The 72,089-nt window shown below is 45.1% G+C and overlaps 1 long non-coding RNA gene across 2 annotated transcripts; it reads left to right on the top strand.

Annotated features, from left to right (window-relative positions):
- The first annotated feature begins 16,788 nt into the window (after positions 1-16,788).
- On the top strand, positions 16,789-51,110 carry LOC142488510 (uncharacterized). 2 transcript variants are annotated; one of them, XR_012799458.1, is made up of 4 exons: positions 16,789-16,842; positions 20,166-20,454; positions 37,004-37,133; positions 50,599-51,110. It is a non-coding gene; the product is annotated as an uncharacterized LOC142488510 (long non-coding RNA). The 2 variants fall into 2 exon arrangements; XR_012799457.1 differs by having other exon boundaries at positions 36,995-37,133.
- The last annotated feature ends 20,979 nt before the right edge of the window (positions 51,111-72,089 follow it).

Here is a 72,089-nt window from a genome sequence, read left to right as displayed (position 1 = left end):
CCATTACTATAAGCACTAACTTCATAGGGCATGTTCCTTAACTGAAAACAATAATTGTTGACTGGACATCCTTAATTCACATATACACAAACCTACTTACAGGACTCACAGTGAGGCTTCAGTCTAAACTCTGATGTGGTGAGCGGTATATAACAAGTTATATGTATATAAACTCTGAGGAACCTGTTTCTAGCACATAAGGAGGATCTAAACATACCCTTCTATCTCCCTATAGTGAAATCACTGGTCACAAGACATGAAAAGGTGGGGCTATCCCTTTCTGCATAATCATCCTGCATAACCTGAGGGGGAGGGGAGGGAAGTATCCTTAGTGATCCCACACAGTTAACCAATTAAGACTGTTAACCCCTTATACTAACTAGTTGTCCCCAAAAGGAGACTACAACATTAAGGAAATAAAAAAGTGCGTGAGATAGACACAAGGCTATCCTAAATATGAAACAAGTCAATGTGTATGAGGTTTCATGCTAGATAGGAGAATGGGCAAACATGGCGGACTAAGGGGGCTATGCACTAAGCTCCGAGTTTTCACGCTGGGCTGAAAAAAGCACATCCGATAAAAAATGAAGCCGGCGGCGCGATTCACTAAGGCCCTCAGCCCATTTCCTATCGGACGTGCCCAAAACTGGCTTATCATGCGTGCAAGCTTTTTTCCCTCTGCTATTGCACTTAAAGTTCACGTACGCTACCTGATAGGAAAAAAAGCCGCACGTTACATTTGCATGGAGATTTGCTATCTCCATGCAAGGCTATAACTGGAGATCGCATACTAAATAAATACATTTTATTTATAGTGTACATGAGCAGGGGGTCTCCGGAGTTGAACCGCATTGGTTTCATGTCCGAGGACCCCCTACTTCATGAGATACAGGCCCCGTTATGGGGTGCCGGTATCCCCTGCAGTTTAAAGCTCCCGCGTCACGTGACTGGGTTATTTACATTCTGCAGGGGATACCGGCACCCCATAAAGGGGCCTGTATCTCCTGAATTAGGGGGTCCTCGGACTTGAAACCAATGCGGTTCAGCTCAGGAGACCCCCTGCACATCTACACTAGTATTAAAACATACATAACAATAAACAACAATTCCTTATCGTAGCGGCTATCCGCTATGGTAATGAAGCTGCTTTAATGTAATTTAAATAATAGTGTGCGGGAGCAGGGGGTCCCCTGAGCTGAACCGCATTGATTTCTGCCTCAGAGACCCCCTGCTTCCCGAGTTACAGGCCCCGGTATGGGGCATCGGGTGCCAGTACCGCCGCCATCTTTATAGCGTCCAAGACGCGACGTGGGCTCTATAAAGATGGTGTCCGCACTGGCACCGATGCCCCAAACCGGGGCCTGTAACGCGGTTCAGCTCAGGGGACCCCCTGCTCCCGCACACTATTAATAAAAATACATTAATGCAGCTTCATTACCTTAGCGGATAGCCGCTAAGGCAATGAAGGGGTTAAGGCACATTAGCATGTTTATTGGGGACAATTGCCCCCAATAAACAACACACATCCCCCCAGCCCCCTAACACATACAGTACTGTAATGGGCAAAATTACTATTATCCACATACAGTATGGATAATAATGCATTTGCCCATTTTAAATACATATAAATTACAATAAATACAGTCAAAACATTTAACACTTACGTTTTACAGGCACCCACGATGAAGGCCGTCTTCATCCTCATCTTCATTCTGCCCATGCCCCTAAGGTGCTGCAAAACATGCACAACAATTACAATAGCCAATGTAATGTCCCCTAACCCCTTAATCACCATAGCGGTTATTAACCGCTACAGTCATTAAGGGGTTAACCCACCCTCACCCACCACTCGGGAGGCCTACATATCCTCCCACAGACGTGGATTTGTTATGGTTTTTTATTTTATGCTTACCTGTGGATTGGTTCCTGTGCTTCCGGGTCGCCTGGATATCGGTGAGTGGGCATCTAATGGTGAGTAAACAAAAGAACAGTTTATTATTTTTACTTTTACAGGTTTTTATGATTTTTCATGCGTCTTTTATTTTTTCACTCCCATTTAATGCTAGTTAATGTATCTATGTATATAATACATTCATGGACACTGAATGGGTGTATTGTAAGTGAATTTTGTATTTGAATGCATTGTATTTGATGCTGTATTATTGCCCCTGTATGTTATGTTTATCTATCTGTATGGATAGACATACAGGGATAATAATTGTTTGTTTGGCTCATGTTTAGGTTCTTTTCATGTATGGATAATGTATTTAGCATCTTTATTTTGTCATTGTTGTGAATAATGTAATTTGTATGTAGCTAAAGGCTTCTTTACGGTAGTAAGATTAGAATGATGGTGGTTACTTTAAATTAGAATTGTTTTGGCAATGGTTTGGCTTTAGCAATTGAATAGGGAATTGTATAATTGATTTGTATTGTATTTTAATTGTTTGAGGAAATGCTAATTATATTGATGTTGGTTACTTTCTAATTGATTTTCAGGATGGCATTGGTGGTTAGGGGACATTGTTCATAGTGTATTTTATTGTTACATATATTTTTCATAGTGTTATATGATGCACAGATTATTTGCATCATGTACACACTCAATGCAATTGTGTGACATTTCATAGACATTTGTGTAGCTGCAGTTTGTTTTTTTTTATATTTGCAATGGCTGCTGTATTTATTTTACCATGCAATGTGGTGGTTTTAAGATTAAAAATTCATGTTTTGATTTGTGGATGTTTTATGTGTTTCATAATGGGCAAATAATATATTATCCATATCTGGATAATAGTTATTTGGCACATTATTGTACTGTACACTGGCGACACAGTTTATTACACTGCGGCCAGATCCGCAAGCCGGGAGATTTCCCGGCTTGCTAGTGGCCGCCCCTCGGCGTGCCGCGCGTCATAGACGCGCGGTCACGCGTCTTCGGGAGCGTGCGCCCCCTGCACGCGCGTCCAGGGGCTCCCCGAGGGAGCCCTGGTGTCCCGCGATCGCGGGACAGCGGCAGGGGGTTCCGGGGGACCCGGCGGACCCGGCAGCGGTAGGGAGAGCGCCCCGATCGGAGGGCGCTCTTCCGCTGCTTCGGCGCGCGCCCGTCACTCTCGGGCGCGCGCCAGGCTACTGCTGCGGCACAGAACGGGCAAATGCTCGAATAAACTGTGCCGCAGCAGTAGGTGTTGGGGGGGGATGTATGTATTGAATGTATAGGCCAGGTTTATTTATTTTACATTCAGGGTTGGTTCCTTGGTTCTGCGTGAGACCTCTGGAGACCACCTGCGGTCTCCTCGGGTATCTCACGGGTATCAGGCTGGTAGTTCCACGGGTGACACCTGCGGGGATGAAGTGGTGGTCCCACATCTGTGGGGGCACCGCGGACCTGTAGTCTGTGGGGAAGAACCGGTGGTCCCACATCCGTGGGGGCACCGCGGACCCATAGGTGCGGGGATGAAGCGGTGGTCCCACATCCGTGGGGGTACCGCGGACCCATAGTGAGCACTCGTGAGTTCCCCAGACCCCCATGAGAACCACCGAGGCCCCGCAGACACCTGTGGGTCTGACCCGGGGCTCCCAGACATCCGCGGGCCTACCGTGGGGACCCAATTGTGGCCCACGGTGACCGAAGGAGACCACCTGGGGGCCATGGCGCTTGGCAGGACCCACCAACAGGCCTCCAGAACCTGTGTGAAACAAGTTGCTGGTACCCTGTAGGTCTGTCAGGTGACCCGCCAGCCCGCCGGGGACTCGCGTGGGGCTGGGGTATGAACCCTGTATGTAAAAGAATAAATCATGTATTTATGGGGGGCACAGGGGGTGGGTTATGTATTTAATAAATAGAATGATGTTTAATGTGGGGCTGTGTATTGTTTTTATTGTGGGTACTGGGGGTGGGGGAAGGGGGTATTGGCCCCAAGGGTATGTGGGTAGGCCTCCCTTGTGGGTAGTGGGTGAGGGTGGTTAGGCCTCATGGGGTGGGGGGTTAGTGTGGGAGGATATGTAGGCTTCCCGAATGGTGGGTGAGGGTGGGTTAACCCCTTAATGCCTGTAGCGGTTAATAACCACTATGGTGATTAAGGGTTTAGGGGACATTACATTGGCTATTGTGATTGTTGTGCATGTTTTGCAGCATCGGAGGGGGCATGGGCAGGATGAAGATGAGGATGAAGACGGCCTTCATCGTGGGTGCCTGTAAAAGGTAAGTGTAATATGTTTTTACTGTATTTATTGAATGTTATATGTATTTAAAATGGGCAAATGCATTCTTATCCATATGTGGATAATAGTAATTTTGCACATTACTGTATAGTATGTGTTAGGGGGGTGTATTTATTTATAAATATTGTTTCTTTTTGGAGGCGCAACATTGATACCCCGGGGGTGAGCCGGGGACACCCGGATCCCCACGGGGTCAGCCGGGGTCACCCGCCGGCCTGTTGTATGGGTTTTGCGCCTGCAAAAAGGTAAACAAAGATTTTTTTCTAAGTCCTGCTTTTTTATCACCAGGCTTTAGCTGGTGAGCTTTATTCAGCGCAACGTTCACGTGCGATCAGTTTGCGTTGCTTAGTGAATCCCGCAGAAGGGCAGAATTCAGCGCAAACAGCTGATCGTACGATCAAAGTTGGACTTAGAAAAAATTTCAAGGAAAAGCCCGTTTTAGAGCGCAAAGTGCCTGTTGCGCGGCTTAGTGAATCGCGCTCGGCGGAACTTCACGTTCTAAGAGCACTTTGCGCTCTTAAAACTACTTATCACTGCTTAGTGCATAGCCCCCTATGTGGTTCTTATCTGCTGTCAATGTTTATGTGTATATTGTTATTTAACATCAATAGTATAAAACCTGCTGGGGACAGCTGGTTAATGGGTTGACTGTGTGGGTTTCACTGTCAAATGTCCAATTATAAGAAAAAATGATATACACAGGCAATGTAAATATAAAGATTTTCATGTGTCTTAACTAGAACTAGTGTTATAAAAAATGTGTAAAGAAAGACCTTAGTGTGAATGGCTCTGTACTGCAGCGGTTTTATAGCTAAACTAATTTAGTTATGCTCTGTGGAATTAAATAGTTTAATGGGACACTGCTGACTAACAGTGCCTAGAAGGACCGACTGCTTACGGACATGAATATGCATATCTTCAGCATATGGGTAAACGAGATGCAAGTAGGACCCACACTCAGGCTTCATCTCGTTTTCCCGTCCATTTAATTTAACGAGCAACATTCTTTTTCAAACCTGCAGCCAAGCGCTGACAGCAGTTCAGGATATTATTTTGTTCCACTAAGTAAATTACATAAAGCACGTACACAATTCATACTTTTGTACTATATAATGTGAACTCATTTCATCGGAGTACTTCAAAGGCTTGCTCAACAATAAACAATGGGGCAAATTATTCTCTTCTCTTTATGGAAAATATTTATTTCGCTGCAGGTAAAAGTCAGACACATTTATGCCACTTTCTTGCTATCAGTATTGCTAGTAAACTTTTAAATTGCCAATTAAAACATTCACACAAATGAGGGCAGAGGTTCATGCAGAAGGTAAGAGAGGATATCATAATTATGCTTATAGTGCATATACAGTACTTTGATTTATCAACACTACAATAAAGACATACAATACAATACAATCAACATTGCACCAACTGCTCCGAGTTAAAATGCTAGAAAGTAAATATCTATTTTAAAAAAATACCTCAAACTGTTTTTACTGATCTCCTCTCAGGTGACAAAGAAGGGCAAGATCTATAAAATCAGAGTTTGTCACCTGTAAACCATAGTGTATTTAATTAAGTGCCCGTGTGGGTTGAGTAACCGTGGGCAGATAATACAGGAATTTAATTACAGGATACATGAAAATAAATGTTCTATCACAGAAGGGGCTAAAAATAGCCCTTTCGTGGTACATTAAAGCAATATAAGCTTGCAGTATTAACCTTTCCATGCAATATTACTGAATATGTCAATCCAAAAGATAAGGGTCTTGTTAGGGATGAGGAATAACTTAAATGTGAAATCGATAGTAGATGGCAGTACTGTTGATAAAGGGTCACATGACCTTGCACATTGACATTTAATGCTTGGCCCTCAAAAATTGCTATCTTGGCCCAAAAAATGGCTGGGGAAAAAAATGGCCCATTTTGCTTAATTCACGAATGTCAGCGAAAAATGTGCACATCTCTATTTATTATGTAAAAGAACAAGCCCCCATTTTAAGGGAGCAATTCTTTTTCCATTTTTTTGTATCATCTTTGTACACTCCTTATTTAATATGCCATAGAGCTGTTTTACTATGTTTCAATTGAGCTTCAGGCTTCACAGCATGTTGAGTAGGGGTCTACCAGAGATGATAAGGATAATAGATGGTGTCAACCGTTAGCGCCCAGAAAAACCACCTAGCGATGCTCTGTGGCCATGGTCAGGTAAAAGATGGGAGCATAAGGGAATCAGAATCAAGTGCTTCAACAGCATCCCTGCAGAGCCAGAAGGTGAAAGAAGTGGTGCGTGTCCTATGCGATGGATTGACATTTCAGGTACGTCTCAATTATTCCAGAAGACTTGCCCAGTAAATGTGGATATCTCCATGGAATATTCAATGCATTCTACCTTATATTATCAACACTGAAAAGAGAGGGTGTTACATAGATGTTCTTCTGATGATTCCCAGCAGCCATTTCTTGTCATAAGTATTCTGTTGAATTAAATTACTCTACAAGTACTGGATGTGTAAATAACAAAGGTAATTTACAAGTTCCTTTCTGAGCAAATTGTCAAGTGTCTTATTCAGGCTGCAGTCTGAAAAGTCCCATTCCCCTTTTTACCCCAGGTAAATGGAGACTCCAAAACATGTGCCGATGCTTTCCAAGCTCACAGGGTTCTTCTTCTACCGGTAGAATACCCTGCAAAGTTTCAGTGTTTGTACATTGTAAACTATTTGTTGGTCAAATATTGTTCAAATGCATCTTTTTCTTTTGTGAGTGTATTTATGGGGAATCTGTGAGTATATTTAGCGGCCTCTGTTAGTGTATGGTGGGATGGGAACATAGGGGCACCTGCATCAAAAGTCTGGTTATCCCACCCATTCCAGAGTTCACTCCGAAAAGGGTGCGCTAACCTGTATGGGCACTGGATGCATGTGCCCCATAATATATAAAAATGTGTATTATTAATCTTTTCATTCAGCCCTTGTAATCATAGATTTCACTGTCTCCCCCGTAGGATTTGCTTTAAAAGCCTAATTTGTTTTTTATGGTGTGTGCAATATACTTGACTCTCAAACGGAATATTGCTGTGACATAATATACTGAAGTATGCTCACCACTATCCCCCCATATACAATTACCACAACTTCCCCCCAGATACATTGACTACTACCTCACCCCAGAAAAAAATACCAGTAACCCCCCCAGATATAATTACCACCACAACCCCTCAGATACAATTACCACTACCCCGGCCTTGATACAATTACCACTACCTACCCCCACATTCAATTACCACTACCTACCCCCCACATACAATTACCAGCACCCTCCAATACAATCCCCCCCCCTCCCCCCCCCCCCCCACAAATACAATTTCCACTTACCTCTGGTTGCTGCCGACTGGCCCTGATTCTCCCCAGGGGTCCCAGTATCGATCCTTGAGGTACTCCACTTACAACTTTAGCCCAACCTGAAAAAGTTCCATTTATGACAACCCTCTGTTGTCTGTCCTTCAACCAGTTTTCAATCCAGGTGCATATATTTTTAGTCCAATTTCCTTTTTTTTGTACACTAACCTCTTGTGTGGAACCGTATCAAAAGCCTTTGCAAAAATGTAAGTAAGCCATCAACTGCATTACGCTGGTCTAAATTCCTACTTACCGCCTTAAAAAAAAAACAAATAAGGTTAGTTTGGCATGATCTATCCATCATAAATCCATGCTGATGATTACTAATAATTTTATTATCCATTAGGTATTCCTGAATACAATCGTGTACTAAACCTTCAAATAGCTTCCCCAGTATTGATGTCAGCCTAACAGGTCTGTAATTACCTCTTTTGTGATCTAGCTCTCTTTTTAAATATAGGCACCATGTCTGCTTTACACCAATCTTGTCGTACTGAGGCTGTGGAAATGGAGTCCATGAATATTAAATGTAACCGTTTGGCTATTACTGAACTTAGCTCTTTAAAAACCCTTGTGTAAAATGTCCTGTACGTCGCTTTCCTAATTACTCCAGCATAACAGACCTCAATAACTCTGGTCACATCAAAAGAAATGTTTATTTTGAAGATAAATACTCACTTACAAAAATAGTACAAATTGCCGGTGACGTTCCAAATAAGTTAGGATATTCTTAAACATAGTTGCATAGTTTTCTGTTTCTGAGTTGGATCCTTGTATTTGATCTTAATAATCATGATAAAACCTATCTCCTTCATCTTCTGATGTTAACCCGTCTCTCACATCATTCTCTGGTTGAATCCTTCTGTATCTCCCTGTGCTCCCCTGCTACATATTTACCCAGATAATAGCCCTTAGTTAGCTCTTGCTATCACTAATTCTTATTACCAGATAAGGTCCTACAGCTTCAAACTAATGTCATCTGACAAGGAACTGCCCACGCTTCCATACAGAGGATAAACTAATATGGCATATCTTCTGGAAAGATCTCAGAACTCTTTATTAATCCAACCTAATGCCGTAGCCTCTTCTGGTTGCATCAGCTCTAACTACAGTTGTCCATAGTCACTCAAATGTCACCTGAACAGGGCTACCCTACAGAGAACTCAGCACAGCTGCACTTGCACGTCCAATATATCTAAATATATAATCCCAATGTAACTGAATCTATCAGACTAATTCTTATTAAGACTATATGTAAAGAAAGAACCATCAGACAATATACTGCATACTTTGGCATTTTGTCTCTATAACGGATTCATAAATATTACAATATAATTATATAATTAAACTGGATTTCTTACACCTTGGGTGCATGCCATTGGGGCCAGGTGCTTTATTTACTTTTGTTTTATCAAGCTGCCTATAATGGGACATCTTCTTTAATTTGTTTTATTTTATCATGCTTGACTTTCTAGACAATGTATATAAAATGTATATGAAAATTAAAGAAACTTTATTCAACCAATGTTTCGGTTCCCAACGGGACCTTTCTGAAGGCATATACTGCCTACTGACAACTTTTGTATGTGATGAGTACCCACACTGTTTATCATGACCCTATTTATTTCAAACTTATTTTGATGCGCTTTTCACCAAGAAAACTCAGTACTAGAGTTGACATATAGGAGTGCCTCAGATTGAAATGTGTGTGTGTATATACGTGTATATGTATGTGTGTATATATATATATAAATATATATATATAAATATGTGTGTGTGTGTGTGTGTGTGTGTGTGTGTGTGTGTGTGTGTGTGTGTGTGTGTGTGTGTGTGTGTGTGTGTGTGTGTGTGTGTGTGTGTGTGTGTGTGTGTGTGTGTGTGTGTGTGTGTGTGTGTGTTTATACACACACACGCATATATACATACACATTTTTATATATAGTGTGTGTGTACATATATACACTCCCCCATATAGGCTCCCCCAAGATAAGGTGTGGGGCAGGGGGTTGTTGTGGGGGATTGGGCTGATGGGCTATTATGGGGGAGGGGGGCTGGTGTGAAGCCAGTGTGGGGGTGTGTGTGTATATATATATATATATATATATATATATATATATAGTGTGTGTGTGTGTGTGTGTGTGTGTGTGTGTGTGTGTGTGTGTGTGTGTGTGTGTGTGTGTATATATATACACACCCCCCCACACTGGCTTCACACCAGCCCCCCTCCCCCATAATAGCCCATCAGCCCAATCCCCCACAACAACCCCCTGCCCCACACCTTATCTTGGGGGAGCCTCCAGTATCAAATGGTCTTTTGGTCGGCCCGTCTTCCGGCTCACTTGAAGAGGCACGTACCAGCAGGGAGAGGTGAAGTGCACCAGAGGAGGAAGCCTGGCAGCCAGAAGCTACTTCCAGCACCAGCCATTCGCCCAGGCCCCTGCAATTGCTACTGTAAGCATGGGCTTCCTGTCCCAGATCTCTCCCCGGTCGTACATAAAGGTTTCTGTCTGCGGATACTAAAAAAAATCCGCCCGGATTTCAGTCAATGACAAATTTAAAGGGATCCGCCTGGATCGTCAAGCATGAAATCCGTGGAATTTCAGGATCCTAATTTTGACAGTTTCATCCATCTCTAGTGAGATCCCCACTTGGTACGTAGAAAAATGGAAAAATTCATGTACACTACACGTTAAAAAGAATTGTTAGCAAATTCCATCGAATCTGGGCCACATGGTACACCTTGAATTGCGGCACCCTGTGAAGGGCTTATCAAACATTAAAGGGTGAGTAATTATCTTTATAAGCTAAGGGTTCATACTGATGAAATGGTAGGATAAATCACTTTGTGCTGTATCCAATTGAAAAAGAACGTGCATGCCCATTTTTGTTCGTATTGATTAGTCCCTCTTCCTTCCCCCTTGCTCCAATCTGTTCCACATATTGATGCCCATTACTTATTGACCATAATTACTTTTAAGGATATCTGCTTTCTTAAAATTGGATGGGACTGTATTCTCTTTTCTTTTTTTCCCCCTCCCTTTTTTCCAATTTCTTGCATTCTGTACCCCAAAAATCCTAAAAACAAATCAAACGTGTGTTGAAAAGATATATAATATCCAAACCATATGTTTTATTCTTCCTGCTTATTTTATTTGAAATACCTTTAATGAAACAAACACAGAATCACAGAATCACTTGACCTGTGGAACGCTTTACCCTGCACCATCAGACTCTCCCACACCATTCACACTTTCAAAAGAACCCTCAAAACCCACCTCCTTACAGAGGCCTCCCCAGTACCCTATCAACAAGTTATTCAGTCTAATACAATGATGGGAGGCCCTTTCCCATCAAATTAAAGACTTAGGGGCTCATGCAGAGAGCATAGATAAGGAAATAGCGCCATCTTCTGGTGAAAAAACTAGCCAGAAATCCTTAAACTCGGGAGACAATGGCGCAATTTTTAAAAGTGCTCAGAAAATTTTTCAGAGCTGTAAAACTCGCCAAACTCGTGGCGAGAACCTGAAACTCGCCATGCTAATATAGCGTGGTATTCCAGAAGCTCCGAATCGCTGGAACACGCCAATATGTGCATTAGTATGGCGAGTTTCAAATAGCCAGGAAAAGTTGGCAATTAGCATTTTTTTGCCGAAATGAGTTAACAGTGTTCTCTGCATAACACCTTCACTAACGGCAAATCTGTGGCTATTTTACAGGCATTTTAAACTTTTTTAACGTTCCTCTCTGCATGAGCCCCTATAATAGTAATACAGGACTGTTAAAATAGAACAGCAACCACAATGTTTTTCGACTTGCATCACATCTCTAAGGCCCTAAGCAGCCCTGAAACACGATCATGGAATGCAGTTCTTGAACTAAAACAAAAATAGCAATATTTGAACCACGCATTTTTGGCATTGTTCAAATCCTTGAGAACTGCTGAAATGAGTTTCATTTAAATGCAAAACAGTGTAGGCCCCACTACAGAGAAGTCAAGCAATTCACGGTATGAATGTAGCAGGTGTCTTACTGCTTTTTCCAATCAGCAAAGGAAATAGAAAACTTTTATAGAACAAGGTAACAAAACAAAACAAGTCAGATTTTGAACCCTCCTGTAGGATTCAGACATCTTAAGAAAAAGTTAATTGGCATTTTAAGAGACTGAATGAGAAAGGGTCTTCGATCACTCCGTTCTGTTTCATATCCCGGTGTTCAAAGAGACCTAAAAGCTGGCATGCTCGGAACCTACGTCTGTGGAAAGTCAATCCTTTACAGAATAAAATAATTGTGTGTAATGTTCAATGGAAATTGGGGGGGACGGCTTATTGCTTGGGGAGCACTCTTGAGAGAGTGCCATGGCCTGCTGTATCCTCTCTACTCTGCTTCCTCATACTTGCCCCCTGAAAGGGAAACTACTGTATTTAAAAAAAAATGTAATACATCGATAACTGAAATAATACCACATCTTTGTATTAACCAGTCTACACAATAACACATTTTTATACATAATACAATATAATAATATAATATTAGCTATAAAAAGGAATAATTATTTAGAGCATGTACTGGATCAACTCTTTCTTTCCCTCACCCTCTCTCTTTCCCCTTTCTCCCTCCCCGTTCTCTCTCTTTCCCCTTTCTCCCTCCCCGTTCTCTCTCTTTCCCCTTTCTCCCTCCCCGTTCTTTCTCTTTCCCCTTTCTCCCTCCCCGTTCTTTCTTTCCCCTTTCTCCCTCCCCGTTCTCTCTCTTTCCCCTTTCTCCCTCCCTGTTCTCTCTCTTTCCCCTTTCTCCCTCCCTGTTCTCTCTCTTTCCCCTTTCTTCCTCCCCGTGCTCTCTCTTTCCCCTTTCTCCCTCCCCGTGCTCTCTCTTTCTCCTTTCTCCCTCTACGTTCTCTCTCTTTCACCTTTCTCCCTCCCTGTTCTCCCTCTTTCCCCTTTCTCCCTCCCCGTGCTCTCTCTTTCCCCTTTCTCCCTCCCCGTTCTTTCTCTTTCCCCTTTCTCCCTCCCCGTTCTCTCTCTTTCCCCTTTCTCCCTCCCAACTCTCTCTTTCTCCTTTCTCCCTCTACGTTCTCTCTCTTTCCCCTTTCTCCCTCCCTGTTTTCTCTTTTTCCCCTTTCTCCCTCCCCGTTCTCTCTCTGTACCCTTCCTCCTCACAATGCTGCGTCCCGGAGGGAGGTGAGATATCTGGGTGAGCAGCATTTTCATATGAAATGCAATCTCACAAGTCATTGCAGAGCATGTGGATATCTCATTTTGCACAGATTTGAAAAGTCAGAACCCAATCACGACCAATAAAGCCGCTTTCGACTTGCGAGAACTGTTTAAAATAGCAGTCCAGCTGCACGTTTATTTCAGGTTTTTCAAAGATTTCTGCACAATACTGTACAGTAGGTTGTTGGTTTTCAGCTCTTTAGTTTTTTTCCCTGCTCACTGATCTTTTAAACTGTAATGTATCCATAGAAATTGGCCCCGAAACCTAAATTAATGTGGCTGCTACTGTAAGTCCCCCTTACTTAGGCCCAGATTCCCAGAGGTGTGTTAGCTGAGGGCTAATAATGGTCCATTATCAAAATCAATAATAGCCATTATTTTCCTTGAGGTCAACGCATAGCCATTTTAACGCCATGTTAAGTTAGCACTGCATTGCTTTAGCTTCAAATAACATGGAGATAAGTCTGTTTTACATAAAGGGAGCATTACTCCCATCCAGACCCTGAAAGAGGGGGAGGGAGGAGGAAGCAGAGGTAGGGAGAGAGAGGGGGGAGGGAGAGAGGGAGATAGAGAGGTGGTAAAGGGGGAGAGAGAGTGGGAGAGAGAGGGAGAGAGTGAGAGAGGGGGAGAGGGAGTGAGAGAGGGGGAGAGGGAGAGAGAGAGAGGGGGGAGAGGGAGAGAGAGAGAGGGCGGAGAGGGAGAGAGAGAGGGGAGAGGGAGGGCGAGGGGGAGAGAGAGAGGGGGAGAGGGAAAGAGAGAGAGGGAGAGGGGGAGAGAGAGAGAGAGGGGGTAGAGAGAGGGAGAGGTGGGAGAGGGAGAGAGAGACAGAGGGAGGGGGAGGGAGAGGGGGGGAGGAGGGGAGAGGGAGTTCTATTTTTGTCAAATACCAAATGATATATTCCTCCCCAAACAATCCTTTAAACAACACATGGCGATATACCTGTGCAAAACACTGAATACACCTGAGGTACCTTAGAAATATGCTAATTTTAATCATTTGAATATACTTTGCATATCCAAATTAGCATATTTCCCAGCTACCTCAGGTGTGTTCAGTTTTGTGCAGAAATATCACGCCACCTTCAGGTAGTAATTAACCCGGGGATGCGCAAACTGGGGGATTGTCTGCAGGGGGGGGCACGGGGTTTACAGAGGCCCCGTGCGCCTCCCAAAAGCATTTTAATTAAATGCCAGGGAAGCGGCAAAGGCCTCTGTAAACTGCACTTACCTTGGCTCAGACGGCTTCTGGAGTCGCGTCGCCATGGCAACGTGACGTCATGACGCCGGAGCCGAGGTAAGAGGGGGGGCACAGAGAGGGGGACAGCCAGCAGAGGGGAACAGGGAAAAAAGATTGCGCTCCCCTGACTTAACCAACGTCAGGTTAAATCCTGACCTTAATGGGGATATGTGTTGATAGGGGGAAAGCATCTCTTGCATATAATTAGCACTAACAACTGTTATAGTTAATGCCATGCCCTTTCCGGACAAAAGTGTCTGTAAGTTTTGAAGATGCACGTTAATGCTTAACGAGGCATTAACTTAGTGCTTTGTTAAGTCGGTGATGGATCTTTGTGGGCTTTAGTGACATAACTAGACCTCAGAGAACCTTATCGGAGAAGATTGAGATAATATTTGTTTTTTAATAAGATCGTTGTACTGTGTTTGAAAAACAGCACTGTGCTGCCTGGTGGAGTGATGAAAGTCAGAATGAGAATCTTGAGTTGCCATGTGGACGCTCTACTGCAGGCTCTCGATCTTTTAAAATAAGGTTGGTAATCTGCTGATCACATGGAGCTCACTTTAATAGATACGGCAGAATGTGTTTCTGTAAAGAGTCATTCTTATAGTGAACACATGATTACAGTACATTGGTTTAACCTTATTCATTTAATCAGAGGGCAAGTGTAGTATCTGTTCTTCATTCATTTTACATGGCAAAGGACTCAGTTTACTCAGTCACTGACACGTATTGGCGGCTGTCCGTTATTGATTGGTTGAGGGAACAGAAGATAAATAAATTACTGATAGAGTATCATGAATGTGGATGCTGCAAACTTATAGATAAGTACTCTTGGGAACTTTTATATTAATTCTATAGAAGCATTAAGTATCCCTCCAAAATGTATTCAAATTCAAGTTGTAAGCTGTCACGGAAACAAAAAACAACGGGTCACTAGTACACTGAGTCCATCAAGACTCCGCTCGGCAGGAAAACACCATAGTCCTACTGACAGTGAGTGATTCCTGCTTGGACAAGGGCCAAAAAGTTGTCCAAAATCCTACACTGACTAATCCTACCTACTCTGTTAGGATGGTAGCATCACCAACCAAGACCACTAGGAGAAACCCATAACAATACCACCCATCCAATCCTGGTGATTACAGACTCTTGCTGGGAGTCACAAATTGCTCTTATACCATGGTGGTTTCTGGGGACAATGGGACCTCAGCTAACTCAGAGTGTCCCACCACTCCCAGAAATCACAGAGCAAAGTTGCATAACCTCAGTGCGCACACAGTAACAATTCTAGCATAACCTCTTATCCCCCCGGTGCTCTTTGGGGGCAATGGGACTTCTACTAACTCAGATGGTCACAGGGCTCCCAGATATCACACAGCCAAGTTAATAAACCACAGTACACACACAGTGACAATCCTAGCCTAGACTCACAACGTGGTAGCATTGCCACCAACCAGACTATGAGCGGATCCACCCCAGAGCACTGCTCCTACACAGGGCACAGCACTGCTCCCACCCACTCTTGGAAATCCCTGACACACACAAGGAGCCAATCCCACTTCAAAGGCCATCATCCCAATCTATAGTGTTTAGAGATTACTGGAGATAATGGGGCCCAAGCCACATGTCAGGGTCACAGAATTCCCAGTAAGCACACTACCCAAATGACATAACATACAGTTTATCTCAAGTTACTAAAAACTAAAAACCTCGTTACGACAACAGAGTTAATATGTAAAGGTACAGTATACAAAATATAACATACGATCAGCAACGGTAAATAAAATAAAAAGTAGATGTTTTGGATATAAACTCTTGGATCTCTTCATCCAATGGGTATGAATATTGACTGGGAGCTAAAGCATTTCTTAATCTAATTCAGTTCTTGTTTCCATCCAATGCCCCTGCTGCTAATATTGTTCTGGTGTGCTTTCCTCTGGAGTTTATATTCCTGAGTATATTCGCTATATTGTGTTTATTTTACAAAGAGGTACTATTATATTATATTATTAAAATTATTATTAAAATTGTCTATATGATATATAGTAATTTTTATTTGATTAGTTCATGCAAGTGCAAATAACTGTAATTATAAGCTAAAGCAGTAAAATTCAGGGCATTATTGAAAACCCTGCTCTCTGATTGGTTAAAATTCCGGGCATTATCCAACCAGTAATGCCCAGAATTTTAGCAGCTTGCAAAGTGTAATTTTCAATCTGTTTATTTCCAGCCAATCAGCTTTCACAACAGTTGAGACAAGTCAAGGGATTGGTCAGAATGAAATAAGATAGGAGAAAGGAAGAGGCACACAAATTGTAGTGGAATCAAATGATTTCAAATGTATTGATGCATCAGAGCTAACAATAGTAACATTTCAGGACAAGCAGTCCCTTCCTCAGACCTGAGGTGTCTGGTATCATTTGATTCCACTACAACGTGTGTGCCTCTTCCTTTCTCCTATCTTGCTATTACTTTGGATCCAGCTTTGGGACGCCAGGATCAACGGAAGGTGAGCACCAAATGTAAACTCCTTAGAAAAAAAATTCTTTAAAACAGTGGTGTGCCACCTATAATCTCCTTTATATTGCGGTCAGAATGAAGTAACAGCTCTGAGACAGGGCAGGGGATTGGTCTGATTGAAGTAACAGCTCTGAGACAGGGCAGGGGATTGGTCAGGAAGTATCAGCCACGGGTTGACTCCTCCCCCTCCTTATATGACTGTGATTTTCTGAGCAGATTCAGTTGAATTGGGGGGGAGAGAGTCTGCAAAGAAGTAAGTGGCTGCATTTTTTATTGTGGCTGCTGTGTGTGTGTGTGTGTGTGTGTGTGTGTGTGTGTGTGTGTGTGTGTGTGTGTGTGTGTGTGTGTGTCAGTGTTTATGGATATAGCAGTAGCAGTTTGTGTGTGTGTTGTGTTGTGCAGTTTTATGTGTGTGTAGCAGCAGTTTGTGTGTGTGTTGTGTGTGTAGAGTGGCTGTGTTGTGTGTGTGTGTGTGTGTGTGTGTGTGTGTGTGTGTGTGTGTGTGTGTGTGTGTGTGTGTGTGTGTGTGTGTGTGTGTCAGCAGCAGTGTTTATGGGTGTAGCATGTGTGTGTAGAGCTGCTGTGTTGTGTGTAGAGCTGATGTGTGTGTGTGTGTGTGTGTGTGTGTGTGTGTGTGTGTGTGTGTGTGTGTGTGTGTGTGTGTGTGTGTGTGTGTGTGTGTGTGTGTCAGCAGCAGTGTTTATGGGTGTAGCATGTGTGTGTAGAGCTGCTGTGTTGTGTGTGTAGAGCTGCTGTGTTGTGTGTGTGTGTGTAGAGCTGCTGTGTTGTGTGTGTGTGTGTGTGTGTGTGTGCTTGCATGTGTAGAGCTGCTGTGGTGTGTGTGTGTGTGTGTGTGTCTGTGTGCGCGCTCGTGTGTGTGTGTGTAGAGCTACTGTGGTGTGTGTGTGTGTGTGTGTGTGTGTGTGTGTGTGTGTGTGTGTGTGTGTGTGTGTGTGTGTGTGTGTGTGTGTGTGTCAGCAGCAGTGTTTATGGGTGTAGCATGTGTGTGTAGAGCTGCTGTGTTGTGTGTAGAGCTGATGTGTGTGTGTGTGTGTGTGTGTGTGTGTGTGTGTGTGTGTGTCAGCAGCAGTGTTTATGGGTGTAGCATGTGTGTGTAGAGCTGCTGTGTTGTGTGTGTAGAGCTGCTGTGTTGTGTGTGTGTGTGTAGAGCTGCTGTGTTGTGTGTGTGTGTGTGTGTGTGTGTGTGCTTGCATGTGTAGAGCTGCTGTGGTGTGTGTGTGTGTGTGTGTGTCTGTGTGCGCGCGCGCGTGTGTGTGTGTGTAGAGCTACTGTGGTGTGGGTGTGTGTGTGTGTCAGTAGCAGTGTTTATGGGTATAGCAGCAGCAGTGTGTGTCTAAGTAGATTTCAAACAGCATCATATATATACATCTTTTATTATTCAGGCATGTACAGGTCGTGGTTTTTATCCTACTTTTATTGTACTTACTGGTATGTGGATATATGTTTGTTTTATTTTTGTTTTATTTTTGTTTGTTCATTCTTTACTCATTATTTCTTTATTTCTTTATTGTGGAGATGTTATCTGACACTGCCCATGCGCGGTTATTTGCCGTCTCAGGTGTGTTTCCCTGCTGCCGGTAACTCCGGGTGGGCACAGTGCCTACTCCACTTGTGAGGTCTATTTACCACCTGACATACAAAGGATACATTCTTTGATAAAGTGCTTTTTGCACAAATAGCGTCAGAGGCTTTATGTCCCGTCTACTCCTCAATGCTGCGATTCCAACAAATTCATTTTGTTAAACCATTTTTGCTGTCTTAGCCCGTTCCTGCAGTGCACTGCGTTCCTCCTCACCTGGGCGGATATTTCTCTACAACTATCCAAATAAAGGCGTGACTGAATAGATCAGATCCACCTTATATAAGGATGTCTCATAGTTTGAACAACTGAATACAGTAACTACTGTACCTAAAAAGGTGAAAATAAATAAATAATAAAAACGTTATTAAATAATATACATAATAATAAAAAAATAATGAATAATAAAGAACAAATTACAAAATTCCAAATTCTCAAGTTACATGACTCATAACACAACACACAAGACAATGCCTTGTACATCAGAACGCGTGTATCATCTAATTATTCAGCATATACAATGAATTCCACATTTAATAGAATAAATCCATGTGGTAATGAACATGAATGCAGGGATAACACTAAATGACGTAGACGAGTTGAATACGATATGAGATGATATGAGATAAACCCTCGGACCTTACAGATTACTTCTTAAAACTAGAAAAAATCTGATACAAGATATAAGGTTGTGGTGGGATATTACACCTTTAGAAAATTATATCAAAGTGACAAGGGTGCCTAAGGCTCCCCCCCCCCCCCCATCCCTAACTCTTCTATTATGTGTTTTTCTGATTTGGAGAGTTCCCCTAGTAATATATCTATGTCCTATATAAGATCTCCACGGTTCCCAGACTTCTAAGTATTTCTGTACTGTGTTGTTTTGTATCCCCGTCAGTTTTTCCATAAGACAGATCCTCCATAATCTCGCTTTTACAGTGTGTATGGCCGGCTGCTGTTCCTGTTTCCAGGCTTTGGCTATTTCGCATCTGGCCGCTGTATATATGTGTGTCAGTAGTTTATCGTCAATTTTTTCCATGTTTTCAATTGGCCTGCATAGCAGTACCTTGGGAAGGTATACTCAAGAATTGTCTGTGCCATATCATGTGTGGCCCTCCATAGCTTTGTAACCTTCGGGCACGTCCACCACATATGTACAAACAATCCCTGCTGGCCACACCCCCTTGTACAAAGTGGAGACATGTTTCTGAAAAATTTGGACAATCGTAGTGGGGTGTAGTACCAAAAAAAAAATATATCTTCCCTGAGGCAACCTTGGTGTGATATGTTTCATATCAGTCTAAAATGAGGAGGAGGGCCTGGAGGGTATTCGGTACTCAATAGTCCACAAAGGTACCTGTTTTATGAACTGTTATGTTAGTATTACTGTTATGGTACACTGACAAGTGGGAAACTGTTGCTAAAGTAATGACATTCTTTTTTTGTCTTTTCCTTCTCCCTCTCCCAGTCTTTTTAAGTTACATTATTGTACTAGTTATTTTATACGCAACAGTGATGTCATTATTGTCGCCCCACTAAACGATGTTATAGACCTGATACAAAGCTATCTAATTCAAAAGTAACATCCTCCCCTTTTTATGTTCTGCACCCCACTCCCTATTGGTCTTAACAAAAAATGCAAATAAAGAACAAGTTTACAAAAAAAAAAAAAAAGTTGGAATTTTCCCATAAAGAATTTGAGGATAATTGGAAAAAGGTCTTAGATGATTGTTCTATCAAATGTATGGAGTTGATAATCCAAACCAAAATTAAGGATAAAGTGACATTAGAAAGTTAAATAAAAAATATTAGTAAGTAATTGAATACATTTGAAACAATGGAACAATTTGCTCATAATGATAGAACACTTCTAATGAGTATTGAAATCATGGGAAAAAAGTATTATGTCTAAGAAACAACTTAAATTTGAAGGGGATCGTTTAGATTATATAAATAATCAAGTGTATTGTTGGCAGATATCGACCCCAAATAGAAATGCAGTTCAACGTAGGTGTCAGGGAGAGCTCTATGGAAGGAGTGAATCCCAGTGGCAGAAAAAGCGGGGAGCAAGCAGAGGTCGGAGGCAAGCGGCATATAGTGTGGTCGGGGTCACAAGCAGAGGTCAACAACGAGGAGGCAGGAACAGGACTGTGACTCGGGAACAGGACTGGGACTAGGGACCAGGACTGGCACTCAGGAACAGGGCAACAGCAAACAGCTACAGCAGCCAAAGCATCAGCAGCAGAGTCTACTGGGACCTAGCAGGTACTGACAGAACCAGTATAAACAGGCAAGGAGGAACAGGAAATTGAGGTTTATATAGGTCTGGTTGAAGGAATGGAACAGGTGTCTAGGTGGGACATGGGACAGGTGGGATAGGTTTGGATGCAGGCATGGGTGCAAAGGTGTCAGGTTTCAGAGTCTGTAAGGTTCTTTGAGAGAGCTAGCAAGAGCAGCAGCAGCAGTCCCTTTGGATGTGCATGGGTACTGCAGACTAGAACCTGACAGTAGGATACCATCCGAACAAACACAATCCAATAAGAAATGGGATTTTAGTACCCCTAATAAGTAAATTTTAAAGAACAGACACAATGACACCAAGTTTTGATTTTGATACATCTGACTTAGGGGCCTATGCAGAGAGCAGCGGTATCAGAAATAGCGGCATGTTTTGGCGAAATATGCCTTTAGAAAGTCAGGTTTGGGCGAGTTGAGAAAAAAGCGCCATTTTTTTATTTTTATTTGTAAATCTCGCCGCGCGGGTGGCGAGAACCTAAATCTCGCCAGTTTTAAAAAGGTCCGTATTCAGAAAGGCACGATCGCCATCTAGCGGCTGTTCGCGCCAATAAAATGGCGCGATATTCAACAATTAGCTCCGCCAACAAAAGTTGGCAAGAAGCTGGAGCTCGGCGGCCATAGGGAAAAAAAAAAACGCGATTTTTTTCTAACACATTTCAGCAGCGCACATCTCTCCGTTTTAAACTCGCCACACGCATTCATGATATATATTGCAGATTTCGCACCTTTCTGCATATAGAGAAAAAAACTCGCCATTACAGGTACATTTTATTACCCTCGCCAATTATTTACAGCGCTGCTCTCTGCATAGGCCCCTTAGAGAGTCAGGCTTGCTCAAAGTCCTTTGATCATCCAGAGGGTAACTGGAGAAGCAGAGGAACCAATCCCCTAGACGCCCCACAGGAACATATAATGATAGATATGAAAAATCCTTTTTCGAGGTATCGACTCGTCCTGAGTGGTTTTGAACTTTTTCAAACAATTATTGACCTTCAAACGTTTACGAGAAAGTTGGCCCTTAAAAATTTATTTTCCATAAAAAATAACAAAAATAAAGTTACTACAGTACAACATCAAGCTCCACATCGTCACAATTGAGGGCCAGAGATAAAGAGGGAAGTGATGATGATTCTTCCATGATAGTTAGACAACATCAACTGATATTCAAAGATCTTGGTGTTATTTCAAATATGGAATCTCTATTGGAGGAACAGGGTGGAGATTGGGATGGTTAAGTTCCCCCATTTTTTAGACATATAGAATCAGGTTTTAAACAGAAGTCTATTTTCAACCCCAGTTCCTTGAGAGGACCATATGTATATAGCGACCTTTGAGAAACTGGTGGAGAGGGGCCTAACAATCTGATGTTTCAAGAAAAGAGGGAACTTGAGATTTTGAAAAAGGATACATCATTAGTTATAAAAAATGCAGACAGATGGGGGGGGGGAGTGGCCAACTGCAGAGCTGAGAAGACGTGCAGCTCAGGAGCTCCGAGACCCAAAGCCCCGTAAAGCAGCCTTTCTCCTGCAAAACCACAGGGAATTATTCCTGAATATACCAGCGGAATGCGCGGGCGGCGGAGCCATTAAATAAATAATAAAAACATTTTTAAAAACACGAACCAGCCGGATGCCATTTTCCCCAGGCGACGGCCCGGACGCGGCTGAGATCGGCGTTCCTCCCGGACCCCACAGTGCGTGGGTGGTCGGGTAAGAAGCGGGACGGGAGGCTGTCTGCCGTTAGTCCCAGAGTGGCTGCAAGTGTGCTTCTGGAGGTTGGTGGGGCTACAGCAGAGGGTTGAGGGGAGCGAGGGCGGCCATTTTGACCCGGCGCTCCGCAGAAGTGACGACGGAGTGTGCGGGCTAACCCACCCCCCCCACTAGAACCACGGACCAGAGTCTCCAGGAGATTGGGGTGACCCAGCAGTGACATCCCCTGGGGAAAGAGCAGAAGTGCACAAAGAGCCTACAGAGGAGAGGGCTTTAACACATGTACACAGCCCACCCTCCATAATTAAAGGGGACTTGCATGATTAAAAATAAAACTTAACAAAGCAGCAGCACAGCCACAGAGATTCGCGCTGCACAAAGAGAAATTGGCCCACAAAACCCAAAAAAAACACCAGATACTGCAGCAGGCAGCTAACAAGAGCCCAAAAGTAAAGAATTAAAAAGCACACTCAATACCTAAGATGGCCACCGGAGACCTGTGACTGGGGAGAGAGAGGACAGGAGTGAGGCCAAAAAAAAAACCAGCCTGGCAGAGGGGATCAAACTGAGGGATCAGAGGTAAAACCCAAAGAGGCCTGAAGGAGACCCCACTGAACAATAGATTGCATACCACGGGCACTACCTGAACATCAAAGCCCGAAACCGGAAGCTGAACAGCCGAGCACATGCATGCCCCCTCCCCCCCCCCCCCTACGAAACTCTAAAGAATCAGGGTCTATACAATTAGTCCCATGCACTAACAGAATGTCCAAGTGAGGGGATGCAATTGTGGTATTGAGATGAGCCTAGAAAAAGGACAAGATACACACCGAATTTTGTGTGATGCTCTAAAGACAAAACTGTAGTATGTAACAATTGTAAATATAAATGGAAAAAACAACCCTATAATGTTTAAATGTCCCAATGGATGTAGTCTGGTTAAGAATTATCCCACATTGCAAGGAGGTAAGGATAAATCAAAGACACCTGCCGGTGACCAGCAAATGAAACATCATTTGACTTCTGGACAAAATAAATGAGGTAGAGTTGGAATGGACTCACTTGGGATACTTTATCCACGATTGACAGCAGGTCCAATTTATCCAGCACCCCTGGGTTGAATGTGCCTCTGTTTGTAGACAATCTTCAGAGGAAAAACGGGAGAGAAAAACGAAGCACTATATCCAGTGCTGTTGTAACAGCAATGAAACCACCAGGCGTACGTTCCCATAAATAAAGCTATTTATTGGATCAGAAATATATGGTACAAAACACACCAACGCGTTTCGGACTTAGACAGTCCTTTATCCGATAAAGGACTGTCTAAGTCCGAAACGCGTTGGTGTGTTTTGTACCATATATTTCTGATCCAATAAATAGCTTTATTTATGGGAACGTACGCCTGGTGGTTTCATTGCTGTTACAACAGCACTGGATATAGTGCTTTGTTTTTCTCTCCCGTTTTTCCTCTCAAGACTAAGAGGAAACTGATTCAGGGTCGGATGCAGATCAAAACCCAGATATCAAGAACGAACTAAAAGCCTGAGTCAACAAAATAAAGCAGACGTTCCATGAGGAGTTGCAAAGTGCAATGAAGAGCCTCCACACTAAAATCGTGGAGGTAGAAGAACGGACAACAAGGCTGGAGGTAGCCATGGAAGCAGTCACTGAAAAGCAAGTGGAGACTGATGGAGATATATCCCAAATGAAGGAACAGATATCCCGACTCCACGGTGCCCAAGAAGAGGCAGAGAATAGATCACGAAGGAACAATCTCAGAATTCGAAACATCCCAGAGTCAGTTCTTAATGAAGAAATTAAGCCCTACCTAAACAGGCTATTCCAGAATATACGCCCAGAAGCTACCAATGCTAAGCTGGAACTGGACAGAGCCCACAGAATATACAGACCGAAAGAATTCGAAAACAGAGGGCCCAGAGACATAATTATAAGGTTTCACTATTTATCTACCAAAGAGGAAATATTCAACAAAGTCAGAAACCTAGACAAGATTCCTTTTGAAGACACAGAACTGCAAATCTTCTCGGATCTTGAGCCAACAGCAATAGCTAAAAGACGCGAACTCAGGGAAATCACAGGCTACCTGAGGAGTAAAGACGTCAGATACAGGTGGGGCTTCCCCTTTCGCCTTCAAGCTTCACACAAGGGAAAACTTTAAGAACCCCAGAGGAAGGACCGGAATTTATCTCCGCGCTGGGCATGGAGATCCCAGAGGAATTAAGGAGAGACACAGCGAGGGCACCTCCACAACCGAGACGTGCAAGGTGGTCCAGAATGACAACAAACCCAAGATAGCCCACCAAGACCCAAACTTTGAGGTTTAATAATTCGAACTTGGCAAAGCTATGATAGCACAGGAGAGTCAAGCCCACCTCAATCGATTCCCCCAGCCCTGAACTTTTATGCCGTTCCAAATAAAAGGATGTGAACAACTGGGGGCATGAGGAGGGAAAAAATAGAACAAAATAATTAAACAACTGATAGTATAAGGAATAATCCATTATTATTCCTTCAAAGACTCTGCTTAGCTTAGTTAAAAATATAACTGTGCTTAATACTGTACAATATTTTGATTCAAAAGTTTGACTGTTGTGTTTTTTCTTACTATATATGTGTTTTAGTTCCAGTCAGTCCTATTAGAAAAAAAGGTTGCCCAGCAAAACGGAACACCAACATGTGTCCAAGCAGAGCTGACTACTGTAAACGTCCAAAACCTTTCAGACTGCAAGTACCACATTGCACCCCACACACACACCTTTCCCTTTTTCTTGACTCTGCATGTCCCAAATACCCCAAACGCAGACTCAAAGGCCCAAAGCACCAGAGAGCCCTCACCTATACCATGTTAAAATTCCCCAAGGTTACTTTTGTTTTCCCCTAATTTCCCCCCTATCTCATTCTAACTGGAATACACTTGTATACCAGTACATCCAAAAAGACCTAATCAAAAAACAAGCTAAGATATGGACCAGAAAACTAGAACATTTCCACAAGGCACCCAACAATTTTATTTTATTTATTTATTTATAAAATATTTTACCAGGAAGTAAAACATTGAGAGTTACCTCTCATTTTCAAGTATGTCCTGGGCACAGAGTTAGGACAAATAATACATAGTTACAAATACAGTTACAAAAATGAACAGGGTATACATTATATACAAGACATTGCATGCACAGTTAAAGAAAATATATATTATGGGCGAATGAAACAGTTACAGACCAGATTAAAATGTGAGACAGCCTTAGATTTGAAAGAACTTAAACTGGTGGTGGATGTGAGAGTCTCTGGTAAGTTGTTCCAGTTTTGGGGTGCACAGTAAGAGAAGGAGGAACGGCCGGATACTTTGCTGAACCTTGGAACCATGAACAGTCTTTTGGAGTCTGATCTCAGGTGATAGGTGCTGCATGTGGTAGGGGTGAGGAGCTTGTTCAGATAGCTGGGTAGCTTGCCCATAAAGAATTTAAAGGCAAGACAGGATAAGTGAACTTTGCGCCTAGACTCTAGTGATGACCAATCTAGTTCTTTGAGAATTTTGCAGTGATGTGTGTTGTAGTTGCATTGGAGAACAATAAAAAGGCGGCCCTAGCGAATACCTCCACAAGGTATTTTAAACAAGAATATGGCTAAATTATTAAAAGTAACTACCAAGAATGTAAAGGGTTTGAACTCTCCCATGAAAAGGAGACTACTGTTCAGGGATCTCAAAGCTAGACAAAGCGACATTCACATGATCCAAGAAACACATCTGAATAGAGAAGACACGGTTAGGTTAAGAGACAGAAACTTCCACCAAATCTACCACTCACCAGCGATAGATAAAAAAGCCGGAGTAGCCATCCTGATTAGAACCAGTGTCCCCTTTGAAATAGAAAAAAATAAAAAGAGATAGGACCGGCCGAATGTTAATTGTATCAGGCAAACTAGGCACAGTTGTACTAACACTAGTGTGTCTATATGCCCCTAATACTGACCAGGAAAGCTACATTAACGAGGCTTTCGATGTGATAAACCAAAACAAGAAGGGCTATTTAATAATTGGAGGTGATTTTAACACAGTTACAGACTGCAAAAAAGATAAGGCGAGACTCACGAGCAAAGAGCACCACTCGAGATTGACGAGCTCAATCGCACTTAAACAAAATATAAGAACGGGTGGGTTGGTCGACACCTGGAGACTAATGAACCCTATAACTAAAGGATTTACCTTCTACTCGGCCCTGCATAGGCAATACACCCGCATCGATTACATCTTTATATCCAGAGAACTGGCTGATCGGATAACAAAAGCAGAAATAGACAATATAACATGGTCAGACCACGCCCCGGTATCATTAAACATAAGAGATCTACACCAAAGGCCGACGGGAACACACTGGCGTATGAAGGACCTTCTACTCAGGATACCAGAAACTAAAAAAGCCATAGAGGCCGCTGTTACGGTAACTTTATGACAAGCTATAATATACACCAAAAATACCTGGGTTGAACTGAACACGACTGAGATATAAATAAATATAGTTTATTCCTTGAAAAAGTGAACACACATGATATACAAATAACAGACAAAATATAGACACTTACTTAAAGGTTGGGCCATTTCTTCCATAATTCAGGTTCAGATGTTGACATCGCGAAAATACATGAAGACCACTGAGTATAGGACTGACACTGATTTATATGCAATTTCAGTCATAAATCAGTGGTGAGGTTGACAGTCTTACCCCAGAGTAAAACTCCTCCCAGCCCAGGACGTTTAAAAACTGCTTTTTCTATCTAAATAACTTCATAACTTCAGTTCAGTTTTACTTACTGGCACGCGAGACATATTAATACATTCCGGCACGCATGGCGCTCCCAATGAGATGAAATATTACCGTGTATTACTAAAATTAAGAGAGATATTAATATCTGTCTCTTAGTACCTGCTAGACATCATGTGTCTGTAATCATTATTTGCGGCTCGGTCCCACGGATACACATATGTAATTTTTAGCATGTTCAGCTGAGGACATCTCATGGTATTGTTATATTTAATAAGGTCACTCATTCTGATATCTCCTTCTGTAACCGCACCCCTGGCCCCCATAAAACCCCTTGTCAAGAAATGCTTTGAAGCTGGGCCTCCTGTGTAGAGAACGTTTGTCACAGGTGCTATATTTCACACCCAATGCTCCAGACATTGCCCTTACCTGTCTCTACCAGCAATATGTGTTAACATACACCAAACCCCCTCTGTACTTTTCACACCCAACTTCAATCAAGCCTTTTGAAGCCCAGATATTTCTGAAAAGACACCACACATATTTGTATTTTCCTAAAACTGTAGCTCATTAACCCCTTAAGCCCCAGTTTGTGTGTGGTGCAGACACTTACATGGTGATAATACATTGTAACAGGGGAACACATATTTTCATGTTGCAGCAAGGTAAAAAAACACATTACTGGACCACAGTCCAGTTAACCCCTTGCTTCCCAAGTGGGAGCAGGGGGTGGCCAAATTGGGTGTAACCCCTTTAATACCTGGCCAAACCCACTCTCTCATAACAGCCACCATACGGGATTATTTCTTACTAAAGGATAAATGACTGCCCTGACTACATGACATCCCATGGCATTGTGGCGTCACTTGATGCCGCTATGCTGCAGAATGAGGAGGGTGGCGCTGCAGGAAGGTGGGGTGGGCAGCAAAAAGGTAAGCGCCTGTAGGCAGCAACATTTTAAATCTGCCAGTGTCTGGAAGGAGTATTTCTTGTGTACAAACAATAGCAAAAATGTAGTCCATGATATAGTCCATTGTCACAGGATGTGGTTTTCTGCTTGAATTAGTTTTGGAAAGATAACCTGGTTCTTCGGTTATGCCACTGTAGCATAGCCTCCCGGCCACTACTTATTTTCTTGGGCCCTACCATTGTAAATCATGTTAGGTGCAGGCAGTGGATGGGTTAATTCCTTCTGAAAGGCCTTGTGAGCTTTTGCAGCCTGATACATTTGATATATCCAAGGGCAGGCCTAGCAGCAGCCAGAAAGTGTCAGCCTGAGGGGCGGGTACTGGTTGTGTCACATGCTGGATGTGATGGTCTGTCAGTATCCAGACCTGCCCTGTTATAGGGCAGGGTTAAAAGCAAAACTCCAGGGTCTACTCAGGATACCAGAAACTAAAAAAGCCATAGAGGCCGCCATACGGGATTATTTCTTACTAAATGATAACGGGCAGGTCAGCGACTGCACACTATGGACAGCGCACAAAGCCACTCTTAGAGGTAAAACAATCAGCATTGCCTCTCATAGGAAAAGGGAAAAAAATAAGAGGATAAACAATCTAAATAATAGTATTAGAGAAAATGAGGAGCCTTACCAACAAAACCCAATAGATACTGTCAGAGCAATGATTGATAAAGACAGATCGGAACTTAAAAACATACTGATAGAAGACACTGAAAAAGCAATGAGATGGACAAATCAGACCTTTTATGAAAAAGGCAATAAGGCAGACAGACAACTAGCGGCCAAACTCCGAAATAAATCAGCGAGCCTTAATATATTTAGCATAAAAAACAACCAAAACAATTTAACATATAACCCAGCCGAAATTAACAAAGAGTTTGTTCAATACTATAGTAACTTATATAATTTGACAAACCCTGACCGAGACAACGGGGAGTTAGAAACAAAATTAGACGAATATATAAAAGAAACAAAATTAACCAAATTGAATGAATCAGAATCAACCCAACTAGGAGTCCCAATAACATCAGAGGAGGTATCAGCAGCTATCAAATCTCTTAAGAATTCTAAGGCCCCGGGCCCAGACAGGTTCACTAATTTCTATTTTAAGAAATTTGAAAACATATTGAAACCATATCTGGTCCGATGGTTCAATAAGATTCTGGATGGTGAAGCACCACCGAAAGAATCCCTAAAAGCCTCAATCATCGTTATACTAAAAGAAGGGAAAGACCCTGCGCTATGCTCAAGTTATAGGCCCATCTCTCTGATCAATACAGATATAAACCTGTTCGCCAAAATCCTGGCAACCAGATTGAACAAAGTATTAAACACTTTGGTCCACCCGGACCAGTTGGGGTTCACCCCAGAACAACAAGCTTCTGATAACATTCGGAGAGTAATTAATATTATCCACAACAGTAATACGAACCAACGCCCCACCTTGGTCCTGGGGTTAGATGCTGAGAAAGCTTTCGACCGAGTGGCCTGGCCTTTCATGTTCCGAGTATTCAGAGAGATGGGCCTACACGAAAATTTCATTATGGGCATTAAAGCATTATATTCCAACCCAATAGCTACAATGCGCACCTCAGGTTTCACCTCAGCACCATTTAAAGTTTCTAACGGAACCAGACAGGGATGCCCGCTCTCCCCTATGCTGTTTACCTTGTGCATAGAAGTACTAACCTCAAGGATAAGAGAAAATCAAGGGATAGAAGGAGACCCTATAGGAAACAATATATACAAAGTGTCCTTATTCGCGGACGATACTCTACTCTCTTTGACTGACCCAGAAATATCATTAAAAAATGTATTTGACACATTAGACGAATTTGGCAAACTTTCAAATTTCAAAGTTAACCACACCAAGTCAGAGGCTATAGGCTTACATATACCTAAGGAAATATAAGACAAGCTAAAAAAAATTTTTCCCAATAAAATGGATGCCAGATAAAATGGGATATCTGGGAGTGTACATTACAAGACTATATGATGATATCTATAGAGCAAACTACCCGAACCTCATTAAAGTTTGAAAAAAGACCTAGAGACCTGGTCAAGGTATCAGATATCCTGGTCGGGTAAAATTATCTCAGTGAAAATGAACTTGCTACCTAGAATACTATATTTATTCCAAGTGCTACCAGTAACCGTCCCAATCTATGTAATTAGAGATTTGGAAAAAGAGATAACTAAATGTATCTGGAACGGAAGAAAACCCAGAATAAAGAAGAAATTGATGGTCCTCCCCCTGACCCGGGGAGGCATGGGCCAACCAGATTTAGCTAAATATTACGAAGCCGCTAGACTAAGCCCACTAATTTATTGGTCCGCACCCCCAGGAAAAAAACTGTGGGTGGATATAGAGAGGTCGGAAGCCGGGTACGAGGAGTTAGCGTCTCTTTTATGGGTAAAAAAGGCAAACAGACAAATAAGCTACAGAAATCATCCAGTCTTACTACACTCCCTGAATATCTGGGACAAAAACTGTAAACACAAGCAGATCTCTTCCATTCCTTCGCCCTTAACACCAATTAGATCTAACCCCGAATTCACACCAGCACACAACTCGAATATCTTTAAGCAATGGGATGAGAAAGGGCTATCCAAACTAGGAGACATGCAGAAAGGCGGCAGGGTTAAATCATTTATGGGGATAAGAGAGGAATATGATATTCCAAGCACACAAATATTTCATTATATACAGTTGTATAGAACACACAAGATGGCGCTCAATACCTAAACACAGTGAATAATATAATATATAAACACTTAATGGAAAAACTATGTATATAAATGTGAAGGTAAACACAAAATACAAAGTAAAAATAAAAACACTCAAACCCTTAGACGGACTGTTTCAAGGTCCACACGAAACATAGGAAGAAAAAACCAGGGGAGCGTAGATACCTTTAAAAAGAAAAAAAGACAAACATAGTGCAACCTGTAGCAAAATATGTTATAAGGAGCTCCCAGCTGGGCACCACATACTAAGGCCAATGCCTAATGGGATATATCAGCAGGAACAATTCGGAGGAGATAATCTTTAGAAAAGAGAAGCACACATGCAGTATCCAATAAAATACAGTTTATCCAAAAATGATAAAAGTGGAGGCTTACAGAATCCCAATGGGAAAACAGCATTGACGGTGGTGATCTCAAGACCACATCACAGCGTCTCTGTGTCAGCAAACCGCCACGGTACACTTCAGCCTGGAGCCGTCTCGTCACTTCCGGTCTTGGGGCCGTCACGTCACTTCCGGTTGCGCCGCCGGTAGGAAAACAGCTACGGATACCCAGGCACTCTTTCCTTCTTGATTAAGAGGTCACGCTCAACGCGTTTCGCCGTTCTTGCAGACGGCTTCGTCAGGAGTAGCAGTGACCTGTCCTGGGTGTCTTATTTATACCCATACTGCTATCAAACTCCCCTCCTCCATAGGATGATTGATAGAACATCCCCCAAAGTCACGGGCCAATTACATGCATGTGACCGCACACAGGGAAATACATATACTTAAAAACAGTGATAAACATTTAATTATACAATTATAATAAAATAGTTTAATAGTACCAAAGCATATTTTAAAAACATATTAAAAATAATAATCCTAACTCATAATAAAATACACATTAAAGTATATAAAAAACACATCAGCTATCCTACTCTTTCTTAGTCATATTGAGCAGACGATAGATGAATCTTAAAAAGACAAAGAAATTAGGTTAGAGTACAACATCAAATTCCAATAATCTTATGAAATGAGGCAAAGTTATAAGGACATCTTGACTATTTTAGACATAGATCGGACCACAAAGACTGAACACCAGTCAATAAAAAATGCTCTCAAAAATTATATAAAAGGTGCAATCCCATCTAAATCCTATAAAAATATGAAATTTACAGAAAAAATAGAAAAAACACCAGGTTAAAGAAAAACACCAAATTTAAAGAAAAACACCAAGTTCAAAGTCCACATTCAGGCCTTGTGGCACTAAGGTTTTGAGAGAAAAGATCCAAAAACTCTCTCTTTTCTTCAGTGCAACATTTCTGTCCCCACCTCTCCAGTGGGGCAGAACATGTTCAAGCACTGTAAACCTTAGTCCTGAAGTGTCACCTTGGTGTATATTGATGAAGTGATTGGATAAAAAGTGAGTAGTGACACCTCTACGCACATTACCAATGTGTTCCAGAATACGTGTTTTAACTGGCCTAGTGGTCTGGCCTACGTATTGAAGCCCACAAGGGCACTGTATTAGGTAAACCACGTATTCTGATCTACACGTAATGTGTTGTTTTATGAAAAACTTTTCTTTGGTAATATTAGACTGGAATCCAAACTTATCGTCCGATCTATGTCTACATGCCAGGCATGTGGTACACCCAAAAAAAACCTTTATTTGGGGTAACCACCTATTACTCTCTTTACAGACCTTTTGTAAGGCACTAGGTGCAAGTGCATTTTTTAGTGAATTAGCTTTTTTAAAAATGACTGTCGGTCTTTCAGGTACTATTTCACCTAGGATAGAGTCATTTTGGACAATATGCCAGTGTTTGCGTATTATTTTAGTTATTTTTTCGGATTGTCTATTATAGTTTGTGAGAAAAGAGAAGTCAAAGTTCTTTTTAGTTTTAACTTTTTCTGTGTTCTTTATAAGATCTTTCCTTTCTAGACATCCTACTTTTTCTACTGCATCTTGAATAACTTGCTCTTCATATTTCTTTTCCCTAAACCTTTCTTGCATAAATTGAGATTGTGTATTAAACACGTCATCATTCGAACAGTTCCTCTTGACCCTTCGTATTTGACCATATGGTACATTTTGTAGCCATTTCGGGTGATGGCAACTGGAAGGTGTGATAAAGTTATTGATATCGACGTCTTTGAAGAAGGTTTGAGTACTAATCTCTCCCTCTTCTATGAGTACAGTCAGGTCCAGGAAGTTAACCCTTTCCCGACTGTACTCACAGTTGAATTTGAGGTTGAATAGGTTATCATTAAGATAGTTTATAAATCTTTTGAGACTTTCCTCGTCCCCTCTCCAAATAAAGAATATAACTTTGACAGCCTGTTCCAATGGGGTCAATATAACAAAGGGACGATTGCCCAATTTTACCAGACTCTATTGAAACAACACGAAGGGCAAACAAGCAAAAACATCTCAGAATGGGAACATCCCCTTTAGAGGACGAGGACTGGAAAGAAATTCACGAAAGGATAGCTAGAGCCTCTCGGTGCTCACTGATCAGAAAAACAAACTTGAAAGTCCTACACAGGTGGTATTATACACCAGCGCGACTCCACTCTTTCTTCCCGCTAACCTCCCCTATGTGCTGGCACAACTGTGGTCAAATAGGCACATTTAAACACATCTGGTGGTCCTGCCCTAAGTTAATCCTGTTTTGGGGTAGATCAGACGGCTAATAGAAGGGGTAACAGGTTTGGATTTACCCTGGAACATAGAAACAGTGCTCTTACTAAAACCTACCGAGGGACTAGAGAGTAAAATAGACTATCTGATAACACAGATCCTATCAGCAGCCAAAACACTAATCGCAAAACACTGGAAACAGAACGACCCCCCCCCCTATCACTGAGGTACTGAACAAGATAAATTAAGTTATATATTGACAATGGAGAGACTCACAAGTCTAATCCATGACAGGTACAATACCTTCCCGACAACATGGGATCTGTGGGAGACATACATTTGGAAGAGCCCAATCGGAACTACGAAATAAGGAGATTACCAACAGTTAAGCAGATTTAGACTTGATTAAGGATGTAACAAGTAAACTTGAATGTACGCTCCCTGCGTGGAGCCCATGATTGATGTCACCCTACTGCTCCCCTCCCCCTCCCCCCCCCACATACGCAACCTTTTTATTTTCTGTACCCACTCCCCCTTTCCTTTTTTTTTTCTTTGCCCCTTCTATGTTGTCATGTTCAGATTTGAAAAAATAAAAAATATAAGTTGAAAAAAAAATGCAGACAAAGGAGATGCTATAGTGGTGAAATCTGCACTTAATTATCAGAAAGAGGCCCTTAGATAGGTGGGAGATACAAGTTCCTGCATTAGATTGAAAAAGGACCCCACTATTGAGTTCACGGGTGAACTTAGTGAATTACTTAACATGGGTAGAATTTTACATGTACTAACTCATAAAGAGCATGAATGTGTGAATTGTTTTCACCCCATCATACCTGTGTTTCCCCATCTCCCAAAGATCCACAAATCGCTCAATTACCCCCCTGATCGACCCATTGTTTCGAGAATTGGTTCTTTGGGAGATGGTCTGTCACGGTATATACTGTAGATGGTTACCTTCAATCTTTGGTGACTAGTTTGTCTTCCCACATTCAAGACACTGCAGATTTACTTCTGTCTGTACAAGTCATAAAATGGGCCAAAAGCTAGAGATGGGTCAACATGGATGTCACATCTTTATACACAAACATTGAACATAATCACGGACTCACAGAGCAGAACACTTTTTAGCACGTTCTAATCTTTCTACTGTATTTCACTATGCACTTTTCTTTTAGAACCCATCTTGTTTTTACTCACACACAATTATTTTCTTTTTGATTTACCGTTTTATTTGCAAAGCAGGGGCACAGCCAGGGGTACTTCATTATAAATGTTATTCTCCACACTTTTATGTTCACCGTGATTTCATTTTTCTCCTTCTTTACATGTTCAGCCACTGCAGTGCTTGTTCATGTCATGTCGTTATTTGCTGTTTCATAGGGGCTTTGTGTTTTATCCCATTGAATTAAAGGGATAATTTGTCTTTGTGCCCTCTTATATAGAGATATGTTTCCACATGCCCTTTTAATAGGTACTTAGTGATTGCAGGAAGCGCTTTCGGAATATATAATCCATTAATGTTATTAGGTGACCTAATCATCTATCTTTTTTCCACAAAGAGTTATAAAATGAAAACATACTGTATAAATATTGCAGGGTAAGAGAAGTGGCTGCCGCTCACCTATTATATATACGTGAAGGTGTGTGGGAACTAGGGTGCATACGGGAAGAAACAATTTCTAGAGTACGGGGAAAGGTCACAGCAATGACCTAAAAGAATCCTATTTGCACTCACTAATTCCAAATGCTAGGCTAGGAAAGATTCAATCCTTGGAGTTGCCCCCATAGCCATACATAAACAATTTAAAATTATATTTATTGAACATATATGCAACAATACCTAATTAAAACACCACTATGTGGCTAAAATAAAGGGAAACGGAGGGATGTAGGGAACAAGTACTGGTATAGTTACCAGAGCAAGCTGAGACTCTTAATTTAAAACAGGACAGTAATATGGGGTATAATACCAAAACTCCCAAATTCGTATAGATTCTGGGTACAGGATATGACCTGAATGATAAACAGAGGAATTGGTAAGTGATTTAAGGTATCTGCAAAATAGTGAGCCCCATATGGTAGTGCTACTATGCAGCTATACAATAGTTGGGTGACGTCACTATATATAGTATACAGTAGAGGTCACTTGAGTACCACTGCACCCAAGATATATATCGCTCATACAGCTAATGTTTAAGATACAGCCCAGGTGTATTCCTGGTCACTGATGTATGTAGCCAAATAAGTACCTCTATGTCCTCAAATTACAAACAGGCGCGTCACTCACAGTCCCGTGACGTCGCTATTCCTCTATCTGAATACCACTATATACTCGGAGCTGTGTAAACAGTTAATGTGTAGCACTGCTTGTGTTTCAAGGCGACAGTGTTCTCACATCATAATCAGCTTCTGTTATACATCTCACATATTCATACGACCTGAGAGTCTCACAGACAGATTGCTCGCTTCCCGGGTCCCTGCGCTTCCAGATGACGTCACCGGAAGTGCGTCATCACGTACCGACGTACGTTTCACGCTCGTGGGCGCTTCGTCAGGGTAATGGGACTCCCATTTTTTTGGGGTGTTTGCAATAGGCACCAGTTATCTCATTCTCCGTGGAGAAGGCAAGCACTGCACAACTCGCGGCCCATAGAGCCTTGCGTTTTTATCATTAGCTAAGTGCGAACATTAAGTGCAATGTGTACGTAAGTAGTGTGCCAGTATATTACTAATTATGGTACCCACCTAACCTTTTAACCTTTTCAATTTGCACAGTGTTAAAGAGTCCTAACGTGATTGGTTCATTGCTATGACAAAGCAGTGGTTTGGACCTGTAGGCGATGCATGCAAAGGGGAAGACAGGAAACTTGCTTTGGCAAAAATATTGTAGGCTTTTATTCATCCGAAGTTTCACCCACATAAAATACAGACTTTTCCTAGGCAAAGTTCTGGTTTCCCATTGTACTGTATGAAAGTCCATATAATGTCTATAGACATCTATATACAGTAGATATCTGATAACAATGTCACACACGTGGTCTGTAAGCAGACAAGGGAGAGATAGAAACATCCCTTTCCTGCCTTTTAAACCCTTGCTACACTCAGCTGGTCCCGTTAGTAGTCCTGTCTTCCTCCAGGCAGAGATTAACCATTACCACCTGGCCAACACCCAACAGCTCCAGCTCTTGTTAACAGGCTTGATCTTGTTACAGCACCTCTTTGAGAGGTGCAGGCAGAGGCATTACACAGAAGCATTCTCACCGTCAGCATAAGTAACCACGATGTACCTCAGGCTCAACTGAGTCTTTATCATAATCTAATTGAATTAGTGTCTGCCCTTATTGTTATTTTCTTTATCATGACAAAGAAAATTAATAAAGGCTTTAGCAACAAAATTGTTGTTATGCGAATAAAAGAAAAAACTGCTGTATGAGACAAGTTCACCAGTGGCTTCTCCAGTGTGGTGTGATCGTGTCTCTGCATGCTATAGTTACCATGCTAATGGAGGAAGAAGAGAAAGAAATATCACTCTGCAAAAAGTAAATACTGTATTACTAATTTGTATTACTGTATTACCAACTGAAAGGTTTTTAACATCAGTGAGGGGGTTTATAGGCTGATTTCCTTTGCACATTTTGCTAGGCATTTCAGCTTATCTTGGTGTTTTTACTGTACAGTATCTGCAGGATTGTCAAGAATCTAGTGGATGAACTAAATTAAGAGGATGAAGAGCGTTGTGCCAGGGAGATTAAAGCAATTTTCCAAAGTCAGCATGGCTTAATCTCGAAGAGCAGTATCCAAACAATTTGAACAGAGGTGAGATGGAAATTTGAATTCAGCAGGTAATATACTGCATTGATGTTAATTTGATCCTCTTTCCTGTTTCACATTAACTGTGCTCTATACAATGGAACATAAAGTTGATAATATTCACAGTTTTTTTTAATAAGGAACAAAAACTTGGCTAAACAAGAAAAAAGAAACCCCTACAATATCGCACTCACCCTGTCCGTGTGGGTTAATAATACGCAATTTTCTTTATCCCTGCAGACTCGGACAGACGCTAGGTCATACTGAAGTGGTTCTAGATATTACAGGAGCCAAATTCACCTGCCAGCAAGGAATTTAGGTAAAGCAAATGTAATAGATTGTGGACAACATTAATAAATGAATAATTCATTAATATTAATGTTGTCCACGGGATAAAGAAATGTGCTTATTAGCGCACACAGACAGTGCTTATCCTAGTGTTAGGGTTAATCCCTGCAACATAGACCTTTGCAGACTGACTTGGTATTGTAGCTATTAAGTCTGCTTCCATCATTTTTAAGCTTGGCTTTTTCTGAAGTCAACTTAACTATCACTATATCTGCTATTTACCCGCTACACTATCTTAGTTTACAGCTCAGTACTAGGATAATTATACCAGTCATATAACTACGAACTGTTTAGAGCTCTGTAACTTCGACCGATTATCATTTAATCCTATTTTATTATATACCCTCTATGTGATGTTTGTCCGTGATATTTGTTGTCTACCGATTATTTTACAATGTAACAGGACTTTACCAATAAAGGTTATGTTTCAATTAATTAACTTTACCTTATTACTTAGGGTGAGTGCTATATTATAGGGGTTGTTTTTTTCTTGCTTAGGCAAATTTCCGTTCCTACCTGGCCCTTTACCCCTGGCACCGCCACTACTACTAGCCTGTAGCAAGAGCTTCCCTCTCATATTGAGTTTTTTAATAAGCTAAGTGCAGTTCATCAATGCGACTAGTAGTCTCGCCAGTTGATAATATTTAACAGTTATCTAATTAATGACAGTTATCAAGTTATTTACAGAAATTGTACAGATCTGCAGTGCTATACAAACTCAGACTTTTAACGACCCAGCGGATATGCAGGTTTTTCACTCACTAAGCTTGTAAAGCAAGGGAGGGGTATTACTGCTTTTAAGCACCTGCCCATTACAGAAGTGCTGGTCATTCGCAGCAATCTAATTAGGTGAAGAAATATATCTCTTTTGTTTTGCTGGAGGTTTTCGTGGCAGTGCACCTTCCATGACCCCCCCCCCCCCCCCCCCACACACACACACATTATGTCTAGTAAACTATGAACTTCCATTTAAGAAAATCTATAAAAAGGTAATTGGAAGAGAAAGTTAAAGTCAGCCGGCTATGCCCCTAGCTAGCACTTCTGAAACTAAGATGGATAATGTGTGGATGCATAACATTGAGATTGTTAATGAAGCTGTCAGTTCTATTGAAAAAGAAATAAAACAGTCCCAACACCACCTACACCAATGCCAGCTACATCTGCCAGAGCCAACAACATGCCCACCACTGTTAAGTTATTTTTAAAGGGCTTATACTTGCCACAGACAAAAAAAAGCAAATTCAATCACACATACTCCATTTAATAGTCACTCGTTTCCTAACTCGGTGTCGGAATGGGAAGAGCATTTTGGTTGCAGCTAGAAAAATAGGTGCTAATCATACATAGCGCGCAATACCCTAAGCTGCAGGAGCAAAACAACCTACCTTGTCACCAGCAAAAATAGAGGTGCCTACATGCTGGAATTCCACCTTATATATGCTTTAGTGCCACCCATGAGCAGCAAAAGGTTGTCAATGATTTTGACATGGAGATTGCAAGCCAGCTACGGGGTGGGCTCTTTCTGCGGCATAGACAATAGTATATGACAGGAAAGCTGTGCAGGCTACAGAGGCCCTTTGAGGAAACAACCGTTTTGGTGAGCAGTGATGAAGCTGGCATACGTTAGATCATCCCTCTAATATTCCCCCTCGAAAAAGCATGAATCGATATGCAGCATAATAATGGCGACAATGATTATGAAAATTATGATAGTCAAGTTCATCCTCGCATGTTCTGTCCACAGTTCCCTTGCATGTCCACCGGATATGCTACTGCTCCTGCTTTGACTGGGATTGCCCTCTCCTGTTTCCTCTTGCTCTCTATTAGTATCCTCTCTGCACCTGTCTCCTGGCTGTTTTTCTGTCTTTATTAGTTTACTGCTCTGTTTACAATGCAACTTCGTTGCCTGCCCTAACCTCTGCGAGTGACCTCAACGATGCCCCTTCCCTGCCTGCCTCTGACCTCTGCCCATTACCCCGACAACGCTCCTTTTCTGCCTGTCCTAAACCCAGCTAGTTACCCCGTTCTTGCCTTCACTCCTTGCCTACTGTACCTTCCACTGAGATCCATCCTGCACCTGACACCTAGGGTTTGTGATAATAATAATGATATATGTTGGAAATTGCTTGAATGCCTGGTGAATGACCACTGTTGTCAGTATGAAACAGAGTGAGGAATACATTCAGGCTACAATTTTAGACCTAAGATTCAAAGACAGAATTAAATACTTTTTTTTCGCCCATGGGGAAGAGACTGTGGCTCATTGCAAGGAAAATCTAATTGGTTGATTGTATCCAGGCACAGTTGGAAAAGGAGGAAAGGCAGAGAGAGGAGGCCTATGAAGGTACTCAGGGGTCAGCCTCAGTTGACATACATTCCACACCAAAACTAAAAACAAAACGGCAGTCATCATCACCGCTTCCTTGTTCACAGGCCTCAAATCAAGTGGTTTTTGGTAGTGCTGGTGGTCGTAGGGGTAATGGTGATGGTGGTGTTGACAGTAACAGCAGAAGAAGTCCTGGCCCATCCCAATGGCACAGGCTCCATGGGACGGCACTAGTGCAGACCCCTCTAATAGTACTAGTGCTATGAACATGGTAGAGGCGTACAGTATATAGTTTGGTGATAGTTCATTCCTGCATCCTGAATCTGATGCTCTTGAACACTTTGCTGCTAAAACCAAAACATGGCCTCCTCTTGCCATGGTGGCACTGCAAGTGTGTTATCAGAGAGAGTGTTTAGTGCAGCTTGTGCAATTCTAATCGACCGGTGGACAAAACTGTCCCATGGCAGTATGGAAAGGCTCCATTTTATCAAGATGAATACACATCTGTTTCCTCCCAAATATAAAGTCGCTGCGCCCAGCATTCAAGAGGCTATGGTCTTGGACAGAACAGCTATCTAGCAGATTATTTAACATTTCAGCCAGCGCTATAGCTGCACTTTAAAAAATACCATGCAATAATAGCTGTCTACATGGCTGTGTGAGTGTCACTCACCATTATAAGTGCCCTGGGCCACCATTACCTGTATGGCAGAGATGTTGTCAATAAGCACAACTACTACCAGCATTCCTGGTAATGTACAGGTTAATAAAAGCTTCAATCAGACTTAGAACTATGCAACTAATTTGGTCAGATTTATTATAAATCATTCTTCCTGGTAATGCACAGGTTATTAAGAATTTATATTAGTGTTAGGGACCCTTGAGATGTGGTCTGCCATGTAGTGGCTCAGGGGCTTACAACAATTTGGCCAAAATGTTAAACTAAAAGACCATTTTATTTAATAGATGTCTATACATGTATATTTAGGCACTGTACCATGTATAAAGTTATGATTGTTATTGTTGAAGTTATAAATGATGCATTCATGTTTTCTTTTCTTGCTTGTGTTTTCTTATATTTATTTATTTTAATTCCTATGTTCCCTATTATTTTTTTATTTTGATTTTTGTATATTTATATATTGTTTTATGCTTGCTTATGCTTTATATGTTTTTTTTGGTTATTTGTTCACATTATACATTTGTTTCTCCTTGTGTGATTGTAAGGATCTGGGAGTCACGCCGCCCTCGGCGTGCTCTTCACTCACCTGCAGCTCCGCCGGGTCCCCCCGCGGCACGCAGGCAGCCTCTCTCCGGAACGCCGTTCACAGCTCCACTCCTCTTCTACTGTTGGGCCGACGGCTACGCCCGGTCACGCGCCCGCAAGCGCAGCTACACGGAGGCGCGGCCACACGGAGCCGCACCAACCCCTTAAAGGCACAGCACCTCAAACCATTGCTGCAATCAAATGCAGTCTTACTACTGGGCTTTATGGCTCATCCCCTGGGACTCATTCTGGACCTATCCCTGCCGTAGCCTGGCCCTTCCACACACCCCCACCTTGCTGCGCTGCCATTGGACCCTCTCTCCTATATATACCTTACAGTGTCACTGACTCGTTGGCTGAGCATAGAACCAGTTGTTCTCATCACTCTCTGCCTCCCTAGTCCTGTCTTGTCCTGTCTTGTTTTGCAGTCTTCCTCGTGTACCGAACCGGCTTCCGCTACGTCTACCCGCACCTCTTGCATCCCGAACTCGGCATACGGCAACACGACTCTCCGCACCTCTGGCATCCCGATCCCGGCAAACGGTAAACGACAACGTCCCTCTCTCTAACCCCGGACTTGGCAAACAGCACCCTCTACCATCCGTACCTCTCCTGCCCCGATTCGGACTTCCAGACCACTCTACTCTCAAGACGTGCCCTCGTGGCTGTGGGTGGCGTTATATCCTATCACACCTCAGCACCACGGTCCCGTCTCGTTTGTGGTGAGCACTCCCTGACATTATGCTCAGCCCTACAAACATGGACCCCGCTGAGGTGGAGCGCACTTTAAATGCCCATACAAATCTCTTCACCAGGCTAGAGACTTATCTGGAACAAGCGGATAGGCGAATGGATACGTTACAGCAATGCGTTCATTCCCTTACCATTCAAGTCCGAACTCTCAGTCGGCAACCCTCACCCGTGGCTTCCACAGCTTCCGCAACCGCCTTTCCAGCACCTCCGTTTGCTTTGAAACCTCGTATTACGGCCCCCAAACACTATGCCGGGGATCCCCAAGGATGTAGGGGCTTCCTTAACCAATGCCTCATCCAATTTCGACTCTCGCCCTCTCGTTTTGTCTCTTCCATCTCCAGGGTCGGCTATTTCGTGGCTCTTCTCATCGATGAGGCATTGGCATGGGCTTCTCTCATCTGGGAACAACAAGGTCCTCTCACACAGGACATCAATCTCTTCGTCGAGGAGTTCCGAAGAGTCTTCGACACCCCTGCTAGGCAATTAACGGCAGCATCGTCTCTTCATCACATAACCCAGGGAGATCAACCCGTCGCCCGGTACGCCGTAGAGTTCCGCACACTTGCTGCTGAGACGGGATGGAATAATGAAGCTCTATCTTCAGCGTTTTGGCAAGGTCTGTCGGAATCCCTAAAGGATGAGCTCGCAGCGCGGGAACGTCCCACTGACTTAGAGGATTTGATCAGGCTGTGTGTTCGAGTGGACCAGCGTCTGCAGGAGCGGAGAAATGAACGTTCTCGTTACCGTCAACGGGTTTCAAGGCATCTTGCTCCATCGTTCATGGCGCCTACACCCCCTTCCGGAGACGTCCCGGAACCAATGCAGTTGGGAGGTAACAAGCTGTCTGCTGCCGAAAAACAACGTCGGCGCAATGCCGGTCTCTGCATGTACTGTGGCAATTCCGGTCACATATTACCCCAGTGTCCCCACAAGCCGGGAAACGCCAACTCCCAATGAAATCCTGGAGAGTTTCGTTGGGAATACTGACACTTTCTCCCATCGTCAAAGACGTCCTTCCCACCAGGATAATGTTGCCTATAACACTGTCTGGAGAGGGGTTTCACACTCAAGCACGGGCGTTCATTGATTCCAGTTCTGCAGGCAATTTCATCGATGAGACTTTTGCTAGACGGAACAATATTCCATTTATCAGTAAAAAGACGCCAGTAGGTCTGGAGGCAATTGGCGGTCGACCTCCACAGCCGGCATTCATCACGCTCCAGACGGTGCCTCTCCTACTGCAGTACATCGACGTTCATACGGAGATCATTACCCTCGATGTTATCCACACTCCCTCGGTTGAGCTGATTTTGGGCCTTCCTTGGCTTCAACTCCATAATCCTCGCATCGACTGGACGGATCGGGAACCCATCCAGTGGGGTGCTCCTTGTGCCAAGACATGTACCAGGATTTTCCAGAAGATTGTTGGGTTGTCTACCCTGCCAGAGAAGGTCGACTCCCTACCTTCTGTGTACTGGAATTCCGTGATGTGTTCGATAAAGCACGTTCCGAGATTCTACCTCCGCACCGTTCTTTCGACTGTCCTATTGACCTACTACCCGGGGCACCTCTTCCCAGAGGACGATCCTATCCTCTCTCTCTCCCAGAGACTAAAGCCATGAACACTTACATTGCTGAGAATTTAGAGAGGGGTTTCATCCGAAAGTCTTCTTCTCCAGTCGGAGCAGGCTTCTTTTTTGTCAGAAAGAAGAACGGTTCTCTTCGTCCATGCATAGACTACCGGGGTTTGAATAACATCACACGCAAGAACCGCTACCCACTGCCCTTGATACCGGAACTCTTCGACCGTCTTCAGGGAGCAACTATCTTTTCTAAATTGGATTTAAGAGGTGCCTACAATTTAGTAAGGATACATGAGGGGGACGAATGGAAGACTGCTTTTAACACCCATGATGGCCACAATGAATACCTAGTCATGCCATCTGGCTTGTGCAACGCACCAGCAGTTTTCCAGGATTTCGTCAATGAGATTTTTCGGGACATTCTTAACACATTTCTTATCGTCTACCTAGATGACATCCTTTTCTAAGTCCCCTCAAGAACACATCAAACACGTTCAACAAGTGCTGTTACGCCTCCGGGAGAACCATCTCTTTGCGAAGTTGGAGAAATGTCAGTTCCATCTCAAGTCTGTGGCTTTTTTGGGATACGTTATCTCTGACTCTGGATTCAATATGGATCCAGAGAAACTTAAGGTTATTTTGGACTGGCCCCGTCCGACCACTCTCCAAGCCGTGCAACGCTTTCTAGGTTTTGCAAACTATTATCGACGCTTCATTCACAATTTTTCTTCCACGGTGTCTCCCATAACTGCTCTCACGAAGAAGGGTGCAGATCCTTCATCATGGTCTGAGACCGCCATACGGGCATTTAATCTTATGAATAAGGCTTTGTGTCTGCCCCTATCCTCACCCACCCAGATCCCAAACTTCCATTTACCTTGGAGGTAGATGCTTCTGACATCGGGGCTGGGGCTGTTTTATCCCAAAGGACCTCTCCCTTAGCCAGACTACACCCATGTGCCTTCTTCTCGAAGAAATTTTCGTCCGCAGAACGGAATTACGATGTCGGGAACCGGGAGCTTTTGGCGATCAAGTTGGCATTAGAAGAGTGGAGACACTTCTTAGAGGGTACGGAGACACCTATAACCATACTCACAGACCATAAGAACCTTCTCTACTTAGAAGGGGCACGTTGTTTGAGCTCTCGACAAGCCCGCTGGGCACTATTTTTTTCACGATTCAATTTTCTTATCTCCTTTATTCCCGGCTCCAAAAATCTAAAGGCGGACGCTCTGTCTCGACAGTTCCTGGCAGAGGACAAGTCTGAAGAACAGCTAGAGACGATTATTCCCTCTAGATGTATTCTGTCCGCCAACTCCTTTGATATTTTGGACAAGATTTTATCCGAGCAATCACAAGCTCCGAGGGGGCTCAAGGTCCCGGAGGGAAGACTCTACACGGCACCCCAACACCGCAAAAGGGTTCTCGAGTGGTGCCATTCCTCTAAATCAGCAGGACATCCAGGGATACGGAAAACCAACGACCTTGTTCAACGTACCTTCTGGTGGCCAGAGAGGGCTAAGGATGTGGAGGAGTTTTTTTAAAGCGTGTGGCATGTGCGTTCGCAACAAAGTACCCCGGGTCAGACCAGCAGGCTTTCCTCTTCCCTTACCCATTCCAGACCGTCCCTGGACCCATATTTCTATGGACTTCATTGTAGAGATCTCAGACTCCAAAGGAAAGAATACGATTCTTGTGGTAATTGATCGTTTTTCCAAACAGACGCACCTTGTCCCCTTGAGGGGTCTTCCAAATTCCTCCAGGCTTGCGGATGTTTTCATCCAGGAGATTTTTCGTCTTCACGGAGTACCTTCAACCATCGTCTCTGATCGTGGGTCCCAATTTGTGTCAAGATTTTGGCAAGCCTTTTCCTGAAGAATGGGTATTTCACTTCAATTCTCCTCGGGATACCACCCACAGACCAATGGGCAGACGGAGAGGGCCAACCAAAACCTGGAACAATACCTTCGGTGTTTCATAACCGATACACAGGATGATTGGGTGGATCTACTTCCTTGGGCTGAGTTTGCTCTTAACTCCCTTCGCAATGACTCCACTCAAGAATCTCCCTTCTTCATAAATTGTGGCTTTCATCCTTCCCGTCTACCCTTCTCCCCTCTATCCTCAGGAGTACCAGCGGTTGACAAGCGCATCTCCCGGCTGAAAGACTTATGGACGAGGATTCAGGAGAACTTAAAGGTGGCTACAGGGAAACAGAAACTCCAGGCAGACCGTCTTCGACGCCCGGTTCCGGAATTCGTCCCAGGAGACAGGGTTTGGCTTTCTTCCAGGAATATCCGACTAAAGGTTCCTACCATGAAGCTAGCACTGTATTTCAGAGTAGATCCCAAAAGGATCAAAAAAGGCTCCCTCATATATCGAGCACTCAATGTTAGGGTACTATAGTGAGACTTACAATAGTCTATCAGTATCAATACCTTTAGGTGGGACAAAATGTGGCCCTTCTCAACCGGATAAGCTCAGAAAAAATAATAAAATTTTATTAGGTAATTACAATTGATCAGGATTAAAAACACATATAAAGCATTCAAACATTAAAAAACCCCATACTGAAGTGGTTAGGTGAGCTAGCGATGAATCAATTTGGTATATTAGTGTAGTTGCTCACCACAGACGTCTAATTAGCGAATATAACTGTTAGTGGACAAGCAGGTAAGTATTATCTTTCAAACTTATATGATGGAGGGAGGGGTATCAGAGGTGTAGTCTGTATAACTATGTTATCAGGTATTAGCATATGTTATGTAAGTTATCCCCTGCCCTAGGGTACAATGCACCATATATGCTGAGTTTGGCTTCAGAGGGACAGAACAGATGAGGGATAAATACTCATATTGTATTTCTGTTTTCGCTAAGAGGTCTGTGTGGTCTCGCCGCAGATTGTACTGGCTCAGTATTGTGTCAAATGACACTATATGTTTCAAAACTGGCGGCTTGGGATACACAGTGTATCCTATATATTGACTCTGGGATACAGTCACCACATAGATAACATAGGTATATGCGAGGGGGCTCCGTATTCAAGGAGACCGATACATCAATATTGCAGATTCTTAAATCTCCCATATAATGTTAAATGGTAAGCTGGACGCCTCCACCGCGGGCAAAACCACCTTAAACACGCATATAATTCGCTGGGTGTCCTGTCTCAATACAAGCCTGTCTTCCAAACACTGCTGTCTCTGCTCGCAGACGCTGCCACTTCTGATGACGTCACACGTGACGTCACCACGTCCCGATGATCGTTTCGCGTAGACTGACACGCTTCTTCAAGGGGAAGAAGAAGCGTGTCAGTCTACGCGAAACGATCGTCGGGACGTGGTGACGTCACGTGTGACGTCATCAGAAGTGGCAGCGTCTGCGAGCACAGACAGCAGTGTTTGGAAGACAGGCTTGTATTGAGACAGGACACCCAGCGAATTATATGCGTGTTTAAGGTGGTTTTGCCCGCGGTGGGGGCGTCCAGCTTACCATTTAACATTATATAGGAGATTTAAGAATCTGCAATATTGATGTATCGTTCTCCTTGAATACGGAGCCCCCTCGCATATACCTATGTTATCTATGTGGTGACTGTATCCCAGAGTCAATATATAGGATACACTGTGTATCCCAAGCCGCCAGTTTTGAAACATATAGTGTCATTTGACACAATACTGAGCCAGTACAATCTGCGGCGAGACCACACAGACCTCTTAGGGAAAACAGAAATACTATATGAGTATTTATCCCTCATCTGTTCTGTCCCTCTGAAGCCAAACTCAGCATATATGGTGCATTGTACCCTAGGGCAGGGGATAACTTACATAACATATGCTAATACCTGATAACATAGTTATACAGACTACACCTCTGATACCCTTCCCTCCATCATATAAGTTTGAAAGATAATACTTACCTGCTTGTCCACTAACAGTTATATTCGCTAATTAGACGTCTGTGGTGAGCAACTACACTAATATACCAAATTGATTCATCGCTAGCTCACCTAACCACTTCAGTATGGGGTTTTTTAATGTTTGAATGCTTTATATGTGTTTTTAATCCTGATCAATTGTAATTACCTAATAAAATTTTATTATTTTTTCTGAGCTTATCCGGTTGAGAAGGGCCACATTTTGTCCCACCTAAAGGTATTGATACCGATAGACTATTGTAAGTCTCACTATAGTACCCTAACATTGAGTGCTCGATATATGAGGGAGCCTTTTTTGATCCTTTTGGGATCTACTCTGAAATACATTCCTTTTTCCCTTAGAGCACCTGTTACATATCGCATATAAGTACAAATATAACACACACGGATGAGCGGTTTATTTACCCTTTCCCATGAAGCTAGCACCTAAGTTCCTCGGTCCCTTTCCTGTGGTCAAGAGGATTAATCCTGTGGCTTATCGTCTGCGCCTTCCACCCTCGATGAAGATTCCTTCAGTCTTTCATGTTTCTTTGCTTAAACCAGCATTCCAGAGTCCTCGCTTTTCTAAGACCACGTCTCCTCCACTTCCTCTTCTGATCCAAGGTCAACAGGAGTACGAGGTTCAGTTTATCCTGGATTCTAGGATTTCCAGAGGAGGAGTACAATACCTGGTCCACTGGAGGGGGTTTGGACCAGAGGAACGTTCCTGGATTCCCCACCGGGATCTTCACACGCCTCGACTCGTCCAGGCTTTCCATCGTTAGAATCCCTCCAAGCCATGTCATGGACGCCTGGAGGTCGCCCCTGAAGGGGGGGGTACTGTAAGGGTCTGGGAGTCACGCCGCCCTTGGCGTGCTCTTCACTCACCTGCAGCTCTGCCGGGTCCCCCCGCGGCACGCAGGCAGCCTCTCTCTGGAACGCCGTTCACAGCTCCACGTGGGCGCGCGCGCACGCCAATGCTCCTCTTCTACTGTTGGGCCGACGGCTACGCCCGGTCATGCACCTGCAAGAGCAGCTACACGGAGGCGCGGCCACACGGAGCCGCACCAACCCCTTAAAGGCACAGCACCTCAAACCATTTCTGCAATCAAATGCAGTCTTACTACTGGGCTTTATGGCTCCTCCCCTGGGACTCATTCTGGACCTATCCCTGCCGTAGCCTGGCCCTTCCACACACCACCACCTTGCTGCGCTGCCATTGGACCCTCTCTCCTATATATACCTTACAGTGTCACTGACTCGTTGGCTGAGCATAGAACCAGTTGATCTCATCACTCTCTGCCTCCCTCGTCCTGTCTTGTCCTGTCTTGTTTTGCAGTCTTCCTCGTGTACCGAACCGGCTTCCGCTACGTCTACCCGCACCTCTGGCATCCCAAACTCGGCATACGGCAACACGACTCTCCGCACCTCTGGCATCCCGATCCCGGCAAACGGTAAACTGACAACGTCCCTCTCTCTAACCCCGGACTTGGCAAACAGCACCCTCTACCATCCGTACCTCTCCTGCCCCGATTCGGACTTCCAGACCACTCTACTCTCAAGACGTGCCCTCGTGGCTGTGGGTGGCGTTATATCCTATCCCACCTCAGCACCGCGGTCCCGTCTCGTTTGTGGTGAGCACTCCCTGACAGTGATAGACCCCCTATTCCATCTGTGCTTTAATGGTCCATTACCTGTTTTTTTCCATCTATACTATGATTGATTGTGATGTGAGCACACCTGGTTCAGGGGGTTGTCTGCTACTTAAGGAGTTTTACTCACAAGCCGGGTTACTCTTCGATAAAGCGCCTGTCAGGCTAGAAACGCGTCAGAGGACCCTGCATCTGTCTGCTCTCATGTTTATTTAATAATAAATTATTTTTTATTGGCCATTTGCCTCTAGCCCTATCCTTGCTGTGATCAGCCTTTTCTTCGGATCTCTTGCCAGTATCTAAGCAGCCATGTTTAAATCTCCCCCGTCACTTGACCGGGACATTTAAATGCATAGGAGATACGGCACCCCGGACCTGAAATGAATGCAGTTCAGCTCCAGAGACCCCCTGCTACAGTACACTGTTATTAAAATTTTATTAAAAAAACTGCGCGATTGCCTGTGAGAGCTGTTCAGGGCGATGCAGCTCTTTGTGCATCTCTCTCTGTGAGATATTGGTTCTGTAGAAAAACAACTTACAGATGTAGCGGCCGTTATCCAATCATTTCGCAGGTTGAATTTCTTGGTACACCCGGTCTTGGTGCGTGACTCCTTGACATTTTCACGCGTTAAGACGCAAGTTTACTAGTGTTTTGATAGAGTGCAGAAAATTGAATTTTAGCGTTGTCTGCAATACCATCGAGAAACTCAAGTGGGCGATCGTGAGTTGTCTTAAAAATCTAATTGCAATGCTACCTGTCTTATATTCCCGTATAGTACTTCAAGTGTGTGTAATTGTAATTTGAAGATTAAAAATATGAACACACACAACAAAAAGTATTTGTAACGAATTAAATGTTTTATTTGTACAGGATAATACAGTTAAAATTAATACTATAAAATACAAGGTCGCCTCTTCTTCTGAATGTAAAATGTGTATTCCGCGCATGCGTGTATGTCAAAATGAAACATTGTTGAAATGCATGTCATCACATTTCTGCGCATGCGTGTCATTATGTAACCTTGTTCAGAATTAAATTACTGAACAATAAGATCCTCATGGAGTTGCTTGATATCTGCTGTACAGTAGTACAGTACTGCTGTTATTGTATCTAAATAGTAAAAACAACTTTTATTTTCTAGATTTATATAGTATACTGTACATACTGTATACTGTACAGTATATCAATGACCTCCAGGGAAGAGCCCTTTTATGCCTCAAAAGGCCATTGATGCTGTCTTTCACGGTTCTCACAAGAAGACTGGTAACATTAAAATAGCACTTCACTTCATCCATAATTGTTGCAGGCAGACCCTTCTTGTAGTTATTGCCTAGTTATTGCCTTCATAACGGAAATTTGGCTCCACTAGCTGTACATCTCAAAACGGACGTGGTGTTTAAAGATGAACTAGGCATATTTCTGAGGTTGACCACCACATCTGATCTTGTATTTCTCCTGGACGCTCTGGGGCAGGTTGTTCAGCAAGATGTCTGGGAGCTGTACAATCCTGGGTGCTGGACCAGATGTGCTTCTTGCAGCGGGCGGGGGTAGATTGTATATTTCATGTATTTGTTTTGAATTATTTTGGGGCCTAACAAATTGTTCTCTTTTCCTTTGAACTGTAGGTCGGCAAAGTGTCTGGTGGACGGAATCAGCGAGGCTAATGATAAGCGCTGTGCAGCAACAGTCAAGATAGTTCTAGAGAACAGTCACAATATCACAGCATCTGAGACCAGCTTCAGGGTGATGAGATGCCAATTGGGATGGACATGCGTGTGTGGAAAATGAATGATCCTTAACCATTTGGAAGCCCCTTGAGAAAGTCGCCGTTTGGTGACGAAACGCGTCAGGGAACGTCTACGCGTCATCACGTCATTACGACTCCACGCATGCACACAAGGAGGCCGCCTTGAGCGCGAGTCAGTATTGTGGCCATTGAAGTGTTGGAGGCAATCTCTGGGACCCTAACAGATCAACCTTTCCAGTTGTGACATCTCCGGTTTTCTGGTAGCAGTTCCACAGCACTGGGGGAGCCTCGATCTGTGGACTTCTGTTGCAGACAAGCCGGATGGTGGTGATATTATCACAAATTGCTTCAATTGGTTTATATCTTGTGAGTGTATTTCTTCACCCCCACCCCTCCCCTCCCTTTACAATTAAATGTACTCTATTATGCTATGGGGCGTGCGCTCTCGCCTCTTTGTTTCTTATATATATATATATATATATATATAGATGTAGCCAGGTCCCCCTCCTTTGTCCCCCTCGCGCACTCACCCCCTCCTTCCCCGTTGCGCGCGTGGTTGTATTGCGGCCGGTTGCTAGGGAAGCGGATCGGGCGGTTGCCGGGGACGCGAGCGGCGAGCAGGCCGGTTGCCGGGGACGCGATCGGGCCGTCGCTAAGGCCGCGATCGCGTTGCCACCGGCCCGGCGGCTAGCGGAGCAGGGCGCCGCCATGACAGGTAGCTCGCGCATGCGCAGGAGGCCAGCTAGCGCGGGAGGCTCCAGATAGCTCGCGCATGCGCGAGAATAGACGGCCAGCCCCCAGGGTGCATGGGGGCAGAGACACCTGACGCCAGGGAGCCAATCAGAAGGCCAGATTCCCCTGCCAGCAAGGAGATACATTTCGCGGGGTTTTGCAGCCACGCACTCACTCAGGATCCGGACCAGCTAGGGGTAGGAGGTGGATGCAGGGGTGAGTGACCCTCTGCATTAGGCCAGCAGCCCCCAAGGTCCCAGTTAGGTCCTGAGCCATCTATTAGCTTGTGGAGCTTAGGGACAGGCCCTAGATAGGGACACTGCCCCATTTATTGGTTGAATAGACAGGGACACAGTGTTGAAGCCGTGCGGCCCTGTGAGGTGGGTTCTGGGCTCAGAACACCACCCAAGACCCTGCGACAAGGAGTGACATTGTCGCGCTGGACTTTCAACCCACGCGGTGTGGAGGACCCCGTCGGATCGTGTGGATTTATATCGCGGTACCCGTGGCTGGAGCCCGGGCAGGTAACCTGCATCTCACGTGCACCAACCAGGCCTATCACCAAACATAGTGGCTGCGCAGTCACACATACACATGTACAGTGGTATTTGACTTCGAGAACACGAGACATTTGGGTGGGGGTTACTGGACACAGGGTGGGGTCACATTGTGGGTGGTTAGCGTCCGCCGTGACGCCTAGAGGTGATAGCGTCCGCCGTGACGCCTAGAGGTGATAGCGTCCGCCGTGACGCCTAAAGGTGGTAGCGTCCGCCGTGACGCATAGTGTGGTTAGCGTCCGCCGTGGCACATGATGCTGTTATGCTGTTTTGATGTTATGCTGTTACGTGATTTGTGTGTTTCCATGCAGTAAAGCCCGTCCTGTTTTATATTCGGTAGTGTTGTGTGGTTGTTCCTGTGAGGGCCTCCTCCCACTCCGTTGGGATCCCTCCCAGGTGGAGGCGTTGCACCTAGAGATGTATGATAAAGATGTACCCCAGGTTCCCCAAGCGGAGGCTTAGGCTCCTGAGAGCCACACAGGTTGCACAGCAAGTAGTAGCGGCGGTAGTCATAGGGAACACCCGTTACATTTGGAGGCGCTGCTGAGATTGAGACCTGGGGTGCCCGAACTCAGTAAAAATGTCGTTAGGTTACACGTTACCTTCCCGCCAAGAGGTGTACACGTGGGCGGTAAAAAGGCAAGTCCCGCCCTCACAAACCCTTGCTGTAGGACAAGTTCCCGCCAATGCCTCATCCTATGAACTATGTTTAATCCTAATGCAGTACCCAGGCTTAGAAGATGCCAGAATCTTGGGTCGCCGCTCCGACCCCGACGGGTCATGGTGCACCGTATTAATCACTGGGGGATGTGACTTGTCGCCACAGCAAGGCCCATCCAACTTGCGTTTCCACGGGGCCCTCAGCTCAGGGTGTCCTGTTATATATCCTGAAATGCCGATAAAACCCGAACCCTGTAGCCCCAGAACAGACCTGCTAGAGACTAGTATGCGCATGTCCCTGTCCCCACCAGAAAGTGTATGCGGGGATGAGGCCAGTGTATTATCCTGTGCTAATTGTCGCTCAAGCAGACGGAGCTCCAGCCCCAGTAGAATGGGAGAAATCCAATTACTAGCCCAGGCCATCCAACAACTGGGTAGGCCCAAGCACGAATCCCCTTCCCCTCAGCCATACCGCAAGTTAAAGCTCTTTTCAGGGGTAAACCCTACTCCCACTGGTGAAGATGCTTTTGATGTTTGGAAGGAATATGCTTCACAGGTACTGGAAGAGTGGACCTGTCCTGATGAGGTGAAAAGACAACGAATCATGGAGTGCCTGCGCCCGCCTGCGTCCACTACCATCAAGATGTATAAAGATCAGCATACGGGGGTTACCGCACATCAGATGATGGAGTCGCTTACCCGGGCATATGGTAAGGAAGATGATGTGAGTGAGCTATGGACTAAGTATTACAATCTCCGCCAGAAAGAGGGGGAAGACCTATCCGAGTTCATACAACGGATCCAATTGCTCTTGTGGGAGCTACGTTCCCGCCAAGTCATCAAGGCCTCAGAAGTAAATGAGTATAGGCGCACTCAATTCCTGCGGGGAGCCATACCCACGCACCATATCGTGATAATGCTCAGATGCACGCTACAGAAGGGAGACCCCCCTACTCTAGAAGACCTACTGGATGAGGTGAAGGGTCATGAGGCCTATACTAGGTTACATACGCCCAAGAAGGCCAAAGACCCGCGCAAGGATGAGACCAAGGAAGCAACAGTGCCCAAAGCAAAGGGGAGCAAGAGCGGTAAGGATACGGCCACCCCGGAGGTGCCTAGGTCCGCTCCCAGGTCACTTGACGGTCCGGGTCCCCGCCCAGACTTCCGTTGCTTCAACTGTGGCGAGCAGGGCCATGTTGCAAGGAACTGTTCAAACCCCACTAAGGCCCAGACCTACACCGTGACCGTGCGGAAGGCAAGCTCGTCCCTATCAACCATACCCGAAGATGTTGCCGAGGAGTCGGGGAGGCCTTCCACGGAGGAGACGCCCCCGGCCGATGCTTACTGCCGAGTAGGGCCCACCGCTGTAATAAGAGTCGTCGTGGAGGGGATATACTCTTCAGCACTTCTGGACACTGGATCACAAGTGACCATCATCTACCGTCCATTCTACGACCAGCACCTCAGCCATCTTCCCTTGCAGTCAGCCGAAAAGATGAAGTTATGGGGACTGAGTAAAGATGATTATCCCATAGACGGAATAGTAGCGGTCAAGCTGGATATCTTGCAGTTGAACACTAACAAGTCGCATCCCATGCTGGTGGAAGCTTTGGTCTGTCCAGAGGCTCGAGAACATCCCAGTGCCCCCATCATACTAGGCACGAATGCCGATATTGTGAGGTCGGTGATTCGCTCATTCCTACAAGAAGCCGGTGAGCTACCGTTGTCATCCCTGAATATAGCCCCTGGCCTGCGGGAAGAATGCTATAGGGTGGCGTATGAGGAACAGTATGGTGAAATCTTTAATCAAGAGCGAGGGTTATTGCAGATTCCACCAGGGGGAGTGAGGCACGTGACAGCACTGATCAAGTACCCCAGTCGGCACGAACACGACCGATACTTCTCGCTAGAGACCCTCCCCGAGTCTGAGAATCAGTGGGGATACCGAATGATACCTGAAGTACGGGATTGGCCATCTACCGTCCCCAGGAAGATTACTGTGTCTATCCAGAACATGTCTCTCCATACTGTGCCGCTAGAAGTAGGACAAAGGTTGGGTAGAATTTATCCTGTGGATCCTGTAGACGACCCAGTGACCGTTCACACTGCCAGTGTGGGAGAAGAGGCCGAGGCACTACAATTCGACTTCGGAGAGTCTCCCCTGGAAGAAGCATGGAAAGAGAAGCTATGTGCTCAGTTGAGAGAGAGACGAGATGTGTTCTCTACTAGTGAGATGGACGTGGGATGCAGCAGAAGCGCTCAGCACACGATTCGTCTGAATGATGACACGCCATTTAGGGAAAGGTCGCGCCGCTTAGCTCCCAGAGATGTGGAGGATGTGCGGGGTGTCCTGAACGAGATGGAAACGGCCGGCATAGTGACCGGATCTCGAAGTCCCTATGCCTCACCGATTGTGGTGGTACGAAAGAAGAATGGGTCTGTTCGATTGTGCGTGGACTACAGAACATTGAACAGACGTACTGTGCCTGACCAATACACGCTACCCCGAATAGAGGAGATTCTCAGCGCACTGTCCGGAAGCCAGTGGTTTAGCGTGTTGGACCTTCGATCTGGGTATTACCAGGTTCCGATGAGCCCTACTGATCAAGAAAAGACGGCGTTCGTCTGTCCCCTGGTGTCAAGGATTGAACTTCGGCTGAAGTGGATCCCAGTGGCAGGAACAGCAGGGAGCGAAGTAGGGGTCACAAGCAGAGATCCAAGGCAGGCGGCAGGTAGCGAAGTCCGGTAACAAGCAGGGGTCCGAGGCAGGCGGCAGGTAGCGAAGTCAGGAAACAAGCAGAGGTCGGCAACGAGGAAACTGGAACAGGATGATAGCAAAAGCTAACACAGCAGTAAACACAAGAACCTTGCAGGTGCTAAGGAACCAGTATAAACAGGCAAGGAGGAACAGGAAAGGGAGGTTTAAATAGGCAGGCTGAGAGGTGGAGCACAGGTGCAGAGGTGTCAGGTAACAGGTTCTGGAATGTTCCTAGTTTAGCAGCAGCAATCCCGGTGGACAAGTTTAGGTACTGCAGGCTATAACAAGACATTAGAGTGGCAGCAGTCCCGGTGGCAAAGCATAGGTACAGCAGGCTAGAGAATATGACATTACTCCCCCCTCCCAAGAGCGTTCTCCGGACGATCCTTGCTAGGCTTGTCTGGATATCGTCGGTGGAAAGCTTTGACTAGTCGCGGAGCATGTACAAAATCTTTGGGTTCCCAAGACCTCTCCTCTGGGCCATAGCCCCCCCAGTGAACCAGGTACTGTAGTTTCCCTCGGTGTAACCTGGAATCCAAAATTCTTTCCACAATGAATTCCTCTTCATTATCCACGAGGATGGGTTCAGGGGGAGGAAGTCTCCGTCCAGGAAATGGGTTCTCACGGAAAGGTTTCAGCAGAGAAGAGTGAAACACAGGGTGTATTTTGATGGTCTCAGGAAGCTCTAATCTGAAGGACACTGGATTTATTAGTGCTGAGATGCGAAATGGCCCGATGTATTTTTGGCCCAATTTAATGGTTGGAACCTTTAGACGTAGATTTTTTGTAGAAAGCCAGACTTTATCCCCAACTTGAAATTCTGGGGAGGGTCTGCGGTGTTGGTCTGCTGCTCTTTTGTACTTTACTTGAGTCTCACGAAGCGTCTCTTTGAGGGTCTCCTGGATGTCTCGCAGAGTCTCCAGTTTCTCTGTAACTGCCGGAATGGGGCCCGAAGATGGAAAACGAGGAATAAAAGTTGGATGGAATGCATAATTTGAGAAAAAGGGGCTCTTCTGAGTCGATGAATGATGTGAGTTGTTGTATGAAAACTCAGCTAATGGTAGGAAATCAATCCAGTCATCCTGGAGATGACAAACAAAACATCGTAAGTATTGTTCCAAAGTCTGATTGGTCCTTTCTGTTTGGCCATTGGATTGTGGATGATAGCCAGACGATAAATTTAAACGAATTCCTAGAGAGGAACAGAAGGTCCTCCAAAATTTTGAAGTGAATTGTACCCCTCTATCGGATATGATCTCATCAGGAGCCCCGTGAAGCCGAAACACCTCTTTCAGAATCAACTTGGCTGTCTGGTCTGCAGAAGGAAGATTCTGTGCTGCAATGAAGTGAGCCATCTTTGTAAGTCGATCCACCACTACCAGGATGGTATTATGTCCATTTGATCGTGGCAGGTCAACAATAAAATCCATTGATATGGACCCCCAAGGACGAGTTGGAACCGGAAGAGGCTGCAGTAAACCCACGGGTGATGCTCGAGGGGTCTTGGTCCTAGCACAAGTTTCACAGGAGAGGACATAGTCTTTAACATCTTGTGCTAATTTAGGCCACCAAAAAGAGCGAGACAACAGTTCCTGTGTCTTGAGGACACCTGGGTGACCCGCGGGTCGGGAGTCGTGCATTAATTGGAGCACCTCTAATCTTACCTCCTTAGGAACGAACAGACGATCATTACAGTTCCAGAGACCATCACATAGAAATAGTTCTGCTTCCGGAGGAGGGTTTTTAAGAAAAGTGTCATTTGAGTAGGCTCCCTTTATTCGTGTGAGGAGATCGGCAGAGAATGTGGCGCCCAAAAAATTTCTTTTTGGAAGAATAGTTTCTTCTTGCTCTTTGTCTGAGCTAGGATTCGGAAAGGACCGTGACAAGGCGTCGGCTTTCCCATTCTTGGAGCCAGGGCGGTAGGAGATGTGGAACTGAAATCTTGCAAAGAAGAGAGCCCATCTGGCTTGTCGCGCAGACAGTCTCTTTGCGGATCGAATGAATTCTAAGTTCCTATGATCCGTAAAGACAGTAATTGGATGATTGGCCCCCTCCAGTAGATGTCTCCACTCAGAGAATGCAGCTTTTATAGCCAAGAGTTCTTTGTTTCCGATGTCATAATTTCGTTCAGCTGTTGACATTTGGTATGAATAAAAAGCACATGGATGAAGGAGCATCTTGGGTCCAATTCTTTGTGACAGAATGGCACCAACAGCGGAGTCGGATGCATCCACTTCCAAGATGAATGGTAATTCTGGATTTGGATGGATGAGGATAGGGGCAGATGTGAAGAGTGACTTCAATTGTTCGAATGCCGCATCCGCTTTAGGAGACCATTTGAAGGGGAATTCCTTCCGTGTGAGTTGGGTGATTGGGGCAATAATGCCAGAGAAATTTTTAATAAAACGTCTATAGAAATTGGCAAAACCCACAAATCTCTGAATGTCCTTTTCATTCCGAGGGATTGGCCATTCCACCACGGCTTGAATCTTGCCTGGGTCCATACTCAAACCCTCGGGAGAGATGATGTAACCGAGAAATTGCATGCTGGTTTTTTCGAATTCGCATTTTTCTAACTTGATGTATAAATTGTACTTACGGAGACGCTCAAGGACAATTCGGACATGTTTCTGGTGATCCATGATGTTATCTGAGAAGACTAGGATGTCATCCAGGTATGCCACTACGAATTGGTCCAATAACTCTCGGAGGACATCATTGATTAAATGCTGGAAAGTAGCAGGGGCATTACAGAGTCCGACAGGCATCACCAGATATTCATAGTGCCCATAACGGGTTCGGAAGGCTGTTTTCCATTCGTCACCGGGTCGAATGCGGACCAAATTATACGCTCCTCTGAGATCTAATTTGGTAAAGATCTTGGCTGACCGAATTATTTCCAATAGTTCAGGAATCAGAGGTAATGGGTACCTGTTCTTCACCGTTATCTTATTTAGTTCCCGATAGTCAATGCAGGGGCGTAGAGAACCGTCTTTTTTTCCCACGAAGAAGAGCGCAGCGCCTGCTGGAGAAGTAGAGGGTCTGATAAAACCCTTTGATAGGTTCTCCTGTAGGTAGTCATTGAGGACCTTCAATTCCGGTTCTGAGAGGGAATAAATTCTTCCAAACGGAATAGCAGCACCCGGTAATAATTCAATGGGACAGTCATAAGAGCGATGTGGGGGAAGCGTATCCGCGTTCTTCTTGTCACACACATCTAAAAACTCAGAGTAAGGAGCCGGCAGAAGATTTTCTTGAGACGAGGAAATCTTATGTATTCCTACACACTCTGGTATAGGAGTTTTAGGAAGACAGGCTAGCTGACAGTGCTCCGAGGGAAACGTGAGTGTCTTGGTCTTCCAGTCGATTAGTGGGTTATGGATCATGAGCCATGGAATTCCCAGAATCACTGGAAACAAAGGTGATGGAATGAGACCAAATGAAATCTTCTCCTGGTGATTGGGCTCCATGATTAGTGTTAAGTTGCTGGTTTCATGGGTAACAGGTCCAGAGCTCAAGGGAGAACCGTCAACGACTTCCATCCTTTCTGGCGATTCCTTGGCTACAAATGATACCGAATTGTTCTTGGCGAATTCTATGTCCATAAAATTCCCTGCCGCCCCTGAGTCGACCATTACTGTGGTTGAAAAACGATGTGTTCCTTCCTTGATGATAATAGGAACCAGGAGGTGAGGGTGTAGCGAAGGAGGGTTATCTTTCCTTTGAGAAGCAGAGAGAACAGTTTTTGAAATAGCATGCAGCTGATTTCTTCTAGGGCTCTGGAAAGAAGACCGCCTGGACTTGTTTGGGCAATCAGCGAGATAGTGCCCATCGTTTCCGCAATATAAAGAGAGATCTTCTGTTCGGCGTCTATTCCTTTCCCCGGTTGAGATGGGTCCCCGCAGTGTATTTACTTGCATCGGCTCCTCCTCCGTCTCCCTGGAACGTCTTGGGGTACTGACATCTCTAAACCCGGGGGTGCTTGGCATGAACCCCTGTCTCTCCAATCATCTTTCCGTAAGCCTACGATCAATTTGGATGCATAAACGGACAAAGTCCTGAAATCTCTCTGGGGTCTCCACCCGGGCTAGTTCGTCTTTAACTTGCTCCGAGAGACCCTGCCGAAAATGATATTTCTGCGCAGCCTCATTCCACTCAGTATCGTTAACCCATCTGCGGAATTCAGCGGCGTACTCAGCTGCCGAGCGTCTTCCTTGACGAAGATTGTTCAGAGTTGCCTCAGCGGTTGCACTACGATTTGGGTCATCAAAAATAAGACTCATGGCATCGATAAACTCCTCCAGGTTCCTTAGTAGTGGGCTATCCTATTCTAACATAGGGGAGACCCAAGCAAGGGCCTCATCCTTGAGCAGGGTTATGATCAGTCCAACCCGGGCTTCGTTGGTATTATAGATGGTAGGCTGAAGCTTGAACACATGTCTGCATTGATTAAGGAAATCCCGAAAAGATTGTCTTTTTCCTCCAAATTTTTCCGGAAGGGTTACACGGGGTGCGGTTTGCACAGTCACAGTGTTTTGACCAGACAAGGTAATTAAGGCTGCACGTAGTTCACGATTCTCAGCTTCCGCAGTGGCGGCTTTTTCTTCTAAGCGGCCAAGACGATTAAACACGTGTCTTTGTTGTTCCTGGTAACCAACCATGATATGTTGCAAGTCATGGAGTGTCTGAGCCTGAGTCGGGTCTGTTCCAGCGGAATCCATGGTAGGGCCTGTTTATTCTGTCAAGGATTGAACTTCGGCTGAAGTGGATCCCAGTGGCAGGAACAGCAGGGAGCGAAGTAGGGGTCACAAGCAGAGATCCAAGGCAGGCGGCAGGTAGCGAAGTCCGGTAACAAGCAGGGGTCCGAGGCAGGCGGCAGGTAGCGAAGTCAGGAAACAAGCAGAGGTCGGCAACGAGGAAACTGGAACAGGATGATAGCAAAAGCTAACACAGCAGTAAACACAAGAACCTTGCAGGTGCTAAGGAACCAGTATAAACAGGCAAGGAGGAACAGGAAAGGGAGGTTTATATAGGCAGGCTGAGAGGTGGAGCACAGGTGCAGAGGTGTCAGGTAACAGGTTCTGGAATGTTCCTAGTTTAGCAGCAGCAATCCCGGTGGACAAGTTTAGGTACTGCAGGCTATAACAAGACATTAGAGTGGCAGCAGTCCCGGTGGCAAAGCATAGGTACAGCAGGCTAGAGAATATGACACCTGGGATTTTATCAGTTCACTCGGATGCCCCAAGGTATCTGTGGCGCTCCAGCCACTTTCCAACGGCTTATGGAAAAGACGATTGGAGATATGTGTCCGCGTGAGTGTTTGGTCTATCTAGACGACATAATCGTGTTCGGAGCCACCCTTGAAGAACACGAAACTAGGCTGATGAAAGTATTGGATCGCTTAGGGAAAGAAGGCCTGAAGCTCTCATTGGATAAGTTCCGTTTCTGTCGAACATCGGTCACTTATGTGGGTCATATCGTGTCCGCAGACGGAGTGGCCACCGACCCGGCCAAGGTGGAGGCGGTGGTGAATTGGCCAAGACCCGAGAATGTGATGGAGCTGAGGTCATTTCTCGGGTTCTGTGGATATTATAGAAGATTCGTGGATGGATATTCCAAGAAGGCAGCTGTGCTGAACGATCTGCTGAAGGTCTATCCAGAGGAACCCAAGCAGAAGAGGACCCCCCCAAGGACCCCCTTCGGGGATCGGTGGACGCCGGCTTGTGAGGAAGCATTTAAGAGGCTGAAGAATAGTTTAACAGAGGCTCCCGTTCTAGCATATGCTGACCCGGAGAAGCCTTACATTCTGCACGTGGATGCCAGCCTCAACGGATTGGGAGCTGTACTACACCAGAAGTACCCCACTGGGCTTCGTCCTGTGGCGTATGCAAGTAGAAGTTTGACTCCCAGTGAAAAGAATTATCCAGTTCACAAATTGGAGTTCCTCGCCCTCAAATGGGCCATATCTGACAAACTACATGATTACCTATATGGGGTCACCTTCGAGGTCCGAACAGACAACAATCCGCTGACCTATGTACAAACCACGGCCAAGTTAGATGCGACCGGTCACAGATGGTTGGCCACCCTCGCCAATTACCAGTTTTCTATGAAATATAAGCCTGGACCTCTCAATATAGGAGCCGATGCTCTATCTAGGAGATCGGGACTGGGCGAGACCGCCGACGATGGCCCTTGGGAAGAAATTCCAGGACCAGGAATGAGAGCTATGTGTTCCACTGCTGCTATTGTAAACGACCGAGTGGCATTCTCCGAGCTACGAGTAGTGGATTCTTTAGGGTGTCGACCTCAAGCCCTTCCAGAAGCTTACTGCCACCCTGATGGCATGGGTCTAACACAAGACGTTATCTTCACGGTGAAGGAACTGGTACTAGCACAGACACATGATCCTGCGGCTAAGGCTGTCCGAGAGGCCCTACACAAAAATGACTCTTCACTGGTGAAACGGGCTCCTCGCGAGGATGTGGGTCTTCTCATGAGAGAATGGGATAAGTTTGAGATGGATAACGGCCTACTCTATAGGGTTGTTCAATTCCACAATCATCCTGACCGTCGACAACTATTTCTACCTCGGCGTATGCAAGGTCTCGTTTTAAGATCACTACATGATGATCATGGACATTTGGGGGTGGATAAGACCTTGGGTTTAGTGCGAGACCGGTTCTTTTGGCCTAGAATGCGGGAGTCAATTGAACAACACTGCAGAAAATGTCTACGGTGCATTCATAGGAAGACCCTTCCCACCCGTGCTGCTCAAATGGGCCATCTCAAAAGTGCTGGGCCTATGGATTTAGTTTGTATGGACTTTTTGTGCATAGAGCCAGATTCAAGGGGTATAGGAAATGTGCTAGTAGTGACAGATCACTACACTCGATACGCTCAAGCCTTCCCCACGAAGGACCAGAAGGCTACCACAGTGGCTAAAGTGCTGTGGGAAAAGTATTTCGTGCATTATGGTCTGCCCAGCAGGATGCACTCTGACCAGGGACGGGATTTTGAGAGCAAGCTGATCAAAGAGTTGTTAACCCTGTTGAACATTCAAAAGTCCCGGACTACTCCCTACCACCCCGAGGGAGATGCGCTCCCTGAAAGATTTAATCGGACATTGCTGGACATGCTAGGCACTCTGAAAAATTCCCAAAAAGGAGAATGGAGTAAGCATGTTGAGGCCTTGGTGCATGCCTACAATTGCACTAGGCACGAGTCCACCGGATACACCCCATACTTCATGATGTTCGGGAGGGAAGCCAGACTGCCAATCGACATCCGCCTGCGGGTATCTACCGACGGGATACCCAACATGGCTCATTATCGATATGTGCAGAGACTCCAGGACAGTCTGCACCGTGCCTATCAGTTAGCTGAAAGAGCCACCGCTCGACTGAATGCCAATAATAAAAGACGGTACGACCACAAAGTACGCTATAGAGCGCTCCAACCAGGAGACGCAGTTCTCCTACGCAACTTAGGGATTCCAGGCAAGCACAAGTTAGCTGATCGCTGGAGGGAGGGGCCTTTTCAAGTAGAGTCCCAAATGCCGGGCCTCCCTGTTTATCGCATACGTGACGTGAATGGCAAAGTAAAAGTTTGGCACCGAAACCACTTGTTACCTATCTCCCAACTGGGAGAAAGTGAACCTGAAACAGAAACAGTAATGAACGACAGTGAGCCTGAAGAGGCTATTGCGAATCCCGGCCCCATAGATGAGACAATTCCGGATCCTTTGGAGGGAACATCCAACAGAGACTGGTGGGCACCTCCCGAAGGCGCAACAAGTAAGGGGCCAGCTGATAAAGTACCTCCATCGGAATTTTCACCAAGTAATCAATTATTAGATCCTACCACTCCGAGTTTTGTGCCTCAAAGAGACAATGTTCAGTTGCAAAGAGACTTTCCCCAAACTGGTTCACCCTCTGCCAGAGAGTCTAGGCCTCAAGCCTACGATGGTCTGTCTCAAGAGGAAGAAATGGAGACTGAGACTCGCAGGAGTCAGAGAGTGAGACGCCCTCCCACTAGAGTGGCTTATGATTCATTAGGGGCACCTCACTATGAGTCTCAGCAGCAAGCTAAAGCCAAGCTAGCCTCAGTTATCAATATGTTTGTTGAACTGTACAATCTCGTTTAGAGTAATCGTTAAGTTGTACTTTAACACTGCATTTTTATTATATAATTTTTGTACACTGTTGGAAGGTTATGTGGTTCAAGCGAGGACGTTGGAGTTTTCACCAGGGGGAGGATGTAGCCAGGTCCCCCTCCTTTGTCCCCCTCGCGCACTCACCCCCTCCTTCCCCGTTGCGCGCGTGGTTGTATTGCGGCCGGTTGCTAGGGAAGCGGATCGGGCGGTTGCCGGGGACGCGAGCGGCGAGCAGGCCGGTTGCCGGGGACGCGATCGGGCCGTCGCTAAGGCCGCGATCGCGTTGCCACCGGCCCGGCGGCTAGCGGAGCAGGGCGCCGCCATGACAGGTAGCTCGCGCATGCGCAGGAGGCCAGCTAGCGCGGGAGGCTCCAGATAGCTCGCGCATGCGCGAGAATAGACGGCCAGCCCCCAGGGTGCATAGGGGCAGAGACACCTGACGCCAGGGAGACAATCAGAAGGCCAGATTCCCCTGCCAGCAAGGAGATACATTTCGCGGGGTTTTGCAGCCACGCACTCACTCAGGATCCGGACCAGCTAGGGGTAGGAGGTGGATGCAGGGGTGAGTGACCCTCTGCATTAGGCCAGCAGCCCCCAAGGTCCCAGTTAGGTCCTGAGCCATCTATTAGCTTGTGGAGCTTAGGGACAGGCCCTAGATAGGGACACTGCCCCATTTATTGGTTGAATAGACAGGGACACAGTGTTGAAGCCGTGCGGCCCTGTGAGGTGGGTTCTGGGCTCAGAACACCACCCAAGACCCTGCGACAAGGAGTGACATTGTCGCGCTGGACTTTCAACCCACGCGGTGTGGAGGACCCCGTCGGATCGTGTGGATTTATATCGCGGTACCCGTGGCTGGAGCCCGGGCAGGTAACCTGTATCTCACGTGCACCAACCAGGCCTATCACCAAACATAGTGGCTGCGCAGTCACACATACACATGTACAGTGGTATTTGACTTCGAGAACATGAGACATTTGGGTGGGGGTTACTGGACACAGGGTGGGGTCACATTGTGGGTGGTTAGCGTCCGCCGTGACGCCTAGAGGTGATAGCGTCCGCCGTGACGCCTAGAGGTGATAGCGTCCGCCGTGACGCCTAAAGGTGGTAGCGTCCGCCGTGACGCATAGTGTGGTTAGCGTCCGCCGTGGCGCATGATGCTGTTATGCTGTTTTGATGTTATGCTGTTACGTGATTTGTGTGTTTCCATGCAGTAAAGCCCGTCCTGTTTTATATTCGGTAGTGTTGTGTGGTTGTTCCTGTGAGGGCCTCCTCCCACTCCGTTGGGATCCCTCCCAGGTGGAGGCGTTGCACCTAGAGATGTATGATAAAGATGTACCCCAGGTTCCCCAAGCGGAGGCTTAGGCTCCTGAGAGCCACACAGGTTGCACAGCAAGTAGTAGCGGCGGTAGTCATAGGGAACACCCGTTACATATATATATATATATATATATATATATATATATATATATGTACTTTACTGTGTATCTGTGTCATTGGAAGTAGCATTGGGCTCTGTCTATGTTCTATGTTCTGTCCTTGATTTTAACCCCTAATTGCAGTCTAATAATGAAGCCCAAAATAGCCTGAGATAGTGCCTACAATTCTTACTCTTCAAAATAATTCAATATTTCACACACTTCATAACTATAATATAATTGTAGTATTTGAAATGTGTATCTCTAATCATAAACATTTAAGATTCTTCCTTTTTTATTGATGGACACTTTATATGAACTGTAATCTCCCCCATGAGATCAATATACAGATGTTTGTCATCAGGGCAATTATTTTGCTGCAGAATTATCAAGACAAGGACATTTAAATGCAATGAATACAAAGGAGTTTAGTCTGATTCAATTCCAGAATTGGATAGCTGAATATATGTGCACCTTTTTTCTACTTTCTTTTAATTAAAGGAGTAGCTCAGGGGTAATGTACCTGTCTTTAAAGCAGAGGACCCTGGTTTAAATCACAACTTAAGCTCTGCCTGTGACCTTGGGCAAATCCCTATATCTCCCTGCAGGGCTGCTCACAGCTTTTCTGGGGCCCAGAACTAGAGTTTTCACCAGAGCCCCCCGTGTTTGCGGCCTTCAAAGCCACATCCCCTCGTTCTCTTACAGTCTCCACTTCTCACACATCTCCTTGATCTCTCACCCCTCCTCTATTTCTCTCCCCATTCTCACACTCCCCCTTCTCATACTCCCCCTCTCATCCTCTCCCTCCCCCCATGTATTTCTCCTTACCCACTGACTCCCCCTCTGACGCTTCCTCCTGCTCATCTCTCCCCTTTCCTCTCTTACGTTCCCACCTCTCTACCCTCACTCTCTTACTCCCCGTCTCCCCCTCTCTTCCTCACTCCCCCCTTCACTCTCCCTCCTTTGCTTACTCCCACTTCCGCCTCCTCACTCTCCCCTCTCTATCACTATTCCCCCTCACTCCTCCACATCTCCCCCTCTCTCTCGCTCACTCACTCACTCTCCCCCCTCCTCCTCTCTCAAATTCCAACTCCCTCTCTCAAATCCCACTCCCCACTCACAATCAATCCCTTCTCACACTCAATTCCCACACACTCTCCTCCTCCTTCAAAACCTCCACCACCACCCACTCAATTCAGTCTCCCCTTCCGCCCCCCTTCTATTTTAGGATAGAAGTTGCACTTTAATGTGTCAATGCAACGAAAAGTGTGCTTTAATTCAGTGCAACTTTCTCTACTTATTAATTCATTTGACACAAATTATGCAGGGAAAGTAATGTCTATTAAAACGAGGAAGGGTTTTTAATGCAGATTAAACTGAGAGAACATGACGCACGGCGATGTAGACTTTAAAACATCCATAATAATATGTGCGGCATTTAACAACTGTCTAGCTCTTCCCAAATTAGGCTGATGAAAAATGTGGATTAAAGTGCTTTTATACATTGACACAAGATGAACAGTATGTTAAATGGAGCTGTGGGTCATATGACCTACAGTATAACGTGCAGAACGATTATTTCCAAAAACACCACAATAGTCATTTTTATTTTCTTTACATTAGACAGGGGAATAAACATATATTTAATATGCTGCTGTTTCAAAAATGACTTTCACCTGCATAATCTTAAGCAAGGAAGAGGGCAGAATCGCTTTCAATGCATTCAAAGGGATTCCGTCCTCTTCTTTGCTTAATGTTGTACCTTTGTCCCTATTGCACCATACTGTATATAAAATTACTATTCCAAGGCCGATGCGAGAGCACTTCATCCCTTTCCCCGCTCCCGTATTATTATACCTGCATAATCTTGTAGCGGGGTACCCCCTGGCTACTATTCTACCCAATGAGCTGGCAGTAAACCCTGGTACTATCAGCTTGCCAGTAATTGGTATGGGGTTTCCCCCTTCACCTTTGGTACTGCACTTGAGTGACAGCAGGGGGTGGTACATCCTGTTTTAACTGGGACAATGGGGTGCCTGCCTTCTTGCTGTACTTAAGGGCAGGACCGCCCTAAATTTAGAGATTGTTCCTTCCCCGTGGGGAAGGCAGGTCACACATTGGGAGCCTGAGATCGGGCCTACCCATGTGCTCTTCCCTGCGGGGGAGAGTGAGTGTGAACCATGCCTCTGCCTCCGCTAGGGAGGTGGGGAAGAGCTAGGACGGCTGCGGGTGCCCTTGGCCTGTAGTGGCGGTCCAGGGACCATCTTCAGGGATATCTGACTGACTGTATCCGCCAGAAGACTGCTGTGTAACTGTTACTGCAGAAGTGTAGTAATAAACCGTTCCTCTTGGCAATATACCTCCAGCCTGATGTGTGATCTAACTGGGGGGAGAGGTAAACAGTTCTACCGTGGGAGATTATCTCCATTTCCCTGGAGCCTATGGCAGATGGATGCGCTGCACTGCTAAGTATAATGTGGGGTATGAACCCCAGAAGCCTGTTCCTGTGTCCCAAAGTCATCGCGGATGACTCAGCCCTCCTGTTGCAAGCAGGTATATGCCCCATACACCCTGTATTGGCCCCTATCTGCGATGGGGGGGGGGGACGACACACAGTTACAATCTTAACAGCCAAAAGCAATTGTCAAGGGTCCCTATAACAGGAACACACCGCTATGACTCGATATATTCCTTTCCTTTTCTTGGCTTTCCCGGCACATAATGGCATTAACAGAAATGAATAAATATGAACTGGTGGGCGTAGCACAGAATGTATAAGTTTATTATAAGTAGACGCTTCTATGCCCTTTCTTCATACAGGTTTGGGTGTTTTATTTTATTGAAAGAAGATTGTGAACAATTTCACATTTCAGAAAGCAGAAAAAACCCACAGCTGATAGAAAAAATGGCAGAAACACCATACAATGAATGTGTGTGTGTGTATTGTGGTAGGACGGCCTCGCGGCGGGGTCAGTAAGACACTAGACACGGTGGGAAACGTTCAACTATAGTGGTTTATTAGCCACAACCAAAATAAAGTACGGGTGCACTGTCCCTTTAAGAAACTACTTTCTTGAAAATTAAAGCCTGTTCCGTTTAGGGAAACTAACTCACTTCTTGAGCCCTTACTAACAAGACAGCCAGCTAATCTGGTCATGCCCAAAACATTCTACACAAACGATAACCAATAAGCATAATAAGAATAAAGTCTTATCTGTTTCAGCTCCAAACAGCAAACAGGAACACGGTTCCGGGGAGCAGGCTGTGTCCAGCCTCGCAGCAATGTTTATCTTTATCCTGGGTTGGGGTCCCAGCTGGTCCCAGCAGCAAAGCTCCTCGCAGGACTGGGGACCAGAGCAGCCGCAGCTGCTACGGCTTCCAAGCCGGGAGAGTTCTCTCCACCTTCCTGTGGAAAAACAAGCTCACCTTGTGTGAGCAACTTCCTGCTTTTTAAAGCACTTGTTTCACTGATAGTTCAGCCCCTGTTTAATTAGGCTGCAGGTGTGCTTCTTTCTGTCTGAGGAGATTAACACTCTGTGAACTGGCTGCAGCGTCTCTCCATTCAATATTCCAGCCTATTGAGTTAGTGACTCTGTCACATATCCCTCTCCCCAGCGAAACATTGTCCTGTGGAGCGGCCCGTGCACCATTCCCGTGCACCAGCATCTTCGTCGAAAATGTCTGACGTCGGCCCTTCCCTCCCCCTTTTTTTTTTTCTTGCCTTCCAATTTAGGCATTTTCTTTTTGGGGTAATTACCAGGCCACCTGGGTCTGAAGACTGGTACCTCCCTATCTCTTTGTCTTGTGCCAGTTTCAGTTTAAGGTTGATGCTCCGCTTTTGTTGTATCTCTTCTTGACAAGGTTCCTGAGCATCCTGCTGTCTATTAGCTCTCTCTGCCAGGACTCTACGCCACGCTGTGACCTTGATCTGTAAATCCTGAAGATGCATTGTTGTCCTTGTCCTCTTGTGCTCAGAGTCTCCCTTATCCTGTAGAAGAGCATTGACCTCGGTCAGCTCATTGCATACACTCGCCAGTGACTGTTTGGCCTTCTCTTTTGGACCTTTCTTCCTCAGTGTACCTTCAGTGTTGGGTTCCACACCATTTATCTTCAGTACTTCAACTTGGTCGGGATTCCTTTTAACCCGAAGTACACCCCATGGCACCTCCCTTTTACGGTCAGCAGACTCATAGGCTTGGGCCTTTCTGTCTTGACTCTTTAACTTACTCTGTTGGGAGATTTGCTGGACTATCTGTGCGGTCTTTCTCCCCTTATGATCACGGGCACACTTCCGTCTCATTCGCGGCTGTCTCTTCACAGTGGCTGCCCTCATGGCAAGGAATCCACTTTGTTTCCCCTGGGCACTGTAGTTTGATTGGATTCTTACTGTGCTAGTGCATCGCAATTTGGCCTTCGCATTCCGTGCCTTGTGGAAAGTAGACTTTAGTTCTGCAACGGTATCACGGTCATGCTTCCTGGAGTGCCTCCCTTGTTTTATCTCTACCGCCACCTTTTCCTTGGACTGCTTCAGTAACCCAAACGTCTGTCTTGGGGTTCCAAGCTTTTCCTCCAGCTTCATCTGAGAAACCTCCTGCTGGTCAGCCGTAGAGTCCAACATAGCGTCCCGCTCAGTCTTCAGAGCCTCAAGCTCCTTGACCAGGTCACACTTTTGTTTCTCCACCATCTTGCGGCCAGCACACTCAGACTCCAGGTCCTTCCTCAGGTCTTGAAGCAGTCCTTCTGCCTTTCTTCTTTCACTCAGTGCGGCTGCTAGTTCATCTTCGTTAGAATTGAGTCGCGATTCTACGTCTCCTAGCAGACTCAGAGCAAGGCTTAAATCTGTCTCTCTTTCTTTATTCTGGACCTGCAGCTGCTGGTGCTCCTCCCAGACCTTGTCTAGCTCCAGCTGTAGCCGGGCCCCCTCATTGGTCGTGTAGTCCAGCTGCTTGTGGATATCAGCCATCTCGGTTTCATGGTGCAACATCAGGCAAGCCACCTGTCGGACGGTCACCTTCTCCCGCTCGGCGAGCTGTATCTTGCACTCAGCAACCTGCGTTTGCAGCTCTTCAATCTGATGCTGCCAGTCCCCTCTCAGGGCCTTCACCTCTTCCCGGTGTTTACTCTGGGTTTGCATCAACGCCTCCTCCATCTTTTTGAGCTCTGCAGTTCTTGTCGCCAGTATTGCTGTTGCTTCTGTCTTCCAGGCTTCTTTCTCCTTGGCATACTGACTCATGGAGATGGAGTTGCCTCTCTGCTTCTCCAGCTCTTGCTCCAGTCTTTGGACCTTCTCATGTTCCCTCTCACACAGAGTCACCTGGCTTCTAAGCTCCGCCTCCAGCGATGCTCTTGTGGCGCTCAACGTGATCTTCAGCTGCTCCAGGGCGAGGCATTCTTTTTCCAGCATTTTCTCTGCATTCTGCAGAGCAGCCTGTACTTAATTTTTTTCTTGCGCCAATTGCGTCTTCACTTTCTGCGCTTGGTGAAGCATCTCAGTCCCATCACTGACCTGACCAGTCAGGTTTAAAACCTATTCCTTCAGGTTTATATTCTCCATTTTCACAGTCTCTATATCCCTTAGGACCGTTTCATTGGCTTTCTTCAAAGTACCCAGCTCTGCCCCTAGCGATGCTCTTGTGGCGTACAGCGTGGCCCTCAGTTCCTCATGCTGTTCTGTGGGGACATACTGGGTACTCAGCCGTTCCTGTAGCACTCGCTGCTTCTCCTTGGCTGCTTGCAGACTTGCATGTAGCTCTTGCAGCTGGCTCTGCCATAAGTGCGTTGCCTGTGTGTGCTGCTGCAGGGAGACACGTTGCATCCTCTCTGCATTCTGCGGTGCTTCCTGCACCTCTAGCTTTTCCTGGATCAATTGCTTCTCCACTTTTCCTGCTTGGTGGAGCTTCTTATCACCTTTACTGATTTGATCAGTCAAGTCTGAATTTTTCTGCGTCAGACTTACATTCTCCTTCCTTACAGTCTCTAAATCCCTCAGGGCATTCTCATGGGTTTCCTTCAACATACCCAGCTCTGTGTTTAGACTGTAGCCCTCCTGGCGTGAGAGCTCCAGCTCTGTTTTGAGCGTGCTAGCTTCTTGGTGAGAAACTTCTAAGTCTTTGATGAAGTTTTGCACATCTCTCTGGGACATCTGATAGCACAGTCTCCAGTCAGGACTTGTTCTCTCTGATTCCATGTTAGCAATTGCGGTGTTGGCTTTATTCAAGCTTGTCGTCAGCTCCTCCAACTCACTCCGCAAGAGTTGCTCTGTTTTCTTTAAAGCCGCATACTCTTGTATAGCTGGGAGTATACACCTCTGTACCTCTGCATTAGCTTCTCGCTCCCTATTCAATTGTTTCTGCAAGACATCATAATCACGCTGGGCAGTTTGGAGTGCAGACATTAAGGCCTCTTTTCCCTGGATCAAGGATTCAGATTCCCTTTGCTCCTCCTTTTCCTTTGCCACCGTTCCTGTGACAATTCTGCCGGTCACTCCGGTCTGCAGCACATCTCGGCGCCTTTCTGACGCATGTCCTGACAGCGCAGGTTCAAGTGGCTTGGTCACTTCCCCTGTGATTTGACGAACAGTTTTCTTTTTCTTCTTTCTTTTTGCTTTATTAGCTCCAGAGATATCAGTGGTACTGGGCACACGCTCACTGGTATCAGCTTCCACATCTTGCTTGCACTCATAGAGCGTTGCTTGCTTTTGCAGCTGTTTGTCTTTGAAAATTTTGGGGCACACATCTTCCATGTGACCTACTTTATGACAGGCCCAGCATACTAAATTCATCTGTGGGTATGACTCTCCTCCAGGGGCCACATACGAGTCGTCATCATCATCATCATCGTATGGCCTGAAGGGACACTGTTTTGTATGGTTATGTAAATTGCAAAACTGACACATGACGGCGGCCATTTTAAAACCCCGGATTTTTTTTTGTTTTGTTTTCTTCACACCCGACGAGGCAGACTTTGCACAACACATGTAACTTGTATGGGCTTTACAATCTTTGAACCTTCTGGGTTCTTCTTAGGGCAACATCTTTGCCAAAATTCATTTTCACTTTCTTTTTAACCAGACAGGGCAAACTTTGCTCA

Source organism: Ascaphus truei, chromosome 2 (genome assembly GCF_040206685.1).
Source record: "Ascaphus truei isolate aAscTru1 chromosome 2, aAscTru1.hap1, whole genome shotgun sequence".
NCBI lineage: Eukaryota > Metazoa > Chordata > Amphibia > Anura > Ascaphidae > Ascaphus > Ascaphus truei.
Note: the sequence above shows the minus strand (reverse complement) of the source record. Positions and strands in the feature narration are given on the sequence as shown.